Consider the following 58,094-nt stretch of genomic DNA (forward strand, 5'->3'; position numbering starts at 1 on the left):
AGAAGAGAATGTGCTAAATTTGATGAGAGAGTAGAGGACACAATTGTACCAAATGAGTTGTCTGGGGAAGAGATAGTAGAACAACTGGTGCATATTAGAGCGAACAATTTTGGTAAAGGTCGAGGAAAGAACAAGAGAAAATGAGGTACAACTGAATTGAATTGGATAAAGCATAATATTTTTTTTTTACTTGCCGTATTGGTCGTTCTGTATGTTCCGACATAATTTAGATGTAATGCACATAGAGAAGAATATATGTGATAATATACTGGATACATTGATGAGCATTAAAAAAAGACGAATGACACGATCAAGACAATGAAAGATCTTGAGAGAATGAGAATTAAACATAATCTACATTTGCGGGTGGAAAGCAACAGGGTGGTCATACTGCATGCATGTTTTACGATGATGAGGGAGGAAATGATGGACTTCTGCAAATGGTTGCAAGGTGTAAAGTTGTCAGATAGTTATGCTTCAAATATCAGTAGATGCGTGAGCCCTGATGACTGGAAAAATCAGTAGATTGAAAAAGTCATGACTGTCACGTATTTTTGCAGAAGTTATTACCTGTGGGAATTCGTGGGAAGCTAACATCTAATGTACGTGTCTCCATATCCGAACTCTGTATGTTTGTGCGCTCGGGTTGTAAATCGAGATATGTTGCGGAAACTAGAAGAAGACATTGCTACTATACTATGTAAATTTGAGCATATTTTTCTACCATCATTTTTTTATATCATGATCCATTTGACAATTCATTTATCTCGAGAGGTACTGTTGGGTGGACTGGTGCAATTCCGTTAGATGTATCTAGTTGAAAGAAATTTGAGTTGACTGAAACGCAATATTGAGAATAAAGCCAGATATGAGGGTTCAATAGCAGATGCCTATATAAATGATGAATGGTTAACATTTTGCTCTCTATATCTTCGTGGTGTTGAGACACGATTTAATTGTCAAGAGCGAAATGTTGATCTTGCTACTCTGCCTCTTCGTGAGCTATCTGTGTTTTCCCAAAATGTACGACTCTTGAGTGCATAAAAGGGTTATAATTTAATTGATGAAGAGTTGGGTAAAGTTCAGTGGTATGTGCTAAATAATTACTAGGAGATTGATGACTATCTCAGGTATGTCGTTGCATGCTTCGAAGAATCCTAGTTTTTTTAAGTTTAACTATAATTGTTGTGCTCAAAATATACTTCTTTTGCACTTATATACAGTGAGCACATAGACAAACTTAAGACGGAAGGCGTAGAGAATATAGAAGCAAGACATGAGGATGAATTTTTCTGATGGTTTGAACAACGTGTATGAACTAAAATTATATATATGTTACAATTTGAAACTTCTAACTCTGGGTAACTTTTAATAAATATATATTATTTCAATTGTTAGATTTTGGAACAACGTGCTCGTGATCTCGAATCAGTTTCTCTTGAATTGTATGCATTGCCAGTGGTCCCTCAAATAGAGCACTTCGATACACTGCATGTAAGATTCGAGGTTATAGATTTCATACTCTGGACAGTAAACATTATAAAAAGACTCAAAACTCCGGTGTGTTGGTCGAGGGAGTCATGGAACAGATGATATTAACTACTATGGTGTCATAGTGATATTATCGGATTGAAATATCTGGGCGGGTCTATAACATATGTCTTTAATTGTGATTGGTGGGATCTAGGCTGTGGTCAGGTTTTGATACATAGGGATAATCACTTTACGTGTGTCAATACTGCATCTAAATGGTACAAAGATGATCCATTCATATTGGTTTATCAAGCTACTCAAGTCTATTACTTGATTAATCAAATGAAAAGTGCTGATGAAAAGAGTGGAGAGATAACTTGGCGAATCGTGCAAAAATTTGTTCCTCAAAATATATATATATATATATATATATATATATAAAGCAAGAACGAGTACAGGTTACGAGAATAGTGGAAATGAAGATGACACTCCGATTGTAGAGGCATACCAGGAAGATGGAGAGCATATTAACTTGTTTGTTGACCTCGGTGCACTCGAGTTACTCGTGCAGAGATGACTTCCCCCCATCCATCTCGAGTCGTCCTTATTAAATCATCATTCAAATCAAGTAAGTAAGGAGGAAAAAGATTAAGAAGAATAGTCAAAAGAAAAAGACGAATCAGAATCCGAGGAGGAGGTGGATATGGAGGACGAAGAAGAGGTTGATAATGACAACGAATATGTTATTGAGGGAGATTCTGAAACAAGCACGAAAAATACATCCGAAGATGAAGAATAAAAGTACTAAATATTTTATTCATATAGGTGACTATAAAATATCATTTTTTATATAATTTCTTCTAATTAATTTTTTTTGATATAATTAATCATTTTCAATGATGCAGCCAAAACGACAACGAATAAATGTGCCTCCTCCTCCAATTTCAAGTCCCGAACCCATTAAGGACTCCCCACCTGAAAAATCTGCTCCTGAAGATCAAGTTAACACGCAAGAGAATAACAGTCAGTCGATACCTACCAGTAAGGAAATGTCGTTGATAATTAATTATATAGTTAATACTTTTGTCTCAATAACTATATAAATATAATTATATTATTATCATATAGTTGATGCATCTGCTTGTTGGTTGTGGCTATACACATTGCATCTCTCTTGAGAAAAACAAAAGACTCGGAAAACTCAAGATCGTCATTCCTGATAATTCTACTGAAGGAATGGATGATAGTGCAGCAGCACTTTCCTCCTATATTAGCATAGTAGTTTGAGATTATGCTCCATTTTATATGCGCTCATGGCGAGATGTTTTGAATGAAATTAAAGAGCATATTCGAAGTTATGTACTAGTGAGTTTACTTTGAGTGTATATTTTTTTCACCTAGATTAGTATATCATATTTTTGACATAATTCACTTATTAGGATGAATTCGACCTCGACTTTGGCCGCAGCGAGGATTTGAGAACTGTGAATGAGTTGATGGCTACACAATTTCGACGTCATAAGGGATGATGTCATGACCATTTCAAGAAGTTTGAGACGTTGGAAGATGCTACGTAGTCCCCTTTCCAGCAGATGAAGTTAAATGATTAGAAAAAATATTGTGATATTTTCGCATCTCCAGATTATCAGGTATTCTATATTTATATCATTTAATTATTTACATTTATATTCGTTCTATATATTATATGTATATATATTACAACATTCTTAATTAATTTTGTAGCACTTAAATTCTACAAATGCACAAAATAGATCAACTCTTACTGTCCACCATCGTGCCTGTTCAAGGTCATTCCACCGTCTTACTGAAAAAATGGTAATTAAAAAATTATAGAATTTATTTTTTTATATTATTTTATTTAAGTACTAAAAATATCCTTTTAAAATTGCTAATGTTGCTTTGTTAGAAACGTGATGATCCTGAAAACTTTTTCCTTATTCATGTTTATGTTATTGCTCACACTAATGAGAGTAGTGAATGGATAGATCCTGTCGCTATAAATAATTATGTAAGCAGTGTTAATTTTGTTAAATAAATAATGCAACATGTGAATAATTTATTTTTTATTTGTATTTCTTTTAATACGTTATTTATTGTATATTTTCTTTCCAATTGCAAAAAAAAATGATAGAGATGCAGTCAACTTCTGTGGAATCATCTCTAAATGACATAGACATGTTCAAGCAAGTGCTCGGCCAGCAGTCTAGTATGGCAAGAGGTTTGGGATGATCTTTCAAGCATAGATGTTCATCCTTCTCAACCGCATCGATTTCACAAATTAATAATCTTACCAAAGATTTAGAAGTTGCACGGCGTGAGAATGAGTATATGAGGTCGAGACAGCAAGAGTTACAATCTCTCTTAGAGCAACAATCTCATTAAGAGACGCGTTTTCAGGACCAACAAAGAGACCAGGAGGAATGAATACGCAGTGAAGTCCAAGAGCAAGTGCAGCAAGAGATGATGGTGCAAATGGAGCGTGTTATGTCGTTGCAAAGAATCGAGATGAGCGAGGAAAGAAAAGAAATGAATTTTTTCAATTTTATCAGTGTATAAAACTAATTTTAATATATAATTCTGAAACTTTATAAAACATTGTTAATTGTTAATTGATGGTGTGTAATATGATACAATTAGTATGTTTTTTAATTTTATGAAATTAATATTTCTGATCTGTACATTTGAATGTAAATAAAAAATATTCGAACATTGGCTTACATTCTTATTAACGTTCGAACGAGAATACACAAAATTATATAATAACATTCGAACGTAGGCCTCAACATTCGAACATACTCACCCTCAAACAAACAAAACATTCAAATGTTTAAACGATTAAGGTTCGAACAAACCTCCGAACATACCACTTGCGTTCGAACGCTTCTTTGTTAACATTCGATATAATGTCTGAACGTTAAACATGTTACGTTTGAACATTGGAGCGCAAACGTTCGAACAAAAATTTGAACAATTATTGCAATTAACGTTCGGATGCATAAACTTTCAAACGTAAATATGATATGTTAGAACTAGAATCAATGAATGTCAACTTCTGTCATTCGAACGCCAATCGATCAGATTGGCGTTCGAACGTTCAATTGGACGTCCGAATGTTACTTTCTGTGATAGATCTCAACCGTCACAAAAAATGAAACGTTCAAACTTTACACCAAACGGAAAGTCACCAATTATTTTCTGTGACGCACATTAGGTGACGGTCATGGTGACGGTTTCAAACTGTCACCAAATATCTTTAGTGACGTTTTTGTTATTGACAGTTTTCTTTGTTACAAAAGACAAAATGTGTTGTGGTGTGTATGGTATAGAAAAATCCCGCTTAATTTCTAATAGTACTAGCTATTTCGAGTAAACACTACTGCATATAGAGTCGTGCTAATGTGCCGCCCAACTTTGACCGCTGGGCATGCCTGGGCAACACATTAGCACAAATTCTCTATATTATTTTTTTTTCTTTCCACATTTTTTAAACATCTTTAAATATTTTTAAAAAATAAAAAAAATAGATGCACCAATACACTAAAAGTAACTTCCTTAATTATTAAGTAAAAAAAAAAATTAAATACATGAGCAGTCAAAATGAGGGAACAAATTTTTTTTTTTTTTTTTGTTCAGTCAAAAAAATGAGGAGGCAAAGTTGGGCGACATGCTAGCATTTTCCCTATATATATATATATATATATATATATATATATATTAATGTTTTGAGTAATAACGATGGACGTATAATATATATATATATATATATATATATATTAATGTTTTGAGTAATAACGATGGACGTATAATTCTTTTTACAAAATTTTATGGACTTTATAATATTAAATTGAGAATACTTGTGTAAAACGATGTTACTTTTATGAGTTATTTTACAAAAATATCTCTTATTTATAACAAAATTATGTAAATAGTTAAGTATATATGTGTATTATTTTCCTAATATTTTTAATCTTCTAGCTAGTCTTTATCACAATAACCATGTTCTTTTAATCAATTGCCATTCATCGACATCAATTTACATGATAACCTGCAAGTAAACCTGTTATAACAAGTTGGTTTTGGTTATATTAATTTTATATTTCTTGCCCTAATTTCTAGTTAGTTAATGTGATCCTTGGTTCTAGATATATACATGGTTATTATACGAAGGAAAAACCATTTTAACCGGCCGACAATATTCCACCATGATGTTGCGTATATGACTAATCTAGAGAACATTTCTCTCCCTCACTTTAGACACGAGGCCTTTAGAATATAGCTAGTATCTTTTGCAAGTGTTTTGGTTTTGACATTTATGTAACTCCAAAGCCTTTTTCCCATTTGTAAAATGTATTTTTCCGTCATGTTACGAAGGTTATCAATAAAATTGAGATAACATAATTCTTTCTTAAAAAAAAATCGAAAGAATTTAACAAATAATCGTTAGTTAGTAGAAATAAAAAATAGTCGTATGGGTACACTTGGGAAAAACTTTTTAAAATTGAACCATTCAAGCTCGTTGCCGGACCTTGCTTTTCTAGTTGATAGGGTAGTTCAATTTGAGGATAATTAGAGATTAATAGAGTTGCCTTCAATCCAAGAGATAAAGAACTTTATTTTCGATTCCGATAAATAGTAGTCCAGTTGCAGATGGATTTGGTTCTGGTTTCTATATTGTTTGTTGGGATATAGTTTGTGATGATGTTGTCGAAGTAGTTTCTGATTTCTTCAAAGGAGTAGAGGTTCCAATGGCTTTCATGACAACATTTTTAGTTCTTATTCCTAAAGTTGAGAACCCTAAAGGGTTTGATAAATTTCGACCTATAAGTCTTTGTTCAGTTTTCTACAAGATGTGCACAAAGATTTTGGTAAATCGATTAGCCCACTACTTTCCAAGTTTATTGCTCAGGAACAAGAAGCCTTCATTCCTGGGAGAAGCCTATTTGAAAATGTCAGTTTAACTCAGGAAATGATTCAGAGCTTACATAAGCCGGTTAGAGGAGGGAATGTGGTCTTGAAAATTGATATAGCTAAGGCCCACGATAGTGTGGATTGGAATATTTTGATCCATGTCATGGAAACTACTGGTTTTTCATATTTGGTGTGTAATTTGGTGCGGCGATGCATTTCTTCCCCCTGGTTTTCGGTTGTAATGAATGGTGTTCCAAAAGATTTTTTCCAAAGTGGGAGGGGATTGCGACAAGGTGATCTGATTGCTCCTTATTATGGTGGAAGAAATTTTATCTAGATTGTTGAAAAATAAATTCTATAAGGGGAAAATCGAAGTTTTCTCACAACCTAAAGACTCCCCTTTAGTGTCACAACTTCTTTATACTGATGGCATAGTCATTTTTTCAAATGGCAACAAAGCTTCCTTAATGTCCATTTCTCAAACTTTGGAGCTATATGAGAGTTGGTCAGCTCAAAGAGTAAGCAAGGAGAAATCTTCCATTATTTTCTCAAAGCATATTCCTATCTCAAGGTGTAGAAGTGTATTGTTGTAACAACCCGCTCCTTTCTCTCTCGATTGATCATGAGTCTCACCTACGCGTTTTAATATTGAAGCTGTATTTTTAAAAATTGCGGATGATTTTTAAAGTAAGCCCAGTGTTTTAAAGCCCTCAAATATTTTAAATGCCCTAAAAATATTTTTTTGGGTATTTCAAGTGTTATTGAACCAATCCTGATTTTAAGTAAGACAATTATAATATTTTTGAAGAGTTTCAAAAATATTATAATTGTAGAAAATCATTTTATCAACATGATTTCAATTATTTAAAATATTATGGTACTTAAGTTATGTTGAAAATTCTAATTAATTAGATGATTTTATTCTCTTAAAAAACTAATTAGCAAACTTCATCATTTATTTAATGATGAAAGAGTATTATTTTGTAAACTAAAGTTGAGTTTAAATTTATGATATAGTATTTCTATCTTAATTCCTTTCATTTTAGTTAGTTAAATCAATGTTTAAAGCCCACCATTAGATCAGATCTGAGATCCCAAGATGAAGGGTTGGATTAAAACCCCAGCTTCCTCCCTTTTTGCCCTCACTTCTCCCTCTTCCCTCTCTCTCCTCCCTCCCACTCATGCCGCACGTCTTCCTTTCCCCTCACCTGATCTCTCCCTTAAGCAGCCTAGCACCGCCGTGCGCCACCATACGATGTCACCGACCACCTCACCGACTTCTCCTCACACCGATAAGCATCCTCCACCGTTGAAGTCCCTCACAGCAGCTCCATTTTCCCCCACGTGAGCCCTTCTCTCCTCTTGGGTTCCTCACCTCGCACGGCCATAGCTCCGTCATGAGCTAGCCCCACCTCCACGACGTCACCATGACCATCTCTTTCCTCCTCCCTTTGACACAAAGCCTCTAACTCTAACTCTCCCATACTCTCTCACGGGTCCTCCATGACCCACGGCCCAGATCCACCGTGAGGCCACCGTACGCCTACCCCATCACCACCATCGACTCCACCGCACCTCCCTCAGCTCCTTCATGCCTAGCCATAGTTCCCAGCCGTCCCCTTGCCTCTCACGCACTCTCACCCTCTTGGATGCACTATACATGAATAGATGCCACCATGCTCCTCCTCTAGCCGCCACCATGAGGCCACCATGAGCCTTCCAAGACCACCCCTAGCTATCCCCATGCCCAAAACAGCCACTGTACATGGCTAATTGTCACTGTTCACGGCTTTAGTAGCCACGTATGGCCTTCCTCAGCCATCCACGAACTCCCCATTATGTCGGCCACCCTCCACGGTCACGTTAAACCCAACAAGGTCTTGATCTAATTGAGAAACTCTAGGTTTGTCCACTGAAATAGTCTCGTTCCATGGTCACAGCGGTTACCGCTACCGCTCAAGCTAGTGGCTTCCGACGCCACTGACGTGTCGGACAGTGAGCAACGCACAAGTTATCCCGACGATAGTATAACTATTTTTTCCTTTTACCCACGTTATTATGTTAGTTGGTTGTGGACTGTGCTGTGTTGTGGAGTTTGCTATGTTAGGGGTGGGCAGCGGGGCCCTGGCCCCACTACCCCGCCCCACTGTCGCTCCGCCCCCGGTCAACGGGGCGGAGCTCCCCGTCTATTAGATGCAGGGGGCGGGGGTGGGTGGCCACGCCCGCATCTGACCCCCATGGCGGGGGCGGGATAGGGGCAACCCCCACCCTGTTAATACCCCGCCCTGTCCCGCTATCCAAATTATATATATATATATATATAATTATATATGAATAAAAAAAAAACCCCAGGCATGAAACGACGTCGTTTCCTTTTTGTTTAGAATCCCTCCCCCCCCCCCAGACTCCCTCCCTCCCTCCCTCCCAGTCACTCGATTCTCTCTCTCTCTCTTGGAGTCTCGCAGTAGCAACTCCGTCGCTCACTCACTGCCCTTTCTGTGGTCCGTCGCTCGCTGTTGCCGCTGCCTTCCGTCAGTCACAGTTCATCTCTGTCACCGAGGCCCGAAGGTAAGACAGTAAGAAACCCATCTCTTACAATTTATTGTGTAATTTATTTTATGAAATGGAGATTGGAAGAAAGATGGGGCGTAATCGGAGATAGAGGATGGGATTTTGTGAATTGTGTATTGTGGAGACTTGATTGTGCATGTGGTTCACTTGATTTGTGTGTTGACTGTTGAGTGTTCTTGTGTAAAATGTGAATCTATCTTGGACTCGTGATTGGTTTATTTTTTTCAATTTTTTGTAAATACCCTAAAATAATTTAGGGGTTTTAATCCTTGAAACCCCTAAATTATTTTAGGGTTTCGAAATACCCTAAATTATTTTAGGGTTTTGAAATACCCTAAAATAAATGCACACCATATATTCCTAATTGATATATACCAATAAAAATATTTTTGTATTGTTACTTATGTTTATAATGCCATTTTGTATTGTGTATATAGTACAATATATATTTTGAAACAAACATCTAAAAATATTTTATTATTATAATTTATAACACTAGTTCACCACCTCCCTTCAAATGAATTTCTGGATCCACCACTAGATGGGATATACCCAAAAACATCACCAATTTCTACACAGTCCACATTTTACTTAATAAGATAGCAATGTGCAATCACAAATACCTCATGAAGAAAGTGACCATCAAACCCACCATTCATTTTCAACCATTTACAGCATTTGGGTTATACTATAGATTTAGAACTAAAGCTAAGTCACTTGAATTTTCTTTTTTTCTTAAATAGCTGGTTATTTGAAAACCCACCATTCATTTTCAAATACATGTTTAAGCCCCCTAGCTTTATAAGTTTTGACCCTTTTATAGACAAAAATACATATGGAAAGCAAGAAGTTTCAGCATGCACTAATCAATATATATGTTAATGCTTGGATGTAATTGGGTATTTCATTTTTTTTTACCACTTGTATAACCCATTTTAATTGGGTATTTCATTTTTTTTTTTTTTATGTTTGATGTTTGATCATTAATGTTTCATCTTCCAACTTCTAAATTTTCAATATATGTTAATGATTGGATGTAATTGTTTGGCATGTTTATATGTTTGCTTTAATTTCAGATTTCTTGTTTGGTTGAGTTAATGAATATGCCAACAGATTCTAGTGCGAGCTCTCCTTTCGATGCCCAGGGTACCCCTACTCCTACACCTACTCCTACTTCTACTCCTACCCCTACCCTTGCACCTACTCCTGACCCAACACCTACCCCTACAGTACCTTGCCCCCCTAAGCCTAACAAGAAACCTGCTTCTATAGTTTAGGCTCATTTCACCAAACTAGAGGATGGTGACCCCAATAACCCCCAAGCCAAGAATAACTATTGTGAAAAAATTTATGGATGCCACTATAGGAAACATGGCACCTCACAATTAAAAGTGTACTTAGAAGACTAATGTAAAAAAAGTCCAAAATTAAGATCATTACAAGAGAAAAGCCAATCTAGACTAGAAATTAGACTTCAAAAAATGGCAGATGGGACTAGTAGGGGTGCAACTTTGAGGGGGTATACTTAGTATAATCCAGATGAGTGTAAAAGACACTTCGGTCGTATGGTCATCATGGACGAGCTACATTTTCAAGTTGTTAATGGAAAAGCGTTCCAAGCGTTTGCTCGCTACTTGGAACCAATGTTTAATATTCCTTCTCGTCACACGTCGACAAAGAATGTAAAAAAAATATTTTTGTCAAAAAAAGAAAAATTGAGGGGTGAATTGGACGGTCAATTTGGTTGCTGTACCACTGATACTTGGACATCAATCCAAAATTTTAATTATGTCTTTAACTGTGCATTTTGTTAATTGTAATTGGACATTGGATAAGAAAATTATAAAATTTTGTCAAATCACCGATCATAAGGGTGAGACAATTGGGAAGGCCTTAGAGGCCGCAATAAAGGAGTGGGGGTTGACCCGAGTACTTACAGTCACAGTTGATAAAGCCTCGTCTAATGATGTCTCATTGAGACATTTGAAGACCTATCTTAGAGAGGCAAATAAGACAATCTTGGGTGGTGAGTGTCTGCATGTGAGATGTGCGGCACATATTCTGAATCTTATTGTTATTGATGGTTTGAGGATCTTCATGACTCGATTGCTCGAGTCAGGACTGCTGTGAGATGGGTGAGATCTTCTCCTTCAAGGTTGGAGAAATTCAAGATTGCTTCAAGGTCTACGGGCCTAACATCCAAAAAGGGCATTTGTACTGATATGCCTACACGATGGAACTCGACATTTTTTATGTTGGAGGCAGCCCAAGAATATAGGCGGGCATTTGCAATATTGGGTGATGAAGACATCTAATATGTTAAATATTTTGATGATCACGGGGGATTGGGGAAACCCATAGAAGATGATTGGGAGATTGTATCTATTTTTGTAGACTTTTTGAAGCTTTTTTATGATGTCACCACGACAATCTCTGAAACTTTATACCCTACATCCCATCAATTCTGTCAGCAAATATGTAAGGTAAAAGAAGAATTGGATGACATGGTCGCGGGTGGTCACTTTAGGCTGCGGGAGATGGCATTGGTTATGAGGTCAAAGTACGACAAGTATTGGAGAGATTTTACTAGGGCTAATATTTTGTTATATGTAGTTGTCATCCTTGACCCGATGTTTAAGGTGGATGGCATGGTATTTGGATTGGACCTTGCGTACAGGCAAGCATGGGCGGAGCTTATTGCAGCAAGGGTTTAAGAAACTCTTTGTAGATTATTTGATGAGTTTACTGTCCTGCGGGGTGGTAATATTGTAGCACCTACACCTACCCCCACACTAGTTTAAGAAGTCGATACTGGAAAAAGACGTAGATTGGACTGGGGTGAGAGATCTGAGCAGACCCCCTTAATGCAGAGTTATGTAGAGGCTCAGTCAGAGATAGACAGATACTTAGCAACGGAGGTAATACCATTTTCACGAGAGTTCGATATATTAAGTTGGTGGAAGGTGAATGCTGTGAAGTATCCCATCCTTGGAGAGATAGCCTGCAGTCTTTTGGTCATCCCTGTTAGCACCGTAGCCTCGGAGTCAGTTTTTAGCATCGGAGGGCGTGTATTGGATTCATTTTGGAGTTCATTAGCTCCTACCACTGTAGAGGCTTTGATTTGCACGCAGAATTGGATCAAGGGAACTCCAATTCATGCTCCGGATGTTCTTGAGTATGAGGAGGCCGACGTCGAGGAGGAGGGTGGTGATCAGCCTGGATCTGGTATTTATTTTAATTTCATTTTCTAATTTCTTATTAATTTATTTATTTTCTTTTAATTGGTATTCATTAATTTAATTTCAAATTTTATTGTTACTGTGATACATGAGACGACGTCTACGGCTACCTCCGATGCAGTATGACTTTGTATTGGACCCACCATTGCCATAGTTTGCACAATTTATCCTTTCTTTATTTATTTATTTATAATTTTATATCATATTTTAATTTTAGTATCTAATTATTTTGCTTGTTTTTATTTTAGCTTTCATATTCTCAATATACAATTATACATATGCCTAATCCTAATGACCGATTTATGCTCATATGCCTCATCTTCATCTCAAATTCCAATTGCCCAATCTCAATCTCATCTCAAAATGTACTTTTAATATTTTGTATTTAAATTTTTGTTTCATTTTATAACTTTATAATTCTAATTTGTTTTATTTTTAACTTATTAATATTTTAGCCTTTAAGATTTTATAACTTATTAATGTTTATGATCTTGATTTTCAGTCTCACAGCAGTCGACACAACTCACTACTCAGTGAATTCACCCCTCCACAGTCCACAGTTCCACGCCGCCATCCCAAATTGATCAAATTGAAAAGTTATGAGTTATAATTGTTAATTTACAATTAAGTGTAATGTTGCTACAATTTGTAATATTTAATATTTTTAGAGGAGTTTGTAATAGTTTAAGTTTATTAGTTCTCTTAGAGTCTTAATTTGTATAATTGTAAATTGTAGTTTGTAATAACTTAGTAGTTAATAGTTGAAATTTAGTATATAGTTCTATCTATATATAAATATACCCAAAAACAAATTATGTGCCCAAAAAGGGACCAGAAAAATGTACTGGGCCGAAGGCCCATTAGAGGGGGCGGACGGATTCACCCCCGCCCCCCTGTTGAACGGAAGGGGTACCCCACCCCCGCACTGGCGGGGGCGGGGTACGGGGGAAAAAAAAGAACCCTAGCCCATGCGTGGGAGGGGGCGAGGGAGGGTTCTCCCGCCTCGTAGGGGGCGGGTAGCACCCCTACGCTATGTAGTGTGGTGAGATGAAGTGTGGCTGTGTACGTGAAGTGTTTGGCATAGTTGGGAAGTGTGTTGTGTAGTTGTGTTGTAGACTATATTGCGAAGTGTGGTTGTGAAGTATGTGTTGTAGCAGTGACGTAGCGGGAGCATGATGGGGGAATGTCACGAAATGACATGGCTAAGTGGGAAGTCGTGCTTGTGATGAATGAGGAGTTGATGTAGAAGTGAAGTAGCGAGATGCCAGGTGACATGGCAAGGTCACAATGTGGCAAGAGTACTTGCGGAGTCGTACTCGTGATGAGTTAGGAGTTGGCGTAGAAGTGATGTAGTGGGATACCAGGTGACATGACAAGATCACGGTGTAGCTTGGGAGTAGTCTTGAGCTATGTGACGTGGTGTAAGGTGTAGTTTTAAATGGAGTCTTGTCGTACCAAGTGTTGGGATGAACTTGTAATGGGACGCGAAGTAGGAAGCGTCCTACCAACCGAGTAAGAGAAAGTTCGTATCGGACTATGAAGCTTGTTTATACAAGCAGGTGATCAACATGTTATATCTTAGGTGATAAGGAGATAGGGTACATGTGTAATCTGGTGAGACATGTATGCCGGATGGATTTATCATATGTAATGGGTAATCTGTCCTTAGCATAGGTACATTATGTTTGACCCTCAGAGTTGGCTTAAAGTAGTGTGATATGCATGGATGAGAATGATGATGACGATGAGTAAGCGTAAGCTTAAATGTAGGAAGTGACGTGTGTATTGTCTAGGATTGGGATGCATGACTTAGTCGGCCTGAATCATGCATTAGGATGAGGTTAATAAGAAGAATAAGATGAAGGTCTTAATATCTTAACCTTAAGGTGAATCATGGAAGTTCACTTTAAAGGATAAGACCTCGAAGTAGAACGCTCAGTTTGGAAAAGGGTGACCTAAAGAAGGTCCCAGAAAGAGAAAACGTCCTAAAGGAAAACATAGAAGACAGTGATAGAATGAGAGTATGTCTCAGTGAGAAAAATCCAAGTGAAGTATAGTTTATGTCTTATAAGTTTAGTTGCTTATGCACTAGATAGAGAATGACGCTAAGGTTATGTGTATGCATGTAGGTTGTCATCTGACATGCACATGAATAGACTGCATGATATGAGAATAGCATGGAGTTCAGGTAAGTATTATGTTCATACTCTTCTAGAGTTTTCTAAAATGATATGAAATGAAAATGAAATGTTTTTCCTTTACGATGTTTTACGAAATGACATGAACAACGTTTTACAAAAACATGCTAAGTATAAGTGTTCAAAGGTATATGTATGTAATGTCCTTCCTTGGCAACCCCTTTTTATGCAACTCAAGTATTAAGTATACGCATGTGAATGGATGACTATACGTAGTATCTATTGTCTTTATTTTCTATGAAACAAAACGTTGAGGTTTATGCCTTATGCTTTTAAATGATATTTTAAAAATGATGACATGAATTGGTGTTTTAAATGATGCCTCGAAAGATAATGTTTAAACTCATGCTTTTAAATGACTTTTTCCATAAATTGATTGATAAATGAAAAGGCCTAAAAAGGAAATACTAAATGAAAGGAAATGACTACAAGGAAATGAATGTTTTAATATATGAAAATATGTAACAGTCACAACTGAATGAATGATGATACCAAAGGACGAGGCAGATTGCAATGCCGGGTAAGTAGTACTGGTAGTGCACCAAGTGTTGCCCCCTAACTGAAAGGGATTTCCAACCTATGGCCACGAGCAGAATCCTGGTCAAAAGGAAGACTGTAAACCCTAACACATGGGACGTACCAGCGTGTACCGGCCAAAGAAAAGTAATAAGAGAATGTATGAATTCTTTAAGAAATAAAGGCATTGGCGGGAGAAATGTTTTATGAAAAGTAAACCCCTTTCTAAGAAAAACCCCGCCTAGTGATTTTCTCAAAATGAATGTATGCCCTACGTATGTAAGGTACATATGGAGTGATGAATGCATGAATGAAGATCTATGTTAGTATATTTTTATTGTATGAAGTAATACTTACTGAGTATTCGACTCATTTTAGTTTTTATATATACCCCTTCCCCCACAAGAACTAAATGAGCAAAACGCGTCAGGACAAACACGATCCAAAGGGAAGAGCACGGAAGTCTAGACATGAGAGTTTTAAATGTATGATAGACCTTTTTATTTTAAGTTTGATGTTTTCCATTGTATACATTTTTTATTCTCAAAACATGTTTTATATTATAACGTAGATTCTTGCACTTTGGGTATGGACGTAAAAAATTTTAAAAAGATCAGTAACTCTTGTCTCCTTTTCTAAAATCATTTTTCTAAAAAGTTCCACCACAAAGTCGAGGCGTTACAATTGTGGCTTACGGGACCGAACCAGACCGGAACCGGTAAAACCGAAAGTACCAATTTAGGAGAGTAACTGGTGCGGAATCGATTCTTGAAAATGCAAAACCGGTGCATACCAGTTTGATTCCAAGTTTGTTTAAAACCAGACCAAAACGGACCGATTACATCCCTACATATGGGGTTCACTGAAGGCACTCTCACTTTTAAATCTCTGGGAGTGTCAATGGTATTTGGAAGATTAAAAACTATTCATCTTGATGAACTTTTGGGGAAGGTGAAGGCGAAGATTGGTGGATGGCAAGCAAAGCTTCTCTTGGGAGGGGCTAGATTGTTGCTATTAAAACATGTTCTTGGGAGCATTCCTATTCACGTTTTATCTGTTTTACAAGTACCAAAATCCGTCATTTGTTCCATTAACAAGAGTATGAGCAATTTCTTTTGGGGCTACAAGGATGGAAGACCAAAAAAGCATTGGAGGTCTTGGGACTCAATGTGCAAGCCGGTTCAAGAAGAAGGGATTGGTCTTCGAAATTTGCTGGAGGTAGAAAAAGCACTTCATATGAAGCTTGCATGGAAGCTATTAACGAAACAGTCCCTGTGGTTAAGGCCAAATATGTAAGGAAAAATCGCATATCTTTAATAGATGGGAGTAAAGGTTCTCGTTTCTGGAAATCTATTTTGAAGTGCCTTCCGGGGATAGTGAATAACTCGAAATGGAGGCCAAAAAGGAGAGGATTCTTTTTGGTATGACAAATGGATAGGAAACAAACTTCTTGGACATATTCATAACATTTCTCATCCTTTGCTTAAAGTGAAAGATTGTCGATTGGAGGAAAGGTGGAATATGGACCTTTTGGTTAGGCTGGTGGGGCTTCAAAAGGCAAAAGAAATTGTGCAATCTAATTTTGGAAAAAAGGAAGGGATAGATATGTTGGTTTGATAGCAAAGGAAGATGGAAAGTTCACTACAAAGAGTGCTTGAGAGTGTGTAAGGGTGAGAGCTCCGAAAGTGAGTTGGGCATATTGGGTGTGGCATCCAATCCTTCCTAAAAACATGGTGAATATTGTGTGGAAAAGTTTTAATAATGCTCTTAGTGTTGATGATAGAATACGTCATACTGGTATTCCATTGGTGTCTAAATGCAATTGTTGTGGGAAAAGGGCTTATGAGGATTTAGATCATGTATTGGCGACAAGAAAGGTGGCTAGAAAGGCATGGAAAATATGTGTTGTGCATGTTGGTTTGCTTCGACAACAATATGGTTCCTGGAAAGAAATTGTTCAAGCTTGGTTTCATCATGCTTCAAAGTCTTTGACGAGGGGGCAACTTATTGGTCTTATTCCTTCTATAGTTACATGGAGGCTTTGGTCTCGGTGGTGCAAAGCTCGGATGGAGGAAAATTTTGAAACAGCAGAGGAGGTTTGGCAAAGTATCAAATTCTGGATCATGAAACTAAGTGAAAAAATTCAGCCATTAAGCCATTATCACGGCGTGATGATTAAATTCTAAAGGCTTTGAATGTGAAGAGTAAGGTTAGGAGATGGAGATAGATGCAATTTGTTAGATGGCAGAGACCGAAGGAGGGTTGGGTGAAGTTAAATGTGGATGGGAGTAGTAGAGGAAATCCTGGTATTGCAGGGGTAGGTGGGATCATTAAGAATCATTTGGGCCATCTAATTTCTACATTTTCAGCTTCCATTGGTCACGGTTCCAGTACTGCTACAGAATTTTTGGCTCTTGTTCATGGAGTGAGACAGGTCTGTCAATTGGGTTTATCAAGAGTGGAATTGGAAATGGATTCAAGCACGGTTGTTAATTGGATCAAAAGAAGCTCTTGTGTTGTTTGGTATCTTGAAGACAACTGGGAAGAATTGATGCAGATGTTACGAGAGATGACTTTCACCATTCGACATGTGTACTGAGAAGGAGACTCTCCTACAGATTTCCTTGCAAGATTGAGGTCAGGGGAATGTAATGCCTTACGGAATTCTATGGTAGAGCTTCCGATCATTCTTCGAGGCTTAATTCGAACTGATAAGTTGGGTATTCCGCATATTAGGAAGGGTCTATAGTTTGTTGTTTGTTTCCTCGAGTTGTTAGGTTCTAAAGTTTCTTGTTGTTTCTCTTATTGTTTATATTGTTTTTCTTATGGAGTCTTTATTAACAAGGTTTCTTCCACCTTAAGTGAGGAGGAATAAAATTGGAGGACATGCCTCCTGGTTCCATTCAAAAAAAAAAATAGCCGAATGTCTGAGAGCTTGGCTAGTTAGTTGTTTCTAGCCTTCATGTACTTAATTGTCTTGAGACAAATGGTTGGGCCTTGGGGAATGGGCCAGAAAGAATCCATTTTCTGTGCGGTAGATACAAGTCTCGTTTAGATACATAAACGGTTTGGAACTCATCTTATATTATCTCATTGTTATAATTTTTCAAATTTTTACATAAAATATAATAAACAATTTAACATTTTCAAATTTTAAAACAATAATAATATTAGAAAATAATATTCTAACAATATTTTATTTAACTCTCAACTTTCATTTAAAATTATTTCGTCTCATCTCACTATCCAAATGAGACCATATTGTCTTTAGGCCTGATATATATATATATATATATATATATATATATATATATATATATATACACTAGCAGTGGAGCAACATGCTAGGCACGTTTGCCTATTTGGGAGAAATTCTTTTTGGAAATTAGTAATGTCTACAAAAGACAAAAATAATATGATTTTTTACTTAAAACTGATTAGTGAGTAGTTTAATGCATTGAAGCATAAAAGCAATCAAGTAATGGCCGTGAAAGCTAAATATAGCTTAAATAGGCATGACATTTAAGATTAATTCAATTTTCACTAAAAAGAACAACATATACCTGCTTTGAAGCAATGACATCAATATTATATCTAGAGCCGTGATATAATATTATTGGTGAAGATATATATATATATATATATATTTATACTTATATGGAATTTCATCATTGTCATCCTTTTAAGCAATATATATGTGCTTAAAATGTTTTTGCCACATCTGACCCATTTACACCAAAAGATAAATAAACTCTCACTTAAACGTACACAGATGACCCATTGCCTCGTTTGTTTTCGCAGATAAGTTGAGATAAAAGTTGAAAGTTGAATAAAATATTGTTAGAATATATTTTTTTAATATTATTTTTGTTTTGAGATTTGAAAATATTGAATTGTTTATTCTATTTTGTGTGAGAATTTAGAAAAGTTGTAATGATTAAATGAGATTAGATTATATTAGATGAGAATGGTTGTGAAGACAAACGAAGCAGTAACCCAATATGACTGACGTACTGACACAAACCAACAAAACTAAAAAAAAATGGGAAAAATACCAAATTTTTTAAAATGGACAAAAACGTAATAGAACTAAGCAAGACATGAGCATAAATGAAAAAAATGGAGAAAAAATTTGTCAAACACTAATTGCTATTCATTTCCTTATAACTACTTTTAAGATATAAGGGATATATATGCATGTTCATTCGGTGAGTTTAACATGTTAAAGAGTAGAATTAAAGTTTGAATTTAGAAATTTTATTTTAATATCATGTTTACTTATTTAAGAGATTTATTATACTGATAAAAAAAATATAAATTTTATTATTTATTTTATATATTAATTGACGTGCAATATACTTAGATGACTCATCCATATTTTCTTTTATGAATGCAAGCAGCTTCCAAGTGAACCTAATTAAGTTATTTTAATTTACGCACGATGAAGGCCACTTTTTCTATATATGGAAATCCAGAATATATGAAAATAATATTGAATCTCGTCACAAAAAACATATTGGCCGATATCTTGAAATCTACAGAAATATTAACCATTAAGGACGGCCTTATATATACGATATCTTCTTCGATATTTTTAGGATTCAAAACTTTGCCTTGAGATTTTTAAAAATTGGCATGATTGCGCTTTACTGTTTGATTACCTTATAATGATGATCGTGACGTAAGTAATTTCTGAATTTGGGTCCCCGGCTGGCTTTCAAAACTTCATTTATTTTCACAACTCATTTTATTTCATCTCGTATCATCATTATAAATTTTTTAAATTATCATACAAAATAAAATAAACAATTCAATTTTTTTAAATTTCAAAATAAAAATAATATTAAAAAAATATATTCTAACAATATTTTATTTAACTTTTAATTTTAATCTCAATTAATCCCATCTCATTTCATCTATAAAAATAAACACTTAAATCAATGATCAAAGCACGTACAGTTGAGTTACATGACCTTAGACTTACGCATGCATTTCTATAAGAGTAATGTCAGATATAATCATAAGTTGTATAAATATCGCGCATTCTTTTTAAAAAAAAAATGAGATATACTATTAAAAAATTAATTTTATCACGTAAATCTCATGATAAATTTTAATTTTATCATTCATTTATGCACTCTATGACCACTACGATAATGAACAAAAAAATATGAAACGAAGGCTAAGAAGATTCAAAAAGTTTAAAAATATTTAACACGTGAATAATACAATGGCTACAACAAATTGATAACTAAACTTGTCCCGTTTAGATAATGAAAATGTTTCATCTCATCTCATCTTATTATTATAATTTTTTTAAATTTTTACACAAAATATAATAAGCAATTCAACTTTTTTAAATTCTAAAATAATAATAATATTTTATTTAACATTCAACTTTCATCTAAAACTATCACGTCTCATCTTACTATCCACACCGCACCTAAGTCAAGAAGTAGAAGCATGAATCAAGTACGTCGTGATTAGATGAATATATTCAAAGAATGAGATGGGCCATCGATGAGAGAGAAGAAAATACTTGGAGCTGTTTGGATAGTAAGATAAGAGGAGATGATTTTAGATGAAAGTTGAAAGTTGAATAATATATTGTTAGAATATTATTTTTTAATATTATTATTGATTTAAAATTTGAGAAAATTGAATTGTTTATTATATTTTATGTACGAATTTGAAAAAATTATAATGATGAGATGAGATGAGTTGAGAGTATTTTTCAATCCAAGCAATTCACAGTAATTTGCAAATTGGGATGAAAGGAATAGAATATCGTTTAGGAAAAATATTGGAAACATCTATTTTTACACACCTTACGTGGCATCATCTAAACCACACATCTCTTCAATTCGAAATTAGAGAGAGACGATGAGAGAGAGCTGATGATAGAGAGAGTCGAGATGAGAGAGAGAGTGACGATGAGAGAGAGACCAAGATGAGAGAGAGAGAGATCTGATGAGAGAGACGATGAGAGAGAGATCTGATGAGAGAAAGAGAGTCGAGAAGAGAGAAAGGCGATGAGAGAGAGAGCCGTCTGGTGCGCTCTGCATAAAAAATAAAAAAATAAAAATAAAAAGATGAGAAGCAACCACAGAGCATATATAATATGTGCACATTTACAGTAGCACTACTCAAAGTATGAGATTGGCCACGGTTGAAGGACATACAATGTATTATGCACAAGTCTGTAGGAAGTTGGGCTTCTGACCTGTAAAATCCATCATTTGAGTCATGTTCTTTCCACGTGCTCCACGTGTACCCTTTATTTTTATGAATATGAAAAATGCTAGTTGTCTCGCAAAAATATCCCTATCATTTTCTTTTAATGTTAAAAAGAAGCTACTATTATTTCAAAAAAAAAAAAAAAAAGAAGCTACTACTAATAAATTTATGTATTTTTTTATTTAATATTTAAGAAAAAAGCAAAATGCACTAAGGACACTTTTTGAGGGCAACCGATCATCACCCGCACACACATATATAGATTAAAGACAATCTTGTAAGAAATAGAATAGATACAAAAATAATTTTATAATTTGACACATAAAAATAAAATAATATAAATTTATAAATTTATAAATTTATTTTTTATGAAATTCTTTATTGTCTTTTGATTATCATACGATGCAGTAATTGACTGCTTATTAAAATCTACTTCAAATAACTTCACAAAGTTAATTTATAATCTAACATATTAAACAAGTTAAATCAACTAATTGGGTTGAAGATACAAATTAAAAAAAATGATTTAAAATAATAAAATATTAATGTTATTCGTCAAAATTAACAATAAAGAGATAATGATAGTTTAATTATCTTAAAGAAAATAGTGCATAGTGGGCAGTGTGTCTCCTTGAGCTGTAAATTTTAATTATAAATTATTATATTATAATATATCATGATATTGCGTCGATAATATATTACAAGTTTCCGAAACATTACATGAATTCAACGCCACTGTCTAGTGTCCACCGTCTTTTACTTCTTTTTTTTTCCCTTGGCGACCTTAATTCCACGCACCCGGCACCCCCACCTTCTCTGTAACTTTTGTTTTGCAAAGCACCTTCTCTGCAACTACAATCGAGAGAGACATACGGACTGACAAGCATACGGAGCTGAAAATCCAAGAGACTAGGAGCGAGAGCGAGGCATAACCTGCGTCCAAGGCTGTGAGTTTGTGTGGCTTTGGTCTGAACCAGATCAACTGGGAAAGCTGACTTGGGATTTGAAATGGGTTTGGTTATTTTTATCTTTTGATTGGGTAAAAAAGAAGGGGAAAGAGAGCATAATGTCTTGGAAGACCAGAGGAGTAGAGCCAGCTTCGAGGACTTTGGTATCTAGAAAATGGACTCTGCTGCTTTGCATTGGATGTTTCTGTGCTGGGATGTTATTCTCTGATAGGTATTCCTTCTAATTTGAATTTGCAATTTATTTCGTTACCTTTTCTCTGAGTTAGCAGCTTTAATTGAAATTTGGTGAAGTGGGTAGCTTTGTTTATCTCCAACTTGTCATTTATCTTTTTAATTTTTAGGTTTTGGTCATGGATTTAGCTAGGTTGTTATTTTTTTCTTTTGCTTTTGAGGTTCGGCAGTGTTATTTGGTAAGCATAAAAAAGAGCTTCCTTTTCTAGTCCGAAGGAAGCTCTTTTTTGTTCTTTATACTTTTAATTACCCAAAAAAAAAATAGCTTCCTTGGGAGGCAGCTATACTTTGCTATATAAGGACTACTTGGAGAGGAAAATTCGTTCTTTTGAAAGCATTAAAAAATCACTGAGCTTAAATTTGCTTTCTTGTCTTTGTATGAATGACCTGTTACCATAGGAGATATTTCTGTTCCTTGATTACTTCGGGGATCTATACGCACCCCGTGTACTAGAGTTTCTTCGCATGTGTATAATTTTTTTTATCGTTTTATATTGGATTTTGTTTTCAGATGTATTCAAGTACTAACTATTATGGTTACAGAATGTGGATAGTTCCCGAAGTTAAAAGTATATCAAGGACAACAAGGATTGAAGATGAAAAGCAAAATTTAGTTTCAGAGGGTTGTGAGTCAAGAATTGTGAGTACATTTGTTCAAATACTCTGACAACTTTATTGTTGCTATCTACTTACGGCCAACAATTAAGCAAGGACAACTATGTTTTTACTGTTTTAATTTTGTGCTTGCGGTTATTTTAGCTTTTCAGCACCTTCATGAATAGGTTTTTTGGCTTATTAACATGTTTGCCATCTTTGGTTTTCGTCAGAAGGATGGAAAGCATGAATCTAAGAACATCCTAGGGGAAGTTTCAAGGACTCACAATGCTATCCAGTAAGCAATTTTCGAGCTTCTTATGTATAGTTTTCTATTAAATATTGGAAATTTAATCTTGTGGCTGCATACAAAATGCAGAGCATTGGATAAAACAATCTCTAATTTGGAGATGGAATTAGCTGCTGCAAGGGCTGCACAGGAATCAATTCACATCAGTTCTCAGATATCGGAGGATGTTAAAATTTCTGAATCAAGAGGGAAAAGAAAATACTTGATGGTTATAGGCATCAATACTGCTTTTAGTAGCCGCAAACGAAGAGACTCAGTACGCGAGACTTGGATGCCCCAAGGTATGTGGATTGTTTACCCACATTTTGTTAGTTTTCTTTTTTGCATTATTTTTTATGGAATTTGATCAATCCTTACTTTAATATGAAATCAGGTGATAAAAGAAAGAAGCTCGAGGAAGAAAAGGGAATTGTAATCCGGTTTGTCATAGGTCACAGGTGGGTACTTAATATGATTGTAAATATGGTTTTGGCTATACACTTCTTTTTTTCGTCCATTTTTTCTTCGTAAGCTTTTATGAACTTTATGGTATTTCTATCAAGAAGATTATGAAACTTGATTCTTTGCCTTATCACCATCTCAATCATGGCATAGATTTAACACTCTGATTGAAGAAACTTTTTTCGTGAAAATGATATTGTGGAAACTACGAGGTGTGTTGGCAAAAAAAAAGTAGAACTATAAATTATTTGTTTTTTTAAAGTTCCTGTAAGAGTCCATAAGTCCTCTGATCTATCACCACATATAGTCACATGATCTACCTCCTATTTTTCACATCAATAATGATTCAGATATAGTACCGTCAATTTTGGAACTCTTGCTATTTTAACAGATGGAATTTGTTGCTATTGATTCACAAATAGCACTCATATTCAAAACTCTTGTTATTTTAACGGATGGAGTTTGATTTATTCTCTCTCGTTTCCCATTCTATTGATAGTGCCACATCAGGTGGTATCCTTGATAAAGCTATTGAAGCTGAGGACAAAAGGCATGGGGATTTGTTGAGGCTGGTAGTGCTCTTCTCTCTGTTATTCTCAACTGTCCCTGTTGATCTTCTGTTTGACACTAAAGTCTTCAGTTCTTGTTGGAGCTTAAGAACCAGCTAACTGCAATGTTTTGTCTATAAAACTCTCATGGGAGCAGGACCATGTTGAAGGTTACCTAGAATTGTCAGCCAAGACGAAGATATACTTTGCCACTGCTGTTGCTTTGTGGGATGCAGATTTTTATGTCAAAGTTGATGATGATGTACATGTAAATATAGGTAAAGAAGCAATGTATTTTCCAGTTATCCCTGTTGCTGTACATGTAGAATATTAAATTTTTTTTTTCTTAAAAAAAGTACAGAATGGTGCTTAGTTTTATTTTTATTTTTTCGTGTTAATTGTTTTGAGTAGAAGTAAAATGTCCATGTATTTCTGCTAATCGAAGTTTTGCTGTGTGGTTTGCATCTATGAAAGTAGCCTAAAGATTCATGTTTATACATTAAAGCCTTTCAGTCTCTTTAGAATGACAATATTGTGATGTAAAGCGGTGTGTTTGCATGGCCATCAATAACAGCAAAATAGTTTTGTTGCTGGAATAGAAATTGAAAAGGACTCATCAAAGTTAAGGATTTTCTCAGGACAAAATCATCCTTTCTTAGAATGCAATTGAAATATTAAGTTTGTTCATGAAGCTGCTAGATGTTCCTGTCCTTATGGTCTTGATTATCACCGTGTAAAATCTTGGTTTCTGTGTTTGAACACATTTTCTTACATCAAATCATGTTTTGCAGCAACACTTGGAGCAACTTTGGCTAGACATCAGTCAAATCCCAGGGTGTATATTGGATGCATGAAATCTGGTCCAGTCCTTGCTCAAAAGTGAGTCTTGATGTTTGTTTGGATGGTTAGTCATTTAAAACTTAAAATAATTATTTCATGGTACATTATCAACAGGGGTGTGAGATATCATGAACCTGAGTATTGGAAATTTGGTGAGGAGGGAAACAAGTATTTCCGTCATGCTACGGGGCAGCTATATGCTATTTCAAAAGATTTGGCAACTTATATATCAATCAACCAGTAAGTTCCGATGTGTTGCTAATCTTTTCGTCCGAAGTCCATCTACCTAACTTGTTTCTCTCGGAATGACTATCATCTAGGCATGTGCTACACAAGTACGCTAATGAAGATGTTTCCATGGGTTCATGGTTCATTGGATTGGATGTAGAGCATATTGATGACCGGAGATTATGTTGCGGTACACCACCTGGTAATTACATAAATATGTGCATCTATTAAGTCTATAAATGTGGGAATGCGTGCATGTGTGTGCATCAATTTCTATGAAAATTGTTTTGTTAGTTTTGATAAACAGGTGGAGGTAACAAGCATCCGACTTAGCAATAGCTCTATCATTATGTATCATGCGTTCAGAATGGCATTTGTGTGCATGTGTTTGACTGCTTGCTTGTGTGTGCATCATGTTTTACAAGATTGAAGAAACATTTCTTGCAGAATATTTAACTTAAAAAAGTTTCTTGTTGCTAATTATCACCACAGATTGCGAGTGGAAAGCTCAGGCAGGCAACATTTGTGTTGCTTCATTTGATTGGAGCTGCAGTGGAATTTGCAAGTCTGTTGAGAGGATCAAGGAGGTTCACCGGCGGTGTGGAGAAGGTGAGAACGCTTTGTGGAATGCAGAGTTATAACAGATGACAGTTCTTCCAAACTCGGGACGAAGCAAATGCATGGCATGAGTCTTTTCAGAAAATGTTTGCTACTCAAAGATGCAAATGAGATGGACAGATAGCCCCCGCGGGGGGGGGGGGGGGGGGGGGGGGGGGGGGGGTTTTGTGGTTGTGTGTAAGGAAGTTGTTTTCTTTTTCCTGGATTCTACTCCATTTTTAGATTATGAGAGAGATCCAATAGCAAAACTAAAAGAGAGAATGTACATTCTTTAATTGCGTGGAGGGCCAATTTGTAAGTTTGACATGGCCGATGTAGTTCCATAATAAATATCTACTTGGGATATCATCTGCCGCCTGTCGCTAAATTTATTAGGGAATTTTCTGTTTGTAGTTTTGATGGCTTTTGTCCCCTGCTTATAATTTTGGTGGCTTTTGTCCCCTTTCCCTGATGCTGAAAGTGAAGATTCACCAAGCAAGTCGTGATTGCATTTCCGGTAATTTGACTCCCATGACTCAATCGAAGAATGGACTTTCGAGCTAATCCAGTTTGTTAATTATATAAAATAAAATAAATCTATTCTCAAGCGACTGTGTATCTTGCTAGTGTCATTAAATATAAACGATGCAGAAGCTTTTTTAACCGATGCCACCATCCGCCGTGGCCTTACAAATCTTGACTATAAAAACGTTCTCCTGGTATTTTATGAAGGGTTTGGTAACATGTTTAAGAAAAGGTTAAGAAAATATAATCCTCACCAACTCCCAGCAAGATTTCTAGAGTTCCCATGGCCACCTTACAAAACCCAAAATCTGAGTGAAATGGTTGCCCTGTACCAACTAATTCATGCCTAGTTTTGCTGGGTTGAGTCTAGATGATGACAAAAACCATTTGAGGAATAGTAGTTTTCGAAACTTAGCCCTGCCTTCTCTTTGATTATTTTTGAGTCTTGAATCGCTAAAAAGCGAATCTTGAAGCTATATATGTGGAATCAATCGTGCAGTTCGGCCAGACAATCCCAACAAAAAATACCATCATTCCTAGACTGAAAAAGCAAGCCCCCACCACTTATCACGCTTCCCACTCTCTCTCTTCCACGCCTGAGGAGGATTAGACTTATCCCCACAACGCCATTTCAGTTTAACAACATCCTCATCTCTCTTCTTGCCCTCAGGTTCTTTTTAGTGTTAAAATAAGTGGAGTGGACTTCTTTATATTCAATAATGAGATCAGATCTTAACGCCAATGCACCCAACTCCATTGACGAAGGCCTCCCAAAGCTTAAGTTCCTAGACTGTTCTCTTAGAGTCTGTGCAATTCCTCTTAGTGCTGCAACCATCTGGCTGACTGTGACAAATCGGCAGGATAATAGCAGCTATGGGAAACTGGAGTTCAGCAATATTGTCGGCCTCCAGTAAGGAATACTTCAAAGTATATATTCCCATAATTTACCATGTTTTCTTTGTTCCATCTTTCTAATGGAGTTATGTTATTCAGGTACATGGTTTGCATCAGTGCTATTTGTGCTTGTTATTCTTTTATTGCTGCTATTTCCTTGTGGGTCAGAGGCTTGGTAGCGAAAGCTTGGCTCTTCTTTGTCTCCGACCAGGTTTAATTACCTCCTCTCCATTCACGGAATTTCTTTATTCCTACATAAATTTTGGCATTTTAAAATATTCCATGCAGATTGAAGAAAAAATAAACATCGAAATCTTCAAAAAAGGTTCTAATTGCAATTTTCTTTCGCAATTCTTTTTCTGGTGCAGATTGTAGCTTACTTATTAGTCACATCCGGGGCAGCAGTGTTGGAGATACTGTACTTAGCCTACAATGGTGACACAGAAATCACATGGAGTGAAGCCTGTAGTTCCTACGGAAGGTTTTGCAGTAGAATGAAGCTAGCTTTAATTCTCCATGCCTTGGCTCTTTGGTGCTTCATTGTTCTCGCTATAATCTCAGCTTATAGGACTTTTATCATGTTTGAGCCTCCTTCCCTCCCTTCTAAAGAGGCGGAAGAAGAAATAGCTTAATACTCCTTTGAGTGGTTTTCTTGGGCACTCGGCTCTTAGAACAGCTGGATTTCCAATGGATACTATATACATATATGTTTCTTTGTAATGAAATAATTAGTGTGATATTCAGAAACAATGCCAAACTGATCTCTTGTTGTTGAAGAAATAATAAACAAACTCGTTATTGTGTGATCCTGATTCTGCACTACTTATTGTCCATTGGTTTTTAATTTCATTGGCTTCCCTGTTCAGCATACTTGCAGAGAAGGGAATTTCGTTGCTGATGGATTAGTCAAGTTGGTTAGGTGCCCCTGGCTGCAATGAAAATTTCTTTTTATGCTGAGCAGTTGCGTCGAGAAGTTCTTGGGAATTCCAGATTGGATGGTGCAGGAATACCTCGGTTTAGACATGTTAATGTACTGTGGTGTTGCTCATGTTCTCACCCTCTTGAGAACTTCATATAGTTTCCTGAATCTTTCAGAAAAAATTAAAAAAAAATAAGGACCTGTTTGGATTTAGAAGTGATCACAACTCATTTCATCATTACAATTTTTTTAAATTTTCACACAAAATATAATAAATAATTCAATTTTTTTCAAATATCAAAACAATAATAATATAAAAAATTAATATTTTAATAATATTTTATTTAATTTTTAATTTTCATCTCAACTCTCAATCCAAATGGGACTATCCCGTTATGTGTCAAACTATTTCTATAATATCTTTTTAAGTTTCAAAAGTGCTCTCAATCACTTCGGTGTTTGTAGCTTTGAAATGTGGCAAGAATTAGAATGCTTTCAACCTCACACAAGCCACCTTGTCAAAAACAAAAACAAAAACAAAAAGTAAGGGTTTGGGTTGAGAAATCCTGCATCTCAACCTCACCTACCACACCAACAAAAAGCAGCACACCCAGCTGCCTCTCTTTTCCCCCTTTTTCAATCTATTTATTATTATGGTTACTTTTGACATGATGACGGATTAACATTATATTATCTTTTCTTATCATCGGTTTAATGCCCTTGTATTTTCGACAATAATCTGTTTTATGATTTTTTTTTTTATAGATTTTTATTAATGAAACTTGGGTCATAGAGCGGCGGCTTTAACTGATATTGCCGTCTATTCTTCTAGGATGTATACATTATCTTACGTATGGATGAATATGGTCTACAGTCATAATACAAATAAGGATTAAGATCCACTCTAGATTATCTGCAAGAATAAGATGACTAATTCATGGAGAGAAATATATGTAAACCGAATAATATTTAAGAGAAATGATACTTCCAGTCATAGAGCGTATAAGCGCCACACACTCTTTTTGAAAAAAATGAGTAAATATGAAACTCACATAAAAAAATTAATTATTTTATAGTGGATCTCAATTCTTTTTTAAAATGAATGTGTGGTACTTGCACAACTCATAATTGTATATAGTATTATTCAATATTTAATAATGTTTCAATCTCATTAGATGAGATTAAGGCCTCATTTGGTTACGCAGTTAAGATGAGATGAAATGAGATATTTTGAATAGTAGTGAGATTTTTGACTTAAAATGAAATAAGATTGTTTGTAAAAAAGTGTACGTTTAGATAGTAAGATGAGATGTGATAATTTTAACTTTTTGAGAATTTGATAAAGTAGTGGTTCATTGGGTCCTGCTAATTATTGAAAAGTATTTTTAATTATTGGGTGGAAAAAATTATGAATATATTAAAAATAAATAATATCTATTATTAGTTTAAAAACCCATAAATATTTTGACTTTTTCAAAATATATTTTTTTGTAGTTGGTCATGATTATTTCAATATTTCTAAATATGAACGCATTTTTTGTTAAACGAAATTATTTTATGACTTATTTATTATACTATATTTTATAAAATTTGAAATATGTTTTCTCATTATATATTACAATAAAATAAAAAGATTTAATAGATAATAAATGTTACTGTAGGTAGATGAAATTTTGTAGCGGAAATGTAGCGTTACTATAGAGGTACTGCTGTAAACTGAAGATAAATTCAAAGGGTTGGAAAAAAGAAAGGACGGTAGGTCACTGAAGAAGATAGTGCTTTTCACTGTTTACTGTTAGACACTAATTGCATTCGTTGAAAAATCAAGATGAGATACAGATAAGATGTATCTTTCTATTTTCACCGTTTGGATAGGTAGATTAAATCAGCCGTACATGCCATAGTTTGGGCCATCCAAACCGGCCCTAATTTTTAGCCAGTCCTTGCCAAAACGGGCTTCAATACTAATTTACCGGGCCTTAGCAAGTTAGCTTAGAAATAACTGACCTCAAGCCTCTACCTAATGTGGGCTTACAAGAATGTGAGAAGGCCCGCTAGTTCTCTTTTTCCTTTCCCTTCTTGAAACGACAGCGTAGATGCGTGCTTGCTGCCTTTCTCTGATGAATCGCGTGCTTGCTGGTACAACGAGGAAACGTGAGTGAATCTTGTACGCGCACATTCCATTTTTGCATAGTTTTCAAAACCCTAACTACTTTCTCCCCCTTTTTCTGTAATTGAAACTCAGCAGTGTCGTAAAGCTATAGCACCGAGAGAGAGAGAGAGACAGAGCTCCAAGCCATGGCCAAATGTTGCTTCAAGCTCGAACATCCCCTCGGTTCTCTCTCTCTCTCTCTCTCTCTCTCTGGGTGTCATCTGCTTTTTTATACAATTGCAGTTGATGCTGTTTAATTCTTTGTTGTGTGATCTCGGATTGTAAAATGATCGAGGTTCTATTGCGTATTGGGTTGAAATAGAAGCCATGAAATATCTCTATTAATTCCCAATTTTTTTTCGTTGTTTTTTCTTGTATACAAATTGTGATTTTTTCCCCTTTTCTTGTGTACATTTTAATTTGATTCGGATATTTGGTGTTTTGTATATGTAACTTAGAAGAAGTGCCTAGTTTATTTGGTTCATGGAACTTGTGGAGAATAGCCATACTTGTGGAACCATATATGCGTGATGTTTGATGGAATGATGGCGTTTGTAAACGTGAATCAACAAGTTATAGTCTTGTGCCGTGATCTAGTTTTAGTTTCATAATTACCCTTCTCAGGCGTTCCAAATTCTCTTCTCCAATTTATCTCGTTAGTTGTGATGTCGGTGATTGGTGGGTTTGAAAGTCCATATTTTGTGCACGACTTATTAAGGGCCGTTTAGAGATAGATTCTCCACAAAACTTACTCATATACTGATTTGTTACGAATATGTTGCATTTTTGTCTGCATGCCAGAAAGGAGGCAGGCAGAAGCTGCTCGAATCAGGGAGAAGTATCCTGATAGAATACCGGTATAAAGTCCATATCTCATTTTCGAGAACATGTCTATATAGTGGAACCATTAAACGTAATGTATATCTTCAGTTATTCTTTCCATGGATGATAGATTTTCTTGTGCTATGTAGGTTATTGTGGAGAAGGCTGATCGTAGTGACATACCTGACATTGACAAGAAGAAGTTAGTTTTTTATTTTAATCTTTTTTATGTTCATTAATTGTTCTCGTTCCAATTTCGGTAGTTTGCTATGTTCTGCTGTTGTGTGTGGATTGGTTGTTAAACCTACCTTTTTAATGCCTATTAGCGTGCCAATCACCTATACAGGTGCTGCCTTTTTTCTTTTTTTTCATTGCAAGTGCATTACCTGAACTTGAATTCTCTCGGTTTGATGCTATTTTTCTTTGAGGAGTGCTACAGCCACAAAAAGATTATACAAAATTAATCCCACAAATTGATGCATCTTCACGTGATCTTTTAGATCTACTTTACAATAAAAAGTAACTTTATAATCTGACAAATCACATCAAGTCATATCAGTTTGTGAGAAACCACATCAACCGTCAGATCTATATTCCTCCTTCTCGATAAGAAAATCATATCTGGGCTTGCTTTGTTGAGTCTGTATTGTTCATTTACATTTGTAGGAAATGGACCTGTAGTAATCACTAGTTATTACAGTCTCTCTGAAGTGACTTCATTTTTTGGTAGTTAAATATTTTAGGGTGTATGACTTGTGAAGGTTTCACTGCCCCCAGTCCAACCCACAGAAAAAAGAAAAGAAAAAGAATCCCCAGCTTTTTTCTGCAAAAGCTCGGTGGCTTGCCTGGTGCTATCACCAGTAAAAGCCCTCCAGTAAATGTTCAAAAAAAGAAAGATAACTAGCCTAACAGAGAGAGAGGAGTGAGACACATCTGTGAAGTACATAGAGTTCAATTGGTGTCTTATTCTATTGTCAGTGGGTATGCTATATGCTTCTGGGTGTCAAAATAAATATCTCTGTTATGATTTTAAGCCAATTCCGGTGGGACCTTACAATGTTATTTGATATTTGAACATATAAAATATTGTGGACCTGTAAGTTTTACGTGTGGGGCACAAATTCTTGCGCATGACTCTATACAGTCAGCATGAAAAGGATGTAGTTTTCACATTGTAGATGGTGAATGTTAGTTTTTTTTCTGATGAATGCAGGTATCTAGTTCCTGCTGATCTGACTGTTGGGCAATTTGTATATGTGGTCCGGAAGAGGATAAAACTCAGCGCTGAGAAGGCTATATTTATCTTTGTTAAGAACATCTTGCCGCCAACCGGTGAGAAATTCTTTTGTTAGGGTGGCATCTACTATATGTATTCTTGTAATTTGGCTCATTTATTGATTGATTTATATTTCTTTTATTGCAGCTGCCATGATGTCTGCTATTTACGAGGAAAACAGAGACGAGGATGGTTTCCTTTACATGACCTATAGTGGCGAGAACACTTTTGGAACATTCTGAGTGCTGTCAAGCTGAATTATATCATGTAAGTAATGTTTGAAGAAGCAGCTCGGGATCTTGTATATTCTTTGCTGTCAGCTCTAATTTGTGCCTCCGAAACTTTCGAGGACATCTCTTAAAACACGCTTCGACTCTATGGAAACCGTACAGTAAATATAATCTGGTTTATCCTTGGACTATTTTGTACTCTTTTTTTTTTTTTTTTTATTTCTCTTGCAAATCATCAGAAATGCCTTTCCAGGCCAGTAATGTCATGAGAATTCCGACTGTATTCGTATTGGTATGATCAAGTTAAACTGCTCAGAGGATAAATACGATGCTCTCAATTAGTGCTTTATTAAGGTGGACATGAATTCTTTTCACGATCAAACTTGCACCATCGTATTGCTGTTCCAAATTGTTTACAGAATGCACTAATCTGAGGAAACTTGACACCAATGATATTTGCTCATTGGCCTTCCCATGTTTTCAAGTTCAAAAGAATGAAAAATAATAATAATAACTAATAAAAAAAATCCATCGAAAACCCTTTTTTTTTTTCTTTTTGAAAAGAAGAAATATCAAACAAGAACACCCGCATTAATGACTTTGAAGCTTTTTATTTTATTATTATTATTATTACCACCATTAATTCAGTTGAACCATCATCCCTAGCAAATTCCAGGCAAGTTGTCCCAAGTGCAGGAGCCAGGGGTTCTACTGTGGTCTGTTGAAGCAGCAACAGGAAAAATCGAAGCTATATGTTGCATGTCGATCCCGATATTATCGTCTGTTACACCTGAAGATTGGCCATTGGAGATTTCTCCACTATCACTGTACCAATCCGGGACTTGAATGTTGGAAGGCATAACATTGAACAATTTCGACAAGTCTTCCTGCATGGAGTTTAACAGAACTCCTGATTCTGCCTGTGGTTTCACTCCTGCAAACGAATTAACGTGTTAAACAAGAGGCAGTACTTATATTTATATATATATATATATATATATATATATATATATACCGGAGGAGCAAGTTTGAATTTATTTGACTAATTTGCTTAATCTACCCTACCTTCATATTCTGCTTAAGTCCTGAAATCCCAAAATAATGAGATTACTTGATCTTACCCTAATGATGAGGATGATTTGGTGATATTGGGGCACAGAGGAAAATGAATCTGGAAGAAAGTTAGTTTTTTTGTACTCAAATCTTTTCCAATATATATTTATTCCTGAATTCATAAGCATCAAATCAAATTGAGAGTATAAGTGAAGGAGTTTATGAAATGGCGTGATAAATTTAAAGCGCACAGAACAGAGAAGGCAGTAAATGCAACTGAAAGCATTAAAACCGGAATTAATGTTTCTAAATTATCTTAAGCTTGGACACAGGCATATCAAGAGAAAGAGCACTTTGTAAACAGAACCAATGCATCAAAATTCTTATAGCCGCAACAATCATACACCAATCACCCACAATATGACATACACTAGTTCGATGTTTACTCACAAAGAGATAGATGCTGATATATAATTAGGAACAGCTTAAGCAAATTATAAAGAGAACTCACCCGGAGAGGAAGAAATTGAATTGGAACCCTCCCAATGCTTGAACCCTCAAACACACGCTTTTCTTCCAAAAAACTTTGTGTCATCAAACCGTGGCTGGACGCTGCCAATGCCTGAGCCTCCTCCAACATGTCCTCCAACAACCCATTACCGCTGCCCTGACTGGCAGCCGCATTAAACTTTGCGTCAATGGTAAACTCCGACATCCCGGCCTGAGGAGAATGCGATGATAATTGGATTGAAGGGAGTTCCTGCTTAAGAGAATAAGCAGAGCCCGGCGACACCAGTTGGTGCAGTTCTGACTGGCTGGTCCTCAGAAGCTGAGGCGAACTGTCGCTAAAAGTCATTGGGAACTGAAAGGAAGTAATATCAGGCAACTGGGTCAATGCATGCTGGCCCAGAGGACTGGTATTACTTTGTGTCGTTGACGCCATGGGTAGCGAGAAACCGGTTGAGTCACGGTAGCGCTTGAAGCGAATGGGAGTGCCTAGGATCGGAGGGGGCCGTTGGAAGGTGAAGGAGGAGGGGGTGATGGTGCTGGCGTTGAAGGGTTGTGGGGAGAGGGATTGGTGAGAAGGGGAGAGGGGAGAGTGGGGCGGTGGGGTCGGGGAGAGAGTGAAAGAAGGGTGGTGGTGGGAGTGGAAATGGAAGGTTGAGTTGGTTGGGGTGGTAGGTGTGGTTGGAGCTGAAGGAGTGTGGATGGTCGGAGTGTTTGGTTGGGATTGGGATTGGGAGTTGGAGGATGGTTGAATGTCGTGTGGATAGAGCGGGAGGCCTTGCCGCAGGCGCCGCTTCACCCTGGTGTTCCAGTAGTTCTTGATTTCGTTGTCTGTTCGTCCAGGTAACTGCATGCACACTTTTATGTCAATGCAGAAGATAACAGAGGCCAACATTTGTTCAGTCATAAAAACCAGGCAACATCTTGTTCTTAAAAAACATCCAAACATATGTTCTATGACATGAACAGAGAAAAAGAAACACAAACATCCAGACTTATGCTCTAAAAGCATACTTGTAGCACAAAATTTAGCCCAACTAGTATTTTGAAGCGGACAAAATCTAACAAAAAAATACATGATTTAGAGTTCAGGTTATAAATATTCAACTCATACACCAAACAAAAATCAGCAGAATCAGCAGAATCTCAAAAAAAAAAAGAAAAATTACAAAAGCATGGTTGTATATGTACCTGAGAGGCCATACGAGCCCATTTGTTGCCATACTTAGCGTGGAGCTGAAGAATGAGTCGCTCCTCTTCGGGGGAGAAGGCACCTTTCTTGAGATTGGGCCTGAGGTGGTTAGCCCATCGGAGCCTACAGCTCTTGCCGCAGCGGGCGAGCCCGGAGTTCCTCTGCACAGCGTTCCAGTTCCCTTCCCCGTACTTCCTCACGTATTCTGTGAGAATCGCGTCCTCCACCGCCGTCCACGGGCCCTTTTTCAGGGCGATCCCTCCTCCACCTCCACTACCCTCGGCCCCACCTGCCCCGGCACTCGATCCCGTGGAACCACCTCCATCGCTCTGACCGCCGGTGTTGTTGACATTGTCGTTGTTTTTACCGCCGCCGCCGCTGGCTATCATTACTGCCAACTAAATTCTCCCAGCGGCCAAACACGGCTTGGTTTATAGGACGCTGAATTATATCTCAATTAGTTGCTCTATTATTTTTTGCTTATATAATATATATCTGTATGAATCTGCGCTGCTTGAGATTCGGGCGGGCCCTCTTGATCTGCTTTCCAAAATGCCTTCTTTTCTTTTTGTTCTTGTTGTAAATTACTTTTGTTCTATATGACTCTAAAAGCTAGATGAATTTGGAACCTTTCAAATGTACTTTCTTTGTTGGATTCGCGGGTGGGAGATTGCCGGTCTTGAAGGATGCAAGAATGCGAGCTCAGGGGTTTCTGGGTTTTTAAGAGAAAGACAGGACCCAGAGAGGGAGATCAGGCTGCAATGGTGTTGGTGTTAGATTGTGGAGTTGAGAACGAGGATGGAGATGGAGATGGAGATGGAGATGGAGGGTCTGTCCGAGACTGGGACGCACAAAAGATGGGGTTGTGGGGGAGTGAGAGCAATTGAGAGGGGGGGGGGGGGGGGGGGGGGGGGGGGGGGGGGAGCAAGTATTGCGCTTCCGGATACTTCTCCAACCTCGTGGTGTTCCATTTTAGGCGCTTTTATGTTTACCCTCTTTGCTTTAGGCCCTTTTTCTTCTTTCTTAATGACAGCACCTTTTAGCTGTTGTCTTAGCTTTCATTTGCTCTCATCGAGTGGATACAGCCTTTATTTTATTTATTTATTTATCTATTACACTTCAATCTAGAAAGAGAACCTTCATGGTAGCTGTGGGAATTTCGTGATCAATAATGATATTATTTATATAATTTCTTTTTTTTTTTAATCATCTTATAACTAGCTAATGCAATAGTGCCATTATATTAAAAATAATTAAATTTCATTTAGTTAAATTTTAAACTTTACCTGTCCTCCATATAAAAATGAGTCATAAAAAAAAAAGTAGAAGAAATTGTAAGTGTATTATTATTATTAGAGAAATACATTAGTCATAAAATAATTACATAAAAATAAATTCATAAAATAACATAACTCGACGTAATAGGTTAAATTTTACAAAAACTGATATATGAAATGAGTCACTTTTTCATGTATTTAAGTTTATAGAAAAAACTATATAGAATTTTACAGTTTCAGAGTGGTAAAGAAAGTGAAAGGACATGGTGGTTTTGGCCTTGTACTGAATGGCGTATCGGTTGGAGACGGACAAGACACGACTTTATACCAAAGAGGCTTTTTCAGTTCAGACGATCTATTTTGAGTTTGATGCTTTGTTCCCTTTAAGGATGCATATAAATCTTCCTTTTTTGGGCCATTTTAGGTCAAATCCTGCATCCTTGGATGTAAACCTAATTAGATTCATTAATACATTCGTAATAAAGAATAGTATTGTTATCCTTATACACACTGCTTACGATATAATTTGATTTAAAAGATAAATTTTAAAATTTAAATCTTATAAATAAAATCTTATCATTTAAATAATATAGATGATATACTCTACACATAAAAATAAAATAATTCTACTAATAAATGGTCCAAATACATTCATTCCAAATTCTACAATTTTATGATTGAGTAATGGTATACATCAGTCACTATTCACTTTCACACTCTATATCTACAATTTTTTTTTTATAGAGTGTGGGGTTGTTTTTATAGAGTGAGGCGTATGGTAGTAAATAGCAGTGATGAGGATTTTTTTTTTATATGATTAATGTTATATTGGCTAGGAAGTTGTAGCTGAGTTGAAGTGAAGGGCAAGATGGGTCTTAGTAAAGAAGATTCTAACGCAGTTACAAGATTATATTTAGAAGACTCAGCAGGGAAAGAAAATTACGAAAATCAAACAACTTTTAGTTGTAAATTGCCAATGTACACAAATGCATGCGCGTAAGTTATAAAGGTCACAGAAAAAAAAAAAAAACCTATATATGCATCCGGACTTTACTCAGCAGACAACATGCATATTGCTTGATTTGGCAAAGCTCATGACTTGGTCAAAATTTCCCCACTATTTACCCTCCCAAATCATCATTGTGATCTTGTCCAAATAAAATACACTTTTGAATTATGTGTCAAAAAAAAAAAAAAAAAAGGCAGACAGATAATAATGAAAAGGGTGATAAATAGTTCATCATACTTCAACCCATTTACGTGAAGAGAAATTATTTAATTACAATTTTTTTTATATAAAATTGAATTTACAAACTAACGTCGTTTAATGTGGTACATTATATTATAAAATTATTTTTATTAATTATATAATAGATCTAATATATCATATGAAATCATATTTGTAGATTTATTTTTGTGAGATTTCTTTGTGAGTGTAACACTTTAATATGAATTTCAATAAATCCTTGAGCACAATTAAACTGTAATTGATGACAAGGCCAGTTTTCAGCAGCTATATATGTATGTTAGCCAACCCATCGACACCCCCCATCTAGGGTTTTAAACAGTTTTAATTTAATGCAAAAGCAATTAAATGGTTGAGAAGATTTGCACGTCAAGCATAATTTAGACTGATCATGCAGAGAAAATGCACGAACCACACCTCCCAATATTACCTGATATCCGATGCCCTGATCTCGTCCAACGCGTTTAATTTGTTGCTTTCTGCGACGGATTGTAAGAATTTTAAGGCAAGTAAGAGTGTTGGGTGTCATTTGTCACAAAGCAAAGCCTACTCTTATATAGATATATATGTGTGTGTGTGTGGGTGAGAGTACTGCATGTTATGGGAGAGAGAGCTTGATCAAGATCTCCATGGCTTTGTTCTCAAACTTTTTTGGGTGTTTGTCAGAGACCTCTCGATCGAAACAATGCGTGTGTGACGGGGATGTTTGTGTCATAAGAAGAAATTATCAGAAGAAACTTCATGGAAAAACATCCAAGGATTATAAGCAAAAGCAAAGCCTTTGGATTTCATTTACCCGTCTTTCGTTTCTGAGCTTTTAGGTTTTTTTCTTTTCTTTTTTTATGGCAGAAATCATGTGTGCGCCTCTAAGGTTAGAACCGTGTCTAGTTGCGAGTTAAACTCAGTTTAGCAGGTGTCTTTCGCAATTTTTTTAGCGCATTTATTACTTTATCTTGCGCATTTATTCTTAGTTCTGCGTCTCTCTCTCTTATAAAATTAGATCATTTAATTCCGTCAAACAATTAGAGGAGATTTCTATTTGTATTTATCCAGCACTGTGACCCTTCATTGAACCATTTTAACAGCCAACTGCGATTTCAGAGAGAGGAGGAGCATTAACTGAGATGCATTGCTTGTTCTGTGAAGATCAGCTTTTCAAAATTGAGCAATCCTAAAGTAGTAGTCGATCATTTCATTATGAAATCAGCATCATCACTCCGAGCTAGATTTGTTGAGAACTGTTAGGACACAAAGAGATTATATAAAATAAATTTATAAATTAATGTGATTTCATAAAATCCGTTAGATTACTTTATAATAAAAATAATTTCACAATCTGACGTACTATATCCAGCCAAATCAATTTGTAGATTTACTTTTATATAATCTCTTTGTAACTAAGGTATTTTCCATCACAAAATTTAAATAACCCTCGTCCCAGATCTTGGACAATGCCGATACCCAGCATAAGATAGTGGAACTAATAACTTTTAGAGGCAAAAAAAAATCCATTCACAAAAATAATTTGAATTCAAATGAGATGTTTTGTTAAAAATTAAATAAAATATTATTAGAATATAATTTTTTAACATTATTTTTATTTTGAGATTTAAAAAAATTAAATTTTTTATTATATTGTGTGAGAATTTGATAAAATTGTAATGATGATATGAGATGATTTTGTGTATCCAAACCAGACCTAAGAGAGAATAGCATTGGAAAATTTCCATTTCAGAGATTATAAATTCTCGTTTATATAATAATATTGGCAGTATCAACCAGAATTAGAAATGAAATTACTTTATGAGAGCACCAAAGACTTGAAACTGAACCACCATTTCTCATCCACCTGTAACAAATGTACAAGGCATCTCAACATTTTATGCATCTGCTGTCAGACTTGCAATTTCTAAGCAATTGGTAAATATTCATAAAATTAATCATTCATCTGCCAAAAATTTCAATTTTTTTTTTTTTAACTCCCTGATATGATATAAACCCTGCCGCTGCCAGTCAGTAATCCTCATTTAGAAAACAAGTAGCTGAATTCTTGCCCCAAATTTGCCGGAATCATCCCATCCCAAGCAAGCACATCCAATTGAGCAAAATCCTTCTCTCCGTACAAGCAAACCCAGTCATTGGCGATCAAACCCAAACCAATGGTGCATTCGCACATTCAGTTCAACGAAGGCCTGAGAGATCAAATAAAATCCATGTCGTTAAGACAGGAGCCAGATTAACCTCTGCTCTCTTCCCCATTTATATGATTCCTCAGAAAACCCATCCTCACTCAGAGTTGCAAAGCCAGGTCTGGCTGCTGGGAATCAACAAGAACACCAGAAGATGGTCTTGCTGGAGACCCTGGAGACTGGAAACCAATATTCAAGTCTGGAGGAAGTGTCTCCTGTTTAGGCCTTGGTTGTGTACGAGGACTGAGACTTTGCCAAGGGTACTGCACCTGAAACCTAGACAAGTCAGCTGGGGCTAATTGAGGGAAAACTATAGGTCGGTTTGAGAGTTGTGCTTCATTGCCCATGCGAACAGGTTGTGGTGCAAATGCCATGGGAAAAGAGTTCCTCTCAGACTGAGATTGCATCCCCCTGAAAGAGGAAACTCTGCCCGCATTTGGGAAATTTGTGGACGGAATTCCCGAGTTGGGTTGTATGATGGACTAGCAGAAAGTGGAGTTTTGGGGAAGCTGGAATTTTCTGTCGCTTGTTTAAAACCTCCAGCCCCTATGGACATCCATGCCCGGGCAGCTGCTGCTGCGGCATTGCCTGAGTCAACTCTCCTTACAGATGGAACTGAGGGCATGACTTGTGCGGTTTCAACTGACGATTGATTTGAAGATTTCTGTTGCATCTGGGCCCTTTCTGACAAAATTCTCATCAATTGAACTGGGTCACTAAGACCCTGCTCCTGTCCATGGGGAAAGTTCGTTCCTCTAGCCATGTGATTCAGTGTGGCATCAGAAGATGGACCACTCATCTTACTGTTCAAATCGTTGTTGGTGATTTTTCCATTTGGTTGTCGAGTAACAATTCCATCCTTACCAGGCTGCTTAAACGGTTCAGACTGCAGAAGATTTATGCTTCTCAATACCGGTTCTTTGGACCTCGAATCTTCTACTCCTGAATTACTTGAGAACTGCTTTTCAGCAAGAAGCTCAGCATTATTTTGATGAGAAGAGGGCAAAGAGTTCAATTCAAATTGCTTAATAACCCTACTTTCAGGCTTGGAAAGACTCCTAGATAGTGGATTTTGCTTCTGGAAAATGGCATTATCAGGTGTACTCGGTTTATTTCCAGCAGTGCCAGAGACATATAATTTCCCTGCTGAAGTATGAGCACCAGCTGGACCAGATGAAGATTGTTTTGCAGACGAAGTAGGCCCAATTACAGGAAGCTCCTTAGCAGAAACACGAGTCTTAGTTTTTCCATCTTTTCGTAATTCAGCATTAGACATCAACTTTGGACTTGAACCAGGTTCTTTCTGGGGGCAATTCTTGAGCATTAGTACAGGAGTTTGAAGTGGCTCATACTCTCCAACCCAACCACGACCAAATTTGCACCCAGCAGGTAATGCCTGCTCAATTCTCTGAGAGGCAACTTTCCAGGCAACAGGTCCAAGAGTTGCAGCAAAACGAGCCAAGCTCCTAGCATACGAATATTCTGCAGGAAGCCCGACCTGCTTAACAAAATTCAAAAGAAAACAAACGAAGACAAAAGTAAGATAAGTAGAGAGGCCAACTATTCAAGAAAAGGAACCAGTTCCACATCACGTACAGCAATCAACTGCTTAAGTTCACCCTCAAAGGTTGTAAATATCAAGTCTGATATAACTGCCGGCTGATTGGAATTGGTATAAGTTGCACGGCGGTTATCATCGTGCACAAATTGCTTCCTTCCCAATTTAGAGAGTAGACCCTTCCCTAAAATAGTACAGCAATCAAAGCAATTAGAGAGAACAACATGACCGTGATAGAATGTAAAATGATAAAATAAAATAAAAAATCTAACAAACGGGCTATTGCAGTTGATACTGGCCTGGCATGATTGTGTGATTGCAAAACAAAACTCTAAAGGCTAGCAATAAATTAAAACAACTAGAGAATCTAATTCTAGGCAAGTGATAGATAAAATAAAATGCTAAATCTACATGCTTGTTACATACATCCATCATCATTGTAGTACACAATGGAAGAGGGGAAGATAACCTTCATTATGATACCTGATGATAAGTCTTCTGCCTTCTCAAGATTAGTATCAATTAGGGAAGGATTACCCTCCACAACAACATCGGTGTTACTGGGCCTCTCACAACCACCACCTTGGTTTGTATTGAAACCATTCTGTACATCTCCAAGGGTGGCAAGAGTGGCGCCGGTGGAGAAATCAGAGCCAACAGGCTCCTGTGAGGTTCGGCAGAATGGCTTCTTCCCAGGCTTCTTGATTAAGGAATTGGATCTTGTTTTCTGCTCCGACTTCAACTCTTTCTCAGACCGGTCAACTTCAATCCTTAGCCTCTCGAATTTCTTCATTGCCAATTCTTGTATGGAACGAGCCTTTTTACATACAACAGTGTCATAAGAGAAACAAACAGAGCAAGATAGTGAAACAGCAGAGTCAAAGAAGAACTGGACAAAAGACTTATACCTGTCTATAGTATATGGTGTCCGGCGCATTATATTGGATTGCATTTGAGCAAATTAAGAAAACATCATTCTGCATTCAAGAAAACAAACTGTACAAGTAAATATATAATGAATCATTCTTTTTATTCAGATTAATTCTTAGCAGCGGAAATCTATTCCAAAAATCTTAGATACTTAAAATGGAAAAAGTTCAGTTATAATTATTTAAAGTGTATCCACGGACCACTACAATCATAACAGAGAAATGAAGTAACAACTTTCAGGTAACAAAAACAGCTGTGCTTTGAACAGGAAATCATTCTCTCTATTGGTTGCAGATAGAAAGAATTACATTCAGATAAAAAATAGCAAAATAAAAAATAATAATTAAAAAAAAAAAACTATGTGCATAAATATATGTACATGTAAATGTATAAGCATTTGGCATAGATGTCTATGATCCCAGTGTCAAAATTAAGGTTGCGTTTAGATGTTGAGATGAATTGAGTTGAGTTGAGATGATAAAATATTGTTAGAATATTATTTTTTAATATTATTATTATTTTGGGATTTGAAAAAGTTGAATTGTTTATTATATTTTGTGTTGGAATTTGAAAAAGTTATAATGATGAGTTGAGATGGGTTGATCCACCATTTTTTCACAATTGAAAAACAAGAAATTAGCTAGTAGGCAAGATCCAAACTCTTCACCAAAGTCAGTTCATTGAAAAAAAATAAAACAAAAAATATAAAGTTGAATACAGAAACAGAAAACCAGGGCCTATTTGGTTCTGTTTTCTGGAGAAACTTTTTTCAATTTACAAGGTCGGAGAAACATAAAACGAAATAAGGTACCAACAAAAAAAAAAAAAAAAAAATCTTGGAACATGCTATATACTACATTTCTATCCCACTTTCATCTTATTATGAAAAATGTGGCACTTTCCATAGCCCTTGAATCATCTCTTATTTTTTAAAAAAAAAAAAAAAATCAAAGGTTGATGAGCAATGCCATCTCATCATAGTGGGATACAAGTGGGATGAGGGTGTAGTATGTGTCATTTTCCTTTTATAATACATCTTCTTTAGAAATATATATATATATATATGGTTGATGGGTAGTGTCACCTCATCATAGTGAGATAAGAATGGGATGATAGTGTAGTATATAGAAGTTTCCTATATATATACATACATACATATATATATATAAATCTTGTTTCTAGCATAGGAAAACGAAATTATATGTCTAATTTGATTCAATGCAACCTACCCCACACAATATGGACTGAACCCATGAAAATCCACATGGTCCGCAATGGTGAGGGAGGGGCACAATGCTACCTGATTACAATAAGGACAAACTTACATAGAGTAGTGCCAACGTTTCATGAAACAAGAAGTTCATGTTAAGAGAGGTGGGGGTGGCCAATGCACAATATCTTACCAAAACCGGAATGTTTGCCACTAACATTGATATGGCCCACATTCAAATTACAAGCAAACTTCCCTAAGCTTTTGTTTTTTTTTTTTTTTTTTTTTTCTATTGTAGATAAAGCAAACTTCCCGCTTATCACCTACCATATTCAAATTTTCTCCCTCCCCCCTCTCCCAACCTCTTTCTTCTGTGTGATACAAACACATATATATATATATAAGATTCTCTCAAACTGTTTGATTAACTATCTAATGGTCTTGCGGATGGCATTTAGCCATTTAGTCCGCTTCTCGTGGGAGATATCGGGGATTCCCCATTGACAGCCCCTTGTTTAAAAAAGGAGGGACAGAGAAACTAAAATAGGAGTACAAAAAGGGTACAAACCTCAAATTGTTCCAAGGTAGAGTACGATCCATTTGCCAACTTCTTCCTCACCGTGGCAAAGTCCATAGGATGATCAATCACATCGTGATAATCGGGAAGCTGCAGTCAGAAAAAGAATTTCAAACACCAGTGCCAAAAGCGGCTTCAAAGACCAATCCACCATTTAGAAATGAAAAAAATCAAAAATTCCGAACACCTCCTCGGGATCAACCGGTTCTGCATACACACCATACGTGTCTTTCCTGCCACGATTCAGATATTAACATCAGAAACTGCCAACGCTTTGCAAAATCAAAAGGTAGATTGACTATAGAGGGGGAGAGAGAGAGAGGGAGTTCACTCCCATACTTCTGAAGTTTATCAAGAATCAACTCCAGTGTCTTCTTGTCAGGCAATGGAACCCCAGACCGTGGATCGGTTGGCGTCCCTAATCAAAACAAACGCCAAATCAAACAATCCCGTATCAAATCCCAAACCTCATTCGACAAAATAGTCAAAAGCCATAAATCCCAAATCCTCACATACTAAATTAATTATTCAAGAATCCATAAACCAAAACGAACCTGGAGCAGAATCGAGCTCCTTCAAGTCCACCTTCCTCCCTCTTTCCTATCAAAACACGTAACCCGGCACGAACATACAAATAAGTGCCGCACACCCATAAAAAAAATGCATAAAAAGAACGATTATGACTGTGTTTACAAGCCTAATATAGATAGAGACAGACCGGCAGAGACAGATAAGGCAGACAATGCACGTTAGAGAGAGAAAGAAAGATATAAGGAGATATAGAGGGATGTGGGTAGAGAGAGATGTGGGGAAGCGTGATCAGATTCTCGTGGGCGTGTTAGTTTTTGACAGTTGACCCAACCGTTACTACTTCTCACTTCCCCGACACAGAGTGAGAGAGTAATATTGAAGTCTGGACCAATCACCAAAAAAAAATCTTCACTGATTTCAGCTGAGCTGTACTTCCCCTTTCTCTCTCCCCCTCTACCACAGAGGCACGATCCTCACTTTCTTCTTACTCTTTAATCAGATCCGTACAATGATACCACACATACCTCGTCATCCTCGACATCACCCTGGTCATCATCTTCGTCTTGTTCATCATCGTCATCATCCCGACCATTGCTGATACTCCTCTTCTTCAATGGCTTACGCTCGCACTCGTCCTCCGAAGCGTGCGAATCACGCGCCACCGTGTGAGCCCGACTGGGCGACTCGCTCCCTTGGTTCAGCTTCACCACTAACTTGAGCTTCTTCTCCCTCCTGCTCTGGTCCTCCTCGTCGTCATCGTCGTCCTCGTCCAGGTAATCGTCGTAGTCGATGTTGTACCTCACATTTCGTCGCCGGAGGCTCCGCCGGATATCCGGCTCGGGCGCAGCCGCCGACTCGACAGCTCGGCGCGCTAGATCTGCCTTCGATGGCCTCCCTTTCTTCTTCCTCTTCACGATCTGGCCCATCTGTCTCTCTCTCTCTCTCTCTCTCTCTCTCAGACACACTATCTCTCTCTACAACGCAGACTCACTACTTTCTCTCTCTTGCTTTGGTTCCATAGTTTCGACGGTGGGTTTGGTCTTTTCGAGAGGCTTTGTGAGACCCGAGCCTGGGTTTGGAGAGACGAACCTTAGGTTCGGGCCTCAGGTTGGGTAAGAAAAATCATTGTTTTCTTTACTTTTTCTCTTACTTTATATACGTGTAAAACGGCGTGAGTGGCTGGAAAATACGGCGTCTGGTGCTGCCCATTGCCCTTGCGGGCTTGCGTGTCCCTTTGCCTGCTGCCCGTCGCTTTTGTTTTTGTCTACCGTGTGGACACATTCTTCAATTCTAAGATTTTGCGCGTGTCTCACACCCGCGATTACAATAAAAAAGGCAAATGATAAGACATAGTAATTTTACACAACCCTTCGATCCATCATCCATATCATTTTCCCCATGCCGCAGGAACAGTCTTTCCTCCGTTGATATATATATATATATATATATATATATATATATACGTTGTATATAATTTTTAATAATACTAAATATAAATTAATACTTTTAAAATGTATTTCGCCAAATGTAGAAAATGATATTTATAACTTTTTTTATAATATTTTATATAATTATATTTTAATATAGAAAACGATAGATATACAATTTTTATATTTATAATATTTTAAAAATTTGTAAGAAGGGCGTCCTATGTCATTACTCCTTTAAAATATTGTGGCCATAATATTATAATCCTATCATAAACTAAATATATAACTAAAATTTAATTTTAAATTTTAAATTTTAATAATACAGTATATTATGACAAAATAAAAATATTAATTATCGATATTTTAAAATTGGAAAGTGATGGGTAGAAGATAAATTTTACTCTCTAAAAAAAAAAGAGGGCAAAATCAATGCGTTCGATGAATTAATTTTAGAAAAATACTTCTTGCAAGTGAGTTCGCGCACCAAACCACTCACCAATTCTAATATGTAAGGCATCAATTTAATGAAACGGTGCGAAATAAAGATAAAAATGATTTTCATGAGATGACATTTTCTTCTCTCAAATTTTTTTTAATTTTTCTTTTCAATAAAAAAATCATTTTTATAAAAACATTTTATTTCATTTTTAACTTTTATCTCAACTCATCTTATTTCATCTATAAAATCAAATGAGATGGAACCCCAATTGGATATAATAAGTTTTTTATCTCATAATTTTCATATCATCGTTATAAATTTTTTAAATTTTTTTATAAAATATAATAAATAATTAAATTTTTTAAATATTAAAATAATATTAATATTAATAAATAATATTTTATTAAATTTTTAACTTTCAATTCAACGATACGATCCTACCTTAATAATTGTCGTTACGTGGCCAAGGTCGATTCGGTTCTCTGCAACCAGACAGAATGTCAACATTCACGGGAGTAGAGACCCGTAGAGAATGTTCACCACGCGCATCAAAACGCGTGGAGGAAGCCTTCCATATTATACAAAGTCCGCTGATTGGAGACTACCGCGACCTAAATGCCCAGTAGTTTGACCAAAGAGCCCACTTTAAAATTACTTTTTGCACGCCTAGTCTAAAGGGTTCATTAGTCATTTTAACTTTCAACCTACTTTTCCCCCTCTTTTATTTCCAATAAATTGCTTCACTTTTGTTTTCTCTTTTTCGTTTTAACTTATTATATTTTGTTGTTAGTGCTCAATACAGAGACTATTAACGGCTGCGATAAGATTCTGACGCAACAATGGCGGGTCCACGATGATCCGAAGGTGGACAATCAATAACGTGTTCAAGCAAGCCAGCAATGATACCAACATTTCTTGGGACTACGACCCGACTAACAATACCCTACCCTGAAATTCATTGGCAGCTCCGCGTGGTCCCCACAAGTTGTTGCCCCCCAATAAATTATTAGGCTTCGTTTGTCTACACAATTTATTTCAAGTTCTCTCAATTTATTATTATAATTTTTTTAAATTTTAATATAAAATATAATAAATAATTTAATTTTTTTAAATTTTAAAATAATAATAATAATAATAAATAATATTTTATTAACTCAACTCAATTCACTTCAACATTTAAATACACTCTTAATATTTTTTTCCCTATTTTAAAGTTATTTATTTATGGGTAAGTGCTATTTATTACAAATAATTATTTAAGTTATCTATTTTGTGTAACATTAAATTATTTATTTTTTTATTATTCTCATAATTTTATTAACATATGCTAAGAGTCACAATAAGATCTTAACCTAGTAGTACTCTATTTTCTAATTAAATTTGAGTAGTCAAATAATCATCGTACATAAATTTATCTATATAATATTAAACAAAAACTTATTATGTGAGTTACTATTCATTCTTGTTGGATGTTGAACGGTACTTTATTCTTATATTCTATGAATGCTTTAACTTTATAACCATCTTATAAAAGTATGATTTGATGTAATATATTAAATTATAAAATTATTTTTATTATAAAATAGATTTAATATATCATATAAAATGATGTAAATTTATAAATTTATTTTTATAAAATTTCTTTATAACTACCGTCATTCTCTTTCTCTTTTTCTCTTTCCCTTTCTTTTTACTTTTTTTTTTTTTTTTATCCTTTAGCAAAGAGAAAATTCTTCACGTTTAAGCTAGTGTAATCTTACATCACTAAAGAAAGGGTAAGAATGGACTTTAAATTAAGAAAAATTTTCTTTATCGTCCCCACACAACGTTTTTTTATTATTTTTTTATTTTTTCACTTATAATATGTGTAGTATATAAATAATAAGTATAAGAATTCAATTAGTTTAAGAAGAATAAAACTAAATTTAAAAAAAAAATACAAAAAAGAATAGTATGTGTTATATAATGCATAGCAAAACTCTTAAATTAATAATATGGGCGTTTCTCACCTTTTCCGGTTACCAAGTATTAATATAATATAAATTGTATTGGTTCGTACCAATTACCAAAGAAGGGGAGGGCTAATTTGAATATGGATTAAGGCATTATCTGGTTATACATATGACATGAGATAAAAGTTAAATAAAATATTATTATAATATTTTTTTAATTTGAAAAAATTAAATTATTTATTATCTTTTATTTTGAAGTTTAGAAAAATTGTAATGATTAGATGATATGAAATGAGATGATTTGTGAAAACAAACCAGGTCTATTTTATTTGGAACTAGGTAGAAGAGGAAGGCTTATCAGAAAGAAAAAATCTATTCATCATTCCATAATGTGACATTAGATGATAAGTTAACAATTGAAATGTAATAAATAATTTTCAATCACCTAATGTCACATTATAAGACAATGGAATGATGATGAGTAGCATTACTCGATCAAAAATGATTTAGGATTTTCACATGATTTCTTTGCACAATTATAGAGAAGGATAATGCTAAATATAATTCAGTGTGCACAATCTTCACTCACTCCATTTTAAAAAAACGGAGTCCACCATAAATTAAAATTAAAAATTAAAAATTATTTGGATCTCAAATTTATCTATTTAAAAAAAAAAGGCAAAATCTACCTATTCTAATACTACAAATATTATTTGAAATGACAAATAATCAATAGATCAACAATAGACAGTGTCATGGAGTGAGTTCAAGGAGGCGGATACGTGCCATGGTTTCTTAGAACTTTGCTTTATCAAGTTATGGCTTTAGAACATCTACAAATTCTCTTTCAAGCGTGCATATTGTGAAGTCAATCAAGTTATGGACAACTTGTGTAAATTCGAAGAAACATAGATCGTAGGAGATTGTGCTAGTGCCCCTACTTGGTGTCCTCGAATATCAATGAGTTTTTAATTTGGTTTGCAATAAAGTTTTTTAGTAACTTTCAAGATGATTGCTTTTAATCATAATATTCTAACGTTATAAGTAATGATTATCAATAAATTACAGGTTCCTTATCAAGAAAGAAATTATTGACTATTCAAAGATTATGATTACGATAGTGCATATTTTAGATTTTTTTTTTTTTTTACACAGCCATGGGCACGATAAGAATTAGAGAAATTATATATAAAAGTTTTATACCATATATGTTAATTAATATGTGATTTTTTATTTTTATTATTCTATTTTAGTCTTTAAACATGCGTGTATTTAAATATAAATAATAAATCATATGTTAATTATATAGAGGCATTTAGTATAAGACTTATAACATTTATCTTTATTAAATAAATAATGCTAGATACAAGTATTGATGATTCAAAATTTAAATAGATAAATCATTTATAAAAAACATATCCTATTAAAATATAATAATTTTTTTTTATTTACACACGATCAATTTGTTTTTTATAAAAATTTGTGTCAGTTTTGTTTATTTTTATAGATGAAATGAGATAAATTGATATTAAAATTTAAAATAAAATAAAATATTATTAAAATATATTTTATTAATATTATTTGTATTTTAAATTTATAAAAATTAAATTATTTATTTTATTTTACGTGATAATTTAAAAAAATTATAATGAATAAAATGAAATGGGCAAGGCCGTGCTCGAGCAAGCCCGTTACGTGAACTTATGCTGGGCACGCAACGCACCGAAGCTCCACACCAGCTCTTTCCCTGTTTATCCGCCTCTTTTCTCGTAGTCTGATACTCTCTCCATGGAGAAACTGAGAGTGCTGGTGAGCGAGATCGCTTACGCTCGGAACCACACGAAGCTCTCTCCTCTCCAACGCTCTCTCATCCCAGTCCTTTCATTCGCCTCATCTCTCTACGGACTTGCTCTCTCTCTCCGCCACTATCTCTACCACTTGGGCATCTTCCGCAAGCACCGGTAGGACCCACCACCTCCTTTGTTTCCCACTCAATTTTGCTGCCGAGAAAAAAAAATAGAAAATTAATCTGTGTTTTTCCAGCTCTAAAGAAAAAAAAAGAAGGAAAGCTCCAACTAAATCAAGGCAATGAAGTTTGGTTTTGTAGAACTTTTCTTCTTTTAAAATCTCGGAGCCCAATTTATGCGATGGTGGGATGCCTCTTTTTCCTACATTCTTTCAGCAACAACTTAGCATATGAAGTTTTAATTTTTTATTGGTTTCCCCATTTGTTTAATACAGAAGAAACGCAGGCTTGAAAATTTCTTAATTTGTTTTTAGTTTTATTTTCGTCAACTTTCACTGCGAACAAGCGCCCACTGTTGTTCCAACTTCCAAGTTCTGCTCTGGTTTGATTTTTGTTTAGTTTAATTTACCGTACTGTGGTCTCAAGAGTTGCTTTTGTTCAATTTTGTTAAACTCAATTCAAATTTTCCATCTTTGTATTTTGGGTTGGAGGTTGCCGGTGCCGGTTATTAGTGTTGGGAATTTGACTTGGGGAGGCAATGGGAAGACACCCATGGTGGAGTTCATCGCTCGCTGGTTAGCTGACTCTGGAATTTCACCTCTCATTCTCACTCGGGTAACATGGGTTTCCTTCTCATTTCTTTTCCATTTTCTTGTAATAATATGATTGGCGTTTTTAGACTTCCCATCTGCGGTTGCAATAGTGAGGCTAATTTTAGTTTTTTTCGCTGAAAATGGTTCTCACCAGAGTAAGTGCGGCTTTTTAAATTATTAAATTTCCGCGTCAATGTCATTTGAAAATGAGTCCGATTCCAGGAAATAGAAAGAAAACATACACAAACGCACAGGAACGCACACCGGCCAAGAGTGGAGGAAAGAGGTTAGATGAGTCGAGGAAGTTTCATAGGAAGTCTGTGATGTCAATTGATATGTCCTCGGAAATGGCTGCTTTTTAATACTTGGCGTTATTTTCGACCTTTAGTGGAAAGTGAACGGTGAACGGGTCCAGTTTGTTTAGGCTACGTTGAATGAGGTTAAAGTTGTACGACAATACTGCAACAGCACTGTGGTATCCAGTACGCAACAAAGAAAAAAGACAAGAGGGATGAGGTAACTCATTGATGTCTCGAAGTCGCATAATTTCATAAAGTATTGACAAAGCGAGCTATTGTGTTCCATCTACTTGGATGCTTTTGCTGTGGGTATGAGGGGGAAAAAAACAAAACTATGACCTTGTCTATTGTCTCGCATAAGAAACCTTCATAGCAATTCACGCCTGGCACGTCCTTACGTGGAACCCACAGATATGAATGGTCAAGATCCGTATTGTTCACAATATCCCAAAAATACTGCCTGCGAAATGGTCCATGATGCATGTGGAAATCCTCTGATATTTTAACAAACACAGGTATGAAGGGTTGAGATCCGTATGACTCCCAAAAATACTTCATGCAAAATGCTCCCTGATGCATGTAGAAATCCTCTGATAATTCAACAATAGACTTGGCATAGTAGTCTTAAGCTGCAGGCATAGTGGATTCTTTACAATTCTAAAGTATAAAGGCCCATTTTCTTAAGTAATTTCTTTTTGAAAACATGCTTTTATCTTGTCCAGAAGTTAGAAAGGAAAGAGAAAATAGATTGCTCTTTCATATGAATCAGGCCTAAAAACTGTTGTCAAAGTATGCTTGATAGGTATTTGGCAATTGTGAGGCTTACTGATATCATTTCCCTTGCAGGGTTATGCTGGTGGGGATGAGGCTAGAATGCTTGGAAGGCATCTACTCGGGGGAACTGCAAAGATTGGTGTGGGCGCAAACCGGGCAGCTGTTGCTGCTTCTTATTTTGAAAAATATGGTTACGTTGATCCTCGTAGTAGTACATCCTATCAGAGACTTTGCCTCAACAAAGTGGAAAGTCATCTTAATTCAGAAAAAGTTGGTGCTGTAATTCTAGATGATGGAATGCAGGTATTGAGTTGTGTTTTTTGTTTCGTTTCTAATGTTGGAATGCAGCTGTCATCTATGGCAATGTCCTGTGCCATATTATTTTCTCCAGTAACTATTTTTATCTGATATTTTATATAACTAATACTGTCAATAAGCTCTAGCTAAAAAAATGCTTCTTTTATAAATAAATATGTATGTATGTATGTATAAAACAAGGCATACTTTTAACATGATTTTGGTTCTCAATGTGATGGCACAGTGAATATGTTGTTTAATATTTCAATTTTAAACATTTGCACAGTGAATATTTGTACTGCACACCATTCTAAACATTTGAACAGTGAATATGGCACAGTGAATATGTTGGTTAATATTTCACTTTTAACGATGAACTCTTGAAACCCAGATTTTTTGCTCATAGGGTTTTTATGCTGATAGTTTATTTTATTGATATGGAAGACAGCACTGGAGCTTGCACCATGATCTGGAGATTGTAATGGTCAATGGATTAGTGCTGTGGGGCAGCTGTCATTTACTCCCACTTGGACCCTTAAGGGAGCCTTTAACTGCACTCAAACGGGCTGATGTTGCTGTCATCCATCATGCTGACACGGTATACAAGACTGCCCTTTTCCAATTTCTCCATTTTAAGTTATGTTTTATGCTTCAACGGACTGTATTGTGGTGAGCATATGCATAGGTATTGGTTGCTCAGTCTCTTTGGTTTACATGGTTTAGATTGTGTGTTTTCAAAGCCGGTAGGTATTTACGTTGATTTGAAATTTATTGTTGGGTATCACAGGTTTCAGAACAAGGTCTCAAAGATGCAGAGCTTATGATTCGAGAAGTTAAAGAATCCCTCCCTATTTTCTACACTAGAATGACTCCCTCGAACTTTTTTGAAGTGTCAAATATTAATTCCAAACTACCCCTGGGAGTTTTGTGTAATGCCATCATATTATGTGTGTCTGCCATTGGTTCTGCAAATGCTTTTGTAAATGCGATAGAGAAGGTACTAGGCCTCCCTTTCATTTATCTCACTTTTGTTTCAAAATGGATTCTTGAGATCCCGAGGAGCGTCATACATGTCATCTTCTTGTCCAGATACAGATTATGTGGCATCATTGTTGCTCTCTACGTTTACCCCTTCTTTCCTCTTTGTTCAATCTTTGCTTTTGTCTCTAAATGGGAGATACCTTTCTGCAGATAGGAGCATCTTTTGTTGATAGACTCGACTTCAGTGACCATCACATCTTTCAAGCCAGGGTATAGTTATCTTCATCTTTGCAATAATTTATGATCTTGTCAAGTATGTGGTTCTACCTTTGTACTAAGTGCTCGTAGTATTCCATTCTGCCATTTAAAACACTCTGAATATCAAGTAGGCGAAGACTGTATAGGGCAGTTGTTTCAACCTCCCACCCTTCCCCTCTTCTGCAACTTTCTTTTCTTTGTAATTTTTTTCATTGTCTGCTTGAACACTGATTTGGAGGCTCCAGACATATGGCAAATTCTTCATAACTCTTGTTGCTAATCAGTGCAGGATGTTGACCTGATCAGAAGGAGACTTGAAGAACTTGAGGATAAGTTTGGTTCCAAGCCAGTTGTTGTAGTAACAGAAAAGGTAAGTAGATTCAAAATCTGGTGGGTGGTTTATTTATATTTGTACCCCTTATTTTGTTTAAGGGGGCTAAAAATGAGGGTTTTTTTTTTTTTTTTGTGCAAACAATTTCTAGGGGTCATCGGACTGGGGGGTTTTTCCCTTAAATTACTCGAGGTGCACTTGCGGGAAACTCCTTGCCGAGAGCTTGTGCACCCCCGGGATTAGTCAGAATGCTGTTCCCCGACACCCAGTGCCAATAAAAAAATATGAGCCTTTTTATGTTTCTTGAATGCATCTTCTTCTTATGATATACAAATTATATGTTCATTGTACATTTTCACGTAGCACATGCATCCTTTGGTTATGAGGTTGCTCACAATACTTTTTCAGTTCTAGCGCTAGTATGTATACCTTTTCTGTTGAATTGTGACCGTTACTTATATGAACTAAACAAAATCTAAAATTATGAATCATGGTTGATATGAAAACTCATTTCATTTTTCTTGATGTTGAAATTCACGTTGCCAGGATTATGATCGAGACACAGAGATTTTTAAGGGCTTGCATCCTTCCAAAGTTTTGGTGCTTTGCTCTGCATTGGAATTTCTGTCTCAGAAAGGATGCACGGAGAAGGGATTCAAGAAGTTGTTGGAGGAATCACTTAGGGTAAAATTACGTGGTCTAAACTAGAGTCCAGCTACAGTGATTCAACAAAAAAACGAACGTACAAAAGCATAAGTACAATAGAATTAGATATTGGTCCGCCGCATGCAGGACTCCTTATACAATATGCATGGAAAGGAATAAGCACTACCCTAATGCTAGATTTTGGTTGATCACTCTTTCTTCTGCACCTCCTTGAGATAATCTTTATTGTCCACCAAATCCTGTAAAATCAAGGGCATGTTTGATAAATGAGAACTTCTGTAATTATTTAGGATTCTTGGAAAATTTTTTGAGATGTGTTTCTCACAATATTTTGTAGAATTCTGATTACTATATGTTTATTACTAGAAACTCAAACCCAAACCAACTGTGTAAAGCAGACATTGCTTGAAGATGTGGTAAAGTTGAGAACTCACAGTCTTAAAGCCTTCTGGATCAACGAAAGAAGTGATTTTGGTGTTGATTTGAGGAATTGGACCTGGTGGTAGAATTATTTGTCCTCCAAGTTCTTTGGTAACCAGTTTAACAGCTGCAGCACTCTTGTATACATTATCGGTACCAATGGCAACCTAGGGATAGAAAGAAGTCTCGTTCTCATCAGAAATAGTTATTTTAGTGAACATGAAAAACAAAACTCAATGAGTAAAATCGAATATAGCATAGCGTACCTCTGCATATCCGTTTCCTCTTGTGTACTCAGTTACGTTATAATTATATTTCAATTCCAGAACAGTCGTCCGAGTTAGATTGGATCCATATCCCACCATACCAAGAGTGAACTGTGCATGCGAGGCAGAAAAGATTGATTAAATCATGTCTGCCTCAAGAAATGCTGATTCTGTGGTGTACATGGAATTAAGTTTGTGTAAAAAATCACCTGCTCTTGCTGGCTATCATACTTCTGTAGTAGGTTCATCCCCAATGCCTGCAAGAAGTGGAGGAAAAGAACCCAGAAGTAAAATAATAGTTTAGATGCGAGATGAGATAAATTTCTGTGAAGGAACATTGTGCAAGAACATGTAGATTTGATGGGAGAGTGATAATATGCAAGGCAAATGGTTCTCTGAATAAAGCTAGATTGAGAGCAGAACTAAACTACTATATATGTATTCAGGATAATTCAGATGCAACCGAGTTAATAAGACAGTCAGTACCATAGACTTCTGATATGTGCGTTTTGCTTCTAAACAGTCACTGCAAATAAGGATTCTGGGTAGTTAATTACGAAAAATAAGAGAAAAACACTACTACCTTTTCATAAAACTTAATAGCACGATCAAGATCGGCGACATGAAGCATTATTTGACTGATTGGCTCAGGAGTTGGGGGACTCTGGATGAGCTCATAGGAATAGCCATCAGGATCCAGGCCGAAGGCGTAGATGGTCGAAAGGCCTGCTGGTTCACGGGTGATCACTCCACCCTTTGCTCGAATGTTTTCAACCATTGCATAGATCTAAGGAATTTAAGAGATTGAATAAGATTTTGAAGATACAAATTAACTGGAAGTTGTTCATGCTTAAACTTCAATCAGTGCTCACATCCTGAGTGGCGATTCCAATATGTCCAAAGGCGGTCCCAATCTCGTATTTTTCAACTCCATGAACTGTTTATTAGCGGATGATAAAAACAAGCACCAAAGTTATTGATTGAAACGTAACAAGAAGTTCGAGGCAGGGAAATGTTCGAGAAGACATACTGCATGTAAACTCCAAAACGAAATGAGTGTCTTGAGGGCCAAACCCCACAACTGCTTTTGAGTACTTCTGTTTTGGGAAGTATTTTTGGCTCAGGAGCTTCATTCCAAGAGACTCTGTGTAAAACCTGTTGATCAAGGAAGAAAACTTACACTTTCGAATATAATAAAGTGTTAAAATTGCATTAAAGAATTATATATGCTAAGAAACATACTTAATGGTCCGATTAAGATCACCAACTCTGATATCAGCATGGAGGAAACGATGATTATCCTTCTTCACCCATCCCAGCACATCATCACTGGGGATGCGAGCTGCCATGCTTGATCCAATCTAATCATTTAGTTTTAATTATATAATTAGCAACAAATGAAAGCCCTTTTTTTTCTATCCACTGCTTGTAACGTCAACATGCAGATAAACTCTAAATGGCTCAAGGCAAGAAAACACGGCTAACAAAGCAGAATAATGAACCAGTTGTTGCTTAGGCATAAATATCATTCTAACTTGCATTAAACTTGAAATAAAACGCTTTGGCGCCGTTGGTATAAAGGCAACAAAATCGTTTGTTGCCTTTATAAAAGGCTTGTATGGGGCTTATCTATTTGGAGCTTGTATCTAGCATTACTCTTTTAGAAAACATCTCATCTTATCTCATCATTACAACTTTTCTAACTTCCAATACAAAATAAAATAAATAATTCAAAATTTTCAAATTTCAAAACAAAAATGATATTAAAAAATATATTCTAACAATACTTTATTCAATTTTTTAACTTTAATTTCAACTCATCTCCTCTGCGAAAACAAACCAAGCCTTACCAGGGAGAGGAACAAAACAACAGAATAAGCAAACTGCTTGAAAATAGCCATTTTACGCGTGGAAGATGTATAGCCTGTATAACAATACACAATATATAGCACTTTTGCACAAACATTACGCACCACAATCATCACCTATTTATGTAGCGTTCCTCTTTGAACCGGAACTGGTGGAAACGTGGAGTTTCCATTTCTCTCTCCGTCGAACTCTCTTCCGTTAAAAAACATCCACCCCAGATGGCAGATGCTTGATCGCTTTCTTTGACTAAACTAGAAAGTTGCATATTGTTTGACCAGAGAGGGAAGACTGTCGCATAAGCTTCTTTGAAAATCTGATATTAGACTTTCAGGTTTTTTTTTTTTCAATCTTATCTTTGTCCATTGATAAGTTATAAGAACATGCAGTTTATAAGAGGATGAAAAGGGAGAGAACATTTTTTAAATGAGCGAAAATCTCATACTTGTCAGTATATATATAGTGAAAATAATTATACCGTATTTAAGATATTCTCATTTCCTTTTTGTTGACTTTGATTAGTTTTCTTTCCTTCCCACCCAATGCAA

At 35.9% G+C, this 58,094-nt stretch overlaps 7 protein-coding genes across 10 annotated transcripts; 4 read left to right on the forward strand and 3 right to left on the reverse strand.

The window, feature by feature from the left end:
* Positions 1-21,879: 21,879 nt before the first annotated feature.
* On the forward strand, positions 21,880-26,333 carry LOC121236958 (probable beta-1,3-galactosyltransferase 2). The gene is made up of 11 exons (XM_041133484.1): positions 21,880-22,342; positions 22,906-23,002; positions 23,190-23,254; positions 23,336-23,547; positions 23,640-23,703; positions 24,207-24,279; positions 24,413-24,533; positions 25,047-25,134; positions 25,210-25,335; positions 25,416-25,525; positions 25,816-26,333. Exons 1-11 carry the CDS (start codon positions 22,230-22,232, stop codon positions 25,962-25,964), a joined length of 1,218 nt encoding a protein of 405 aa, XP_040989418.1. The 5' UTR covers positions 21,880-22,229; the 3' UTR covers positions 25,965-26,333.
* Positions 26,334-26,889: 556 nt separating this feature from the next.
* Positions 26,890-28,145, forward strand: LOC121236960 (CASP-like protein 2D1). The gene is made up of 3 exons (XM_041133485.1): positions 26,890-27,355; positions 27,439-27,550; positions 27,708-28,145. The coding sequence occupies exons 1-3, from the start codon at positions 27,165-27,167 to the stop codon at positions 27,969-27,971; spliced, it is 567 nt and encodes a 188-aa protein (XP_040989419.1). The 5' UTR covers positions 26,890-27,164; the 3' UTR covers positions 27,972-28,145.
* A 2,205-nt stretch (positions 28,146-30,350) lies between these two features.
* LOC121236961 (autophagy-related protein 8C-like) lies at positions 30,351-32,929 on the forward strand. Of its 2 annotated transcripts, XM_041133486.1 has the most exons (6): positions 30,351-30,412; positions 30,507-30,593; positions 31,212-31,267; positions 31,382-31,434; positions 32,446-32,564; positions 32,656-32,929. In XM_041133486.1, exons 2-6 carry the CDS (start codon positions 30,557-30,559, stop codon positions 32,748-32,750), a joined length of 360 nt encoding a protein of 119 aa, XP_040989420.1. In that variant the 5' UTR covers positions 30,351-30,412; positions 30,507-30,556; the 3' UTR covers positions 32,751-32,929. The 2 variants fall into 2 exon arrangements, with proteins under 2 accessions (XP_040989420.1, XP_040989421.1); XM_041133487.1 differs by having other exon boundaries at positions 30,411-30,593.
* A 434-nt stretch (positions 32,930-33,363) lies between these two features.
* On the reverse strand, positions 33,364-35,879 carry LOC121236705 (transcription factor MYB120). Its single transcript, XM_041133134.1, has 3 exons — positions 35,490-35,879; positions 34,303-35,145; positions 33,364-33,672 (listed from the first exon to the last, which is right to left on the reverse strand). The coding sequence occupies exons 1-3, from the start codon at positions 35,877-35,879 to the stop codon at positions 33,667-33,669; spliced, it is 1,239 nt and encodes a 412-aa protein (XP_040989068.1). The 3' UTR covers positions 33,364-33,666.
* Positions 35,880-39,833: 3,954 nt separating this feature from the next.
* LOC121236837 lies at positions 39,834-46,112 on the reverse strand. The gene is given in 10 exon segments (XM_041133308.1): positions 39,834-40,617; positions 40,620-41,700; positions 41,799-41,944; positions 42,244-42,577; positions 42,669-42,737; positions 44,469-44,567; positions 44,665-44,710; positions 44,817-44,895; positions 45,032-45,077; positions 45,533-46,112. Coding segments are annotated over 10 exon segments (2,616 nt in total). The 5' UTR covers positions 45,935-46,112; the 3' UTR covers positions 39,834-40,303.
* A 4,398-nt stretch (positions 46,113-50,510) lies between these two features.
* LOC121237674 (probable tetraacyldisaccharide 4'-kinase, mitochondrial) lies at positions 50,511-55,052 on the forward strand. 2 transcript variants are annotated; one of them, XM_041134516.1, is made up of 8 exons: positions 50,512-50,790; positions 51,287-51,410; positions 52,534-52,764; positions 53,207-53,356; positions 53,546-53,755; positions 53,950-54,009; positions 54,287-54,367; positions 54,875-55,052. In XM_041134516.1, exons 1-8 carry the CDS (start codon positions 50,618-50,620, stop codon positions 55,034-55,036), a joined length of 1,191 nt encoding a protein of 396 aa, XP_040990450.1. In that variant the 5' UTR covers positions 50,512-50,617; the 3' UTR covers positions 55,037-55,052. The 2 variants fall into 2 exon arrangements, with proteins under 2 accessions (XP_040990451.1, XP_040990450.1); XM_041134517.1 differs by lacking the exon at positions 53,950-54,009 and having other exon boundaries at positions 50,511-50,790.
* A 1-nt stretch (position 55,053) lies between these two features.
* LOC121237675 (lactoylglutathione lyase GLX1-like) lies at positions 55,054-57,806 on the reverse strand. Of its 2 annotated transcripts, none has more exons than XM_041134520.1 (9): positions 57,654-57,806; positions 56,923-57,041; positions 56,711-56,835; positions 56,553-56,617; positions 56,264-56,467; positions 55,890-55,937; positions 55,681-55,791; positions 55,429-55,581; positions 55,054-55,233 (listed from the first exon to the last, which is right to left on the reverse strand). In XM_041134520.1, the coding sequence occupies exons 1-9, from the start codon at positions 57,660-57,662 to the stop codon at positions 55,183-55,185; spliced, it is 885 nt and encodes a 294-aa protein (XP_040990454.1). In that variant the 5' UTR covers positions 57,663-57,806; the 3' UTR covers positions 55,054-55,182. The 2 variants fall into 2 exon arrangements, with proteins under 2 accessions (XP_040990454.1, XP_040990452.1); XM_041134518.1 differs by lacking the exon at positions 57,654-57,806 and adding an exon at positions 57,531-57,645.
* Between the last annotated feature and the right edge of the window lie 288 nt (positions 57,807-58,094).

This window comes from Juglans microcarpa x Juglans regia, chromosome 6S, assembly GCF_004785595.1.
Source record: "Juglans microcarpa x Juglans regia isolate MS1-56 chromosome 6S, Jm3101_v1.0, whole genome shotgun sequence".
Taxonomy (NCBI): Eukaryota; Viridiplantae; Streptophyta; class Magnoliopsida; order Fagales; family Juglandaceae; genus Juglans; species Juglans microcarpa x Juglans regia.

Excerpts from the sequence above, each read along its gene's own strand:
- LOC121237675 (XM_041134518.1), bottom strand. The coding sequence starts at position 57,581 with ATGGCTATTTTCAAGCAGTTTGCTTATTCTGTTGTTTTGTTCCTCTCC. Across the intron at positions 56,618-56,710 it reads CGTTTTGGAGTTTACATGCA|TTCATGGAGTTGAAAAATAC; the intron begins GTATGTCTTCTC and ends GCTAATAAACAG. Across the intron at positions 55,582-55,680 it reads GAGGAAACGGATATGCAGAG|GTTGCCATTGGTACCGATAA; the intron begins GTACGCTATGCT and ends TTCTATCCCTAG.
- LOC121236958 (XM_041133484.1), top strand. The coding sequence starts at position 22,230 with ATGTCTTGGAAGACCAGAGGAGTAGAGCCAGCTTCGAGGACTTTGGTA. Across the intron at positions 23,704-24,206 it reads CGGTTTGTCATAGGTCACAG|TGCCACATCAGGTGGTATCC; the intron begins GTGGGTACTTAA and ends TTCTATTGATAG. Across the intron at positions 25,135-25,209 it reads GGTCCAGTCCTTGCTCAAAA|GGGTGTGAGATATCATGAAC; the intron begins GTGAGTCTTGAT and ends CATTATCAACAG.
- LOC121237674 (XM_041134516.1), top strand. The coding sequence starts at position 50,618 with ATGGAGAAACTGAGAGTGCTGGTGAGCGAGATCGCTTACGCTCGGAAC. Across the intron at positions 50,791-51,286 it reads GGCATCTTCCGCAAGCACCG|GTTGCCGGTGCCGGTTATTA; the intron begins GTAGGACCCACC and ends TTTGGGTTGGAG. Across the intron at positions 53,756-53,949 it reads TTGTAAATGCGATAGAGAAG|ATAGGAGCATCTTTTGTTGA; the intron begins GTACTAGGCCTC and ends ACCTTTCTGCAG.
- LOC121236960 (XM_041133485.1), top strand. The coding sequence starts at position 27,165 with ATGAGATCAGATCTTAACGCCAATGCACCCAACTCCATTGACGAAGGC. Across the intron at positions 27,356-27,438 it reads AGCAATATTGTCGGCCTCCA|GTACATGGTTTGCATCAGTG; the intron begins GTAAGGAATACT and ends TATGTTATTCAG. Across the intron at positions 27,551-27,707 it reads TCTTCTTTGTCTCCGACCAG|ATTGTAGCTTACTTATTAGT; the intron begins GTTTAATTACCT and ends TTTCTGGTGCAG.
- LOC121236961 (XM_041133486.1), top strand. The coding sequence starts at position 30,557 with ATGGCCAAATGTTGCTTCAAGCTCGAACATCCCCTCG. Across the intron at positions 31,268-31,381 it reads AGTATCCTGATAGAATACCG|GTTATTGTGGAGAAGGCTGA; the intron begins GTATAAAGTCCA and ends TGTGCTATGTAG. Across the intron at positions 31,435-32,445 it reads CCTGACATTGACAAGAAGAA|GTATCTAGTTCCTGCTGATC; the intron begins GTTAGTTTTTTA and ends TGATGAATGCAG.
- LOC121236705 (XM_041133134.1), bottom strand. The coding sequence starts at position 35,879 with ATGATAGCCAGCGGCGGCGGCGGTAAAAACAACGACAATGTCAACAAC. Across the intron at positions 35,146-35,489 it reads GGGCTCGTATGGCCTCTCAG|TTACCTGGACGAACAGACAA; the intron begins GTACATATACAA and ends GTGTGCATGCAG.